We start from the raw sequence: 72,089 nt of genomic DNA, 5'->3' as shown, positions 1-72,089 counted from the left end.
GTCTTGATCTTCCCTGTCATTACCCTATCTCAGGCCACTTCACATTGTCTCTCATTAGGATTATTGAAACAGCCTTTACTCATTGTGGCCCTGCCCTTCCCCACCCAGCAAATCCTCAATGAATCTCAAATCTAGAACCAAACAATCCTTATACAAATTAATTCCAATTATTTGGTTTTTATATTTATTATTCTTTCTCTCAGGAAAACATGACAACTCCTTAAACTAATTTAAATTAATACCTTTCATGATTCGGTCCCTGCCTACATTGCTAGATTATTTTATATCACTGCTCCTCCTTTATCATTCCCTTTTCCATTTACCAATAAGTCTCAAGCATTAACTTTCCTCACTTTCCACTGCCAGTTGCTTTACTGTGCTACTTTCAATTGCTGTTCCTCACGTCTAAGCCATTTCATATATGTTTTGTTCACCTGTGTCCACTGATTTTCTACTTGGTAATTTAAAAATTCACATTTTTTCAAGTTTGAGCATTAAGGTCATGTCCACCAAGATTTCATTATTAACCTGTTATCTATGTTGGGTACTGCTTTCATGTGTTCTAATTGCATCCTAGGCTTTCCAGTTCAGAGTATCACACTGCCTGTCTTTTTGCTGGCCCATATCTCTCAATAGGGTCTTTGTGGTAATCAGAAATTGCACTTTGTTTTTTTAATCCCTGACATACCTCCAGCAAATAAGGAAGTGATTAACACATAGTCAGTACTTAGCAAATATCTGTTTAAAGAGTGAAGAAAATAGTCACAAAACATCAAAACATTTATGAGGACTGAAGTTTCCCTTATATTCAAAAATTAAGGATCTCTGAGGGCATAGATCTTACTTAGTTTGTCTCTGTAGCAGTTAGGATAGTTCCTACCTAACTGCTCAATCCTCATCACTTGCAGAATTTGTATCTGTGAATTCTCCTAGTTGTCAAAGTTATTTATATTGATTAAAGAAAAAGAAGTCAAGCTTTTAAAGAATTAAGGTCAGTTTCATTCAGAAGTCTTACGATGACTATAACCCATAAGCAGTTCCGTTAGACCTTTCCAGCACATTATTTCAGCCCACTGCTTATATACAGGTAGTGAGAGTTCACTATATGAAGTCACATCACACTTGCTCAGATTAGTAACATTATAGCAGAATCACATCAAGGTTTGGGTGTAAGAGCACGTCAGCTTGTGTATTATAAGAAGCATAATCACTATTCCCATCAGACAATATCTTCTGTGTAGGAAAAGGCAAGGCTAGGGACATTTATTGTTTAGGGAATGTAGTGACTCAGGCAATAGATACAGGAGACCTCCTATTTTGTCTTCAAAGCATCTTTCGGGAGAGCTGCACCCCCTCACAAAATCTGGGAATTTGTGAAATTATGTTGGCAGGCAGAAATTAGCCAACAGTTTGTTACTTTGCCTAACATTTCTAACTCTAAAATCATGCTCTCTGTACTTTCTTGGTCATTTGTGGACAGCGCATGAACAGAGCCACAAGTAATTTGCAACACCCAAAGCACAGGTTGCCAGCTGAGGTCCACAGAGATCTTCTTTAAGCTCTGATACTGTTAGCAAGTGCCCTTTTTGTGGCCTAGTTAGTGCCACGGTTTCCTTTTTCATTTTTGTGCATTTTCCTGCTGATTTTGTGGTTTAACATGGCTCCCAAAACTAATGCTGAAGTGCTGTGTGAATTTCCAAAGTGTAAGAAGGCTGTGATGGGCCTTGCCATGAAAATACCTGCATTTGATAATCTCCTTTCAAGCATAAGTTATAGTGCTGTTGGCAGTGAGTTCAAGGTTACTGAAACCACAATATATATTAAGCAAGATGTCTTTAAACAGGCCATAAAACAAGGTGATATATTGATTGGCTGATGGAAATGCTGTGACCAGAGGCTTGCAGGAAACGAATCCTGAATTTTCACTAGGGACAATTCATTATTTGCTAATTCAGTGTTCACATGACATTACAGGACATAACTACCACAAATAACAAGAATGGACAGTAATTAGTTTCTCATAAATATAACTAACTGTTTAATGAAAGAAAGCAAAATAAGAAGACGAAAGATACTGGAGTGTCTCTGAATATGAACACATTATATAACTTACTTTGTATTTTCTTTAATGTTTTGGGTGAAGATCAAAGTATATATTCGTGTAATGAGTAGATAATTCATATCTGTGAGATATAATTATGTAGAGTTGAAAATAATCATACTAGGCTAAATAAATTTATGAGAAATCAATAACATGGAATTAAACATAGATGCCAGAATTCATCATTTAAACTCCACATATTAAATATCTTATAAGATAAAAAAAAATCTTACACCTTTTGATCCAATTTACCTGAAAATTTAATATTATTGAATCACAAGAAAGATATGAGAAAAATGTTTCAAGATTAGAAATATTAAAAGTTAAAATTAAGAGAACGGAATAGAGAATATAAAAAGGAGTTGTGGCTTAGCTTTTTTGGTGTAACTACTAAATGAAAATCCAGATAAACTAACAGTGTTCTAAGCCTTTAAATTTTAAAATAAGTACCAAATGAATACATTTAATTAATTAACCATGTCTCTCTTTTCTAACTGGATGTATGTAATTTTGTATGTTATTAATTGAAAATCCTGTCATCCATTATTGAATTTCTCATCTCTATACACATCACTAAACTCAGCATAAAACACCTCAACTGACTAGAAATGACAAATCAATCAAAAATATAGTTAGTGCCACTTCAAGGACAACCCTCCCACAACACATCTAATTGTACAAAGTAATATTTGATTTCTTTGGAGGCAATATTATCTAGGTACATTTTCAGTTAATAAGTTGATTATAAAAGCATAACACCTTAAAAACATTGTAAACGTTAAAGTCACATCCCAATATCATTTTGGATGAATATATAAGCTGTACCTTAACTAGTCACTATCATATGCCTTTGGGAAAATTACACTATAGTTATTTAACTTTGGTAAGGATATTGTGGCTAATTATTTAGTTTTGTTATAACAAAAAGATTGTACTAAGATGAATAAGATGTACCACTTCCCCTACTAATCAAAATCTTTCAAGTTCATCTACATTTTTACTGATCTGTAGACAGAGCTGTTGATATGAGATTTTATTACACTATTAATGCCATTCATGTTTTGCTTCAAAGTTAGCCCAACCCTGGAAATATTCCACTTGCCCTCCCACTTCCAGGCCTCCTGTTGGACTATTTTAAACTTCTAAGTCTCTTTAACAAAGTTAAAACTTTAAAGCAGTCTAACTGTCTCTGAGATCATGCTGAGAGTAAAGAAGAAATACATCACTTACTTTAAAATCCAACCTCTTGAGGAGCATGCTTGAAAATCTTTAAAAGAACCTCCAGCTTCTCTGTTCTCAGACTAACCACCATGTTTTATTTCAGGAAAGTCTAGCCATTTCATAAAAGATAGGGCTCCTCTGGAGCACATTGGGCATGCTATTTAAACAGCTGGATCATTTATGTTTTTGAACTACAGAGTATTTCTACCTCTAGAGACACTAAGTAACTCTTAAAGTGAAATTCTTCTTCCTTTACAGAATGCACGATTCTTTAGGGAATCATGGTCAGTATCAAAATATATGTAATATTCATAAAACAGGAAGATAGGTATTAGTAATTGCCAAATGCTTTTAAAATTCAGCAGTGTTTCTGGAGAATGAATGTTATTATTTTTCTTTTCATGTAAGTATATATTTTTAATATTATTCTTGAGAATCTACCCAAAAGTTAAGTTTTCAAATGTGTGTAATACATATATGTGAAAATTTTAGAAAGAAGAACACTTTATATACTTACAAATAATGATTCATTACAGCATTAATTTCTTTCAGGAACATTTTCAAGAATAGTAAAACATAGTTAAAGAATTTTACGTAGAAGATATAGCTGAAAGATTTGGATAAGAAATTATGGACCATTCCAGAAGTACAAATTATGAAAAATATTTTATAGCATTTAATCCGAAAAAGATGTTATAGCTTTTTAACAGCAAAAATACTAAAACTTCATTAAGTAATATTTTGTCCAATGTTTGGAGGATATAAATAATCATTACTCACACCATATAGTTTTCTATACTTTACAGCAAGCCAATCCTATGATTATCATAAATATGCTCTACATCTACTGCTGATACCATTATGATTCCACTTCCTGCTATCTTTTTCTATCAAAATGTAACTCTGTGAATATTAAAACCATATTTATAGAATCCATCTTATCATTTTGACTTAATTTTTTAAGAGTAAATTATTGAAAATAAGAACAATCTAACTTTTTTTAAGATGAAAAAATAATGTAAAAATGTGTGACACTGTAGAATTTCCAAAACCATGTTAACAGTTTCAATGACAGTGTGAACAGGTGTTCTTTAAGGTACCACAAAATGCCATAGCGTTGTAACAATGAAATTAAGATGCCTGAAGAATAAACAGCTTAAAAATCACATCCTATATTTCAAATCTTTATCCAAATATATTAAGAATTCAATACATGACGAAAAATAACTACTAAAAGCATTAGGGGAAGTATGAATAGACTAGCAAATGTTTGGAGGAAATTGGCTATTATTTGGAAAAATTCTACCTAATTTTAGATATTATGCAAGATATGGTTATTTCAGTTGTTTTAAGATCAAAAAATTTAATACTAAAAGATAAAAGCACAAAGAATAGTACAGTAATCAATAAGTTAAAATCTATTCAATACGTATGCATGAGTATTTAATCTGTGAATGCTGAAGGGATTAATAAATGTCACAGCAGTAGAAGGAATTACTAAGAAAAAGTTTTAAAATGTGTGAAGAGGAATTAAAGTTAAATACTGTTAAAATAACTTGATTTTGGCTGAAAGTTGCCTGAGAATTTTGAACTCCTAAATAACAAACTAAAACCTAATTTAAGAGTATATTCTTCTGATGAATAGCCAAGTCCCAGCCAATCATAGCATCTGAGCTTCAGCCAATAGCTTGCTGCCAATTGATCAGACCGTATCCATATAAGGCAAATGCCTCATCACACCATGCCCAAATAAAGCAAACACCCAGCTATAATCAATCAAGTTGTTTCTGTACATTACTTCCTTTTTTGTCTCTAAATCCTGCCTGCCCATATTAGAGGATAGAGCTTTTTCTAAACCTGTCCTGGTTCTGAAAGCTGCTGAATTTACAAATATTCTTTGTTAAAATAAACTCTGTTAAATTTAAATAAAGTATTTTTTTTTAATAGCTTGGTATCCAACGTGAAATATAAAGTACATCTCCAGTGATTCCCAAGAGCACAAAGTGACCAAGCAAAGCAAACTACTAAGTTCATTGTACCAATTCATCTCTTGCAGCAACTGGGGTCATGGGTGAGTTCTTTTTTGGGTTTGAGCTCCAAGAACTTGTGGTTTGAGCATTCCAAAGTTATGTAAGCATTATTTATTTGAACTGGGTTTGGAATTCATGACAGAAACAGGAATGGATCCTTTTTGTAGGCCTTAGGTGTCTGACTGGATTCAGTAGGTAGGTAAGATTACTAGACAAAAGAAAATCATTGGTTCATCTGAATTCAAGAAGTTTCGAACCCCTCCATCTGAAACTCTAGCCAATTAAATGTATGAGAACTATGAATTCAGAATCTGTCTTTTGCAGAGAAATGAGCAAACCTTATCAAAGGTAATTTACAGTTATAGTGGTCATAGTAGAGAAACTCCTTACAAAAGGCAAACAAGTGCATATCTTTGAAGATTCAACAGCTGCAGACTAAGAGGACCTCCTTGTATATATTTGAAACCAACACTAAGGGATTCCCAAACTAAAGAATCCTGTGCCTTGAGATGTCTGCCTTTATTGTAAGCAGTCAAGCCACTGAAACATAAATGGTTCACTTTTACTCCAGCCATCTATGGCTTAGTTGTTTCCCCAGTAGTGGTGTTCTCCATTGGAACACCCAAGCGCTTCACTACCAGGATAACAATCAACCTGTCTCTTTCAGAAACAAAAACAGAATATTTCTTTAGCGGCCATTTTTATTTCGAATTTGAAATATCTAAATGACACTTGTCTAATTGACACTTGAACTAGTTTCAGAAAAACATTTGTAAGAAATAGTCATTTCCATTTTCTCTGTTTGATCCTGCTTCCCATGTGGACTTATCAGTTGACTGAAACTCATATAACAAATTCCTGCTAACTGTATGTTCTGCCAACTCTGTCCACCTCTTTCATCTTGTCATTATCTTTGCTATGCTTCAAAACTGTTTTTTGAAAAAAACAACAACTGACTAGTCTGTCATTCAACCTTGAAAACAAAACAAATAAAAAAAAGACCAATGAATCTCATACTATAAGGCAAGATTTGAGGCATCCATGCTTAGCCCAGGCATATAAAGTGCTCATATTATTGTAGCTGACACATAGCTAAAATGTTAAAATGAAAGCTATATGATCTGTTTCTATATGTTTATGTATATTTGTATGTATAATATATATACACATGATACTTTTTAATCTCCTTATAATATTGCCAAAATTCAATTGTAAAAGAGTTCTATTTAATTGGCTTAAAGAAAAATTGGTATTCATATAAATTACTTATTTTCTCAGAAAAATAAGAAATAGCCCAAATGCTTTTTATGTTCATGTGATATTGACAATCTCTGGTAAATAATAATGATGGTTAGGTTAAAACAGGCATATTTTATAATCTATATTACAAAATGTTTTTGCAAGAAAAATAAAATGGTAGTTAGCTGTTTAGTGTTACATCTTCATGAGCAGTCTAAGTGTTAAAACAAGTGAGATAAATAGACATACGTAACATAAAATTCCATATGAAAGGTACCTTCTCCATACCAAAAGGTTTTAACATTCTTATAATCAAGAATGAGAAGTTGAGTCTGATGGAAAGCTGTACAAAACATTTTTAATTCCCAGGTCTAGAAAACACAAAACCAAAACCCTGAGAGGTTAGAGATAAAATTTTATCTCCTTTATTCCTCTGCACTTTCCTATTAAAAAAAGACAAAAGATACTTGATACCCTTAGTAAATATGTTCTGTGCCACATAAACGATTTGTGCTATCAGAAAGTACATGCTTCTAGAAATTATGATCCCTAGATTTGCCAATCTATAAATTTCTCGTGTGGCAGAGTTCACAATTGCTTGCTGTCTAGTGTTCATTGGAAATTAAGGTCACTAATGATTACGAAATCTAAATAATAAATATAACTAAAATTATAGATATAATAAAAACTAGTCTATATGTAAATAGGTAGGTAGGAAGGTAGGATGTGCTTTTGAAAAAATAACAGCTATAAGTTATGAGTATGTTTTATTTCATTAAAAAAGAGAGCACTTTTTGTCCTAAAGTAGAATAACTGGTTGTTTTAAAATGAGAAAGAGGAAAAGTATAAGAAAAATATGAAAGGATATAAAAAGATCATAGCTTTGTGGAAGATTAATCTTGTGTAAGAATATATTATGTGATCAAGCTGGCTAACATTAGAAGGGAATTATTTATAAATTTTTCTAAAAAATGAGCACTCATATAACAAGACATTGATTAGAAGCTAGAATCTGGCTCCTGTGGTAAAACAAGCTTTTCTGTGGGCAGTGTTGTTGTGCTCTTAATAGGAAATTATGAAAGGGTTTTTCTGTAGTCATCTTTTGTTTGTTTGGTTTTTATCTTTTAGAAAATTTACCTGAGAAACAGGTAATGCATTTTACTAAGATAATTGCCTGTGCTTCATCTTGTCTTTGTTAGGTTTTTGGTCACTTAAGAAAACTAAGTTTGCTCTACTAAAAGAGCTAAGGTTTTGCTACAAATATCTAACCTTGTGTTTGCCTTTAATGGCTTTTGATCATCACTCTGGTTAAATGATTGGCTATTATTTCACAGTGACCTGTAATCCTTTTTTTTTTTAGATGTGGTCTTACTTTGTCTCCCAGGTTGGAGTGGAGTGGAGTGGCCCAATCTCATTTCACTGCAACCTCCTCCTCCCAGGCTCAAGCGATCCTCCCACCTCAGCCTCCCAGGTAGCTGGGACTATGGCACATGCCACCACACCTATTTTTTATTTTTATTTTTTGTATTTTTGGTAGAAACAGCGTTTCACTATGTTTTTCAGGCTGCTCTCAAACTCATGAGATAAGGCAATTCACCCACCTTAGCCTCCCAAAATATTGGGATTACCGGTATTAGCCACTGTGCCTGGCCCTGTAATCCTATTTTGATGAAGTATCTTATGCCCTTGATACTTTTGACTAACTTTCCAAAATCAAATTCTAAATTAAATATTTTTGTTGGCCTTAAATTAACTTTGAAATATTCCAGATGGGTCCTTGGAGCATATTAAAAGGATTTTTTTTTTTAAATAAAAAGAGCTATATTAAACTAATGGAGCTTATTTGATCTATTAAATTAAATGGGAAGATAGGGCTTATTTGATCTACTAAATTATATGGGAAGCATGGTTAAATAATCAGTTATGCTCTACCTTTTCTGAGTTTTATTTATATGTATGCATCTCAGAAATTGTACAAAATCCCTAGAAATTCTATAATACCATTGAACTGGGAAAAAATTTCCAGAACTCTAATGGAAAAACTGATTGAGTCTTTAAAATTGTTAACCTAATATCAAGAAAAACAAAAATTAACTGAATGCCACGGAAATGCTTTGGCAGGTTTTTATGCTAAATCAGCCAGTAGTGACATTGCTAAGATACACAATTTGAATAAACCTCATGAGACTCATCCAGGACAAATTGCTTATGTTAATTTATTTAATAAACATGGCTATGTACCTGAACTGGAGAAACAAAACTGGTATTTCAAAGGATGTACAAAAAATGTTAAGCATGGACTCATGGAGAATCTAGTTCTTTCAGAGATCGTCAAGTTTCTATTATTAAAATCTCTGTACTTTGTGACTTATAATGAAATAGATAAAATAATAAAAAATTATTTTTAAAAATTGGTTGAGTAACTAAAATTGCTCACATGTTTTATAACCAATGTTTGGTGGGAAGAACCCATAATTCAGGTAAGAAAATCAAAATTTCAGGTGATACATTTCTGGTACCTGTTGGATCATTTGAATATTTATAGTAGGATTTCATTTTATTTCCACTTTCACTGCATGTTTTCTGATTGTACACAAGCTTTTCCATACAGGAAGGCTGATGCTATCACAGGAACTAGAAGGTTATAAGAAATCGTATTTCCCTTATAGGGCGTTTCTGGAGAAATCTTCAGTGATAGAAGTACTTGTTTCAATGGCTAGGTTGTAAAACAGTTAAATAAAGCATTACAAACAATGGCATTAGGCAAGCTAACTGAATAGATTGCATCAGCCATGAGTATGACTGTTGGCTTTGATGGCAATGAGATCTACCCCCAGAGGGAAACACAGATTGATTCCATATGAAATAGTTACTGGAAGGCTTATGATTCTAATTATATAACCCCGTATATCCTATGCTCTTGTAAACTCTGACATGACTTGATATTGGAAGGCTTTCGTGCATTATGCCAAAGAATATTTTCATCTGGTAAAAGAAGCCCTGCATGACCCACTAACTGATTACAACCAGACCTTTCATTATTCAAACTCAGAGATTGTATCTTTTGAAAATGAAACCAGAGAAAGACTACAATTGAGCCACATTTAAAAAGTCTATACCAAATTCATCTCTGCAGTAAAACTTCAGAATCTCAAACCTAAGTCCACACCTTTTTTTTTTTTTTTTTTTTTTTTTTTTGAGACAGAGTCTCACTCTTGTTGCCCAGGTTGGAGTGCAGTGGCAAGATCTCAGCTCACTGTAACTTCCACCTCCCAGGTTCAAGCATTTTTCCTGCGTCAGCCTCCCAAGTAGTTGGGATTACAGGCACACACCACCATGCCCAGCTAATTTTTTGTATTTTTAGTAAAGACAGGGTTTCACCATGCTAACCAGGCTGGTCTGGAACTCCTGACCTTGTGATCTGCCTGCCTCAGCCTCCCAAAGTGGTGGGATTACAGGCGTGAGCCACCATGCCTGGCCAAAGTCCACATCTTTTAACTCCAAAAGGTCCCTCCATATTCCTGACATTGTATGCCCATTGAACACCTAAAGATAAACCTGACCTGGGAAGTTTCTCCTCAGAAGTGGATTATATCCTAGAAATGAATAGTTCTCCCAAAGTCACAGATCAAGATTTCTTTCTTCTTGTCACCATGCAACATTTTTCCTCTTTCTTCTTTACCCTGTGTTCCTTTTCTGTTTATACATTACAAAATAACACAATAATTTAAATTTCATGATCAATAGCTTCTGCAGAGAACCTCACTGAATGCTGAATATGGCATGTTATACTTAAATCTTTGCATGATCCTAGAGATTCCCTGGTTATCCCTGTAACACATCTCATTGATATTCCAATTTCAATATCTATTCATTTCTATAAGGTTAGGTTTTTATATTCATGTATTCAGATTTCTTGTTTAAATTTAATAATAGGAAAAATTGTAAGGATGATTTTATGTTAAATTATGCCAAAAATTGATTAAGAAAACCTATAGAAAGATACTCAACTATTTGTAGACAAATTTAGAACTGTAGTCTCTTAGTTGTCAGTAGTCTCCAGCCATGCAATGATTTTGGTAATGGAGCATTAAACAAATATTGCTAGTGCTTTCCTGCTAATGACCCCTAATGCATAAGGCATCTCACAGAGAAAGGTCTGTTGTGCCTCCTTCAGGATAGATTTTTATCTGTGGGAGATTTAATGATTAACCATGCATGTGGGCAATTCCATGTATTCGGTGGAAAATAAGGGGCCAATATGGATTAGGGATTCTAACAATATCATTGTTAACTCCACAACCAATTGGAAAATCAACATTTGTTCATACCTCTTAATTTGCACTATGGAATAAAGAGGAGTTTTCGAGAAAACATAAATTTCTCCAAATGGACATCTTTCAGTAAAATGCTTCTTCCCTAGCTTGGCATAAATGTAATTAAAATTGTGGTTAGAAATCTGTCTCAAATTTTAGGTACAATAGCTAACTCAACTCCAAAGCAGAAAACTTCTTTAAATTATCTTGCCAAAGTTGTTGTAGATAACATGATTTCCTTGGACTGTTTGCTGGATAACCAAGGGGAAATGTTAGCAGGGCATGTGATAGCTAATACCTCTTGCTGAACTTGGATAAATAGATGATAGGAACTTAGTTTCAAGAAATCAACAACAAGCTACTTGGTTAAAACAAAGATTCCTTTCTTGGCTCTTTTTGATAGATTTGATTTTAATTGGTTCAATTCATGTGGAAGGGTATGATCTCTTCAGGAGCATAGTTCAGTCTTTTATTAATATCCTCCTGACAGCCATCATGATAATCTCTCTGTTGTGCTTTTTCCTCTCAAGAGTCTGCAATACTTAGATGCACTCATTCCTTATATGTCAAATGGTCTCATTACAGTTAGACTATCACAAAGGCAAAGGAGCATAAAGAATCATCTGATAATTTGACATTGGAAATTCCATACTTAAAAATCAAAAAATTTAATTATAATGGTGACAGAGTCACATTAAGGTTTTGGTCAAATTCTGAAAATTTAAAGGCTGATCAAAAGAAGGGCATTATTAAATTAAATAAAATTTGGGCTAAAGATGCCTTTGTACTTTGAATTCCTACATAATGAACTGACCTAACTTAGTATATAAACAAACTACAACCTAATTTGAGAGTGCATTCTCACAATAAATAGCTGATCTCAGCCAACCATACCAGCTGAACTTCAGCCAATCACAGGCTGTCAACTGTTCAGATCATGTTCCTCAAAGATAAATGTCTTAAACGAAGCAAATGCTCAACTACAGCCACTCAACTTGATTCTGTATGTAATTTTGTTTTTCTGTCTATAAATACCACCTGCTCATGTCACCGGGCAGCCCTCTCTGAATTTCTCCTGGTTCTCAGTGCTACCCAATTCATGAGCTATTCTTTCCTTAAACAAACTCTGGTAAATTTATTATTCTAAGTTTCTTTTCTTTTCTTCTTTTTTTTTTAACACCACTAACATGCTATAAAAATTAAGTGAAAAAACTTTTAAAAGTTTTTACAAATTTGAAATACAGCTAACAATGTTCTTAATATTTGAAAAGCAAACACACATACAAACATACAAATGAGAAAAATAATAGGCCTTTAAAAGAATAAAGAAAAGGAGAAAAAGATCAGTGAAGAACTTAAAGATTACTTACTGAAGGAATGTGTTGTAGAACGAAAGAAAAAAATACGAAAACATTATCAATGATTATTTTGGACAATTTGATTAGAAGTGGCCTTAATTTTTACTTTTTTTCAATTTTTAAAATATTTAAAGTGATTATATATTTATAACCATAAGATTAATTTTTAAAGACTGTGATTAGATTATTAATCTTTTATATCAGCCTTTAGTCAAATCACAATTAAAATATGTCACATAAAATGCTATGCAAAAAATATTTTATTAAAACCCAAAATGATAAATATGTTATGTGTCATCAATGTAAATTTTTGCTTGCCTATTAGAAAACTTGTTGGGGTTACATGATTTCAAACTTAAACCAAGGATCAGAAAGCATATTGAAGATCATTTATGAGAAAACTGAATGCTTAATGAGAGGTGAAAAATTTATCTAGGATGGCACAATTAACAAGTAATAGAAATAGAGATGGAATGCAGGTTTCTAAAGTGTCAATTCAATATTTCATTCTATACCACGAAAACTTTAAATAGTTTATGCTATTTACAAGGCAATGTGTGTTTTATATCTAATAATAATAATGGGCTAAAGGAATAATAACATTATTTTCAGCATGGGATCACTTTGAAAAAAATAAGTGGGAAAATATTCTGTTTAAAAGTTATATAGAGTTGATAGTAATTTGCAATAAAAGGGAGCTTCCAATTCAGAATATTCTTGCTATTATGAAAGCAGAACTTGCACAGTTCATTGACTGAGTATGATCACATGGAATTTTATTTAAGGAAGAGGTTAAAAGCAAATAGATGAGAACAATCATGATTAGTGTATTTGTTTTGTACTTCACTACATTAATTGTTTAATTAATATTTATATTATAATCAATAGTTTGTTTTGAGATGCAAATGCCAAAAAGACAAATTTCATTCAGTTTAAATTATCAGCCCTTATATATTAAAATAATAGACTTTGGAGACAAGAAAAGATGGAAGGGTAGGAGGAGGTGAAGGGTGCAAAGTTACCTACTAGGTACAATGTTCACTCTTCAGGTAATGGATACAATAGAGCCCAGACCCCAATACTACACAATATATTCATGTTATACAACTGCACTTGTATCCCCTAAATCTATAAAAATAAAATAAATAGAAAACACACACACACACAAACACACACATTTTCAGCCCAGATAAACTACATGGTAGTTCTAATTTCCTTTGCAGCCTAGAAATATTTTTGTCTAGTCTTTGAAATATTGTTTTAATCCTGTATGGGCACAATGCATATTATTTCTTGATGTTTGAATGAAGTGATATTCTCACTTTGAATATCCTTTTGTATATGTACTGATTTGAGATTCTGAAATATAATTTATAGATAGATTATAAACTAAATTTCTAATGTGTTTCATCTATAAAATATAAATTGAAAAATGTTTCAAATATATTCATCTTGAAAAAATATTCTGATAAATGATTCAGTTACAAATATACTGAATAAAGATATTTTACAGTTTTTCTCCTTATGATTTTTATGTTGCATATAAGGCACTGGCCTTTAAGTAAAAAACTAAACAAAAATATTAATGCTTTATAAGTTAGAGTTGGAGGTATACAAGCTCAAATATCATTGGTATTTACTGAATAATGCACAAATTTATAAAAACAGTTTTCATTATTTGTAATTTTCTTTTATCTATTTTCTGACATAAAATAAGGTATTATTGTAAACTATTGTAATGAAACTGCTGTAATAATGTAAAAGTAGACATGAAGGAAAAGAACAAAATAACAAACAGCACACACAAAAAAGATAAGAGTTTGAATTTGTTTTGCCAATCATATAACAAGAGGTATAAAATTTAATGCTGTCAAATAAAAATAATAAATGAAGAGTCCAAAATTTATATCATCATGCATAAAATGGTTTCAATTGAATTTGTGCATAAGTCTAAAACTGACCTTGGAGAAATTTAAACTCCTCTTTAAATACATCTAGACAGAGTAAAGGAACATTTAAAATGCTGAGAGAATGTTGCGATGGAGACAGTGGTGGAATGTGAACTATAATCACTACTCACCACAATCATGCTAGTCTCCATTCACACAGCCTTGCATTTACAAATTACTCCTCCACCCACATCAGAATAATTTTTATGCTCAATTTTGACCATTATAACTATATATTTACATTATTATTTGTATACTTGTGAAGTATCAATGAAGCATATCCCTTTTAATATATAAAGTAACAACATAAAAATTTTAAACCATGTACATAACGTTTTATTGTCTTAAAGTTTTTTCAGAACTCACTGAAACACCTTAAAGTCACTAAGATTCCTGATTGCAAAGCACTTCTAAAAACATATGCATTTCAGTCCTAATTCTCTTTAGGAATAGAACTTCAACTTTGAGGAAGAAAGTGGAAGAGAATAAAGATTCAATAGACTTGTTTTCCTTAAGAAAGAGAATCAGAAAAGCATAAGCCCAAGGTATAAAAGATTATAATACACTGTTGTTGTTGTTTTCTTTAGAATACTATAGTTATAATTTTCTTACCTGTAAAATAAGGAAGTGGGTTAGAACATTTCTAATGTCTGTCCAAGAAATAAATTCACTGATTCTGTCTCCAGTCTTATAAAGCAGCATAGCATAATGCTTTTTATTTACTTCCACAATAGAGATAAAAATATTTCTGAATTGACACTAACCAGAATCTATGGATCTGCTGATGTGTCATCATGCCCATTAACCAAGTTCATTACATGTTAAAAGTTACTGAAATGAAGATCCCAGAGGTTCATATTTTCTTTATATAAAAACATTTTGTTTGCTACTAAGAGAAAATCACAGTCAGCATTTAATTATAATAAATTAGTTCTTATATACAAAATCTTTTCTCTAATTATTGTTTAATGTATATTTCCTCACTTTAAAAGTTATGTATGTTTTTTGTTTAATCTGGTTTGTACAAGCAATCCAGAGAATTTTCACTGATTAATCAAATTTAGAGATCTACTCTGACTTCATAGGTGCAGTCTGAGAATAAACAATACATTTTGAAGGCATGGGAAGAGTAGCATGTGATGCCCCTCCCATCCTATTTCTGTCTCTAAGCCAGTCTGATTCTCCAGACTTGTGACTCCAATAACAAGCACGTTCACCCAGGACACTAAGAGAGTGAGTCTCCAACTTTTCCCTTTCCACATTGTTTCCATGCAGCAGAACTGACTAATTAGAAAAAGAAATATGGCCGTATGGACACGTAGACATTGGTCTCTTAATCATACCAGTGGATGCCAGTGGATGCCAGTGGAGGAGTAAGTTTGTGGGTTCCAAATGTCTCAAAAACTTTGTGAATTTACAAAAGTATATTTTTTAAAAAAACTTTTTTTGTTTCCTCTTTTGTTCCAACCAGCTATCTATTCATTTTTCCTCTGAAATGGTATTGGAGATTTAAAGTCCATTGTCCAGCTTCTCTCTACAGCAGAATTCTGTGCATGTGTTATACCTGAACATCCCCATCTTCATTACTGGGCTGCTATTTTGTGAAAAATGGCTTCAGTATTTTAATATATCCTGATTCTTATCTGCATCGTTTTATTCTAGAGATAACCTAAATGATAATGGATTTTTCTCCCAAGTATACACACACAAAAATTATGCTTCTATGTTAAACTTATCCAAAGAATCAACTGTTACTTTTTGTCGGATTGTTCATAACTTAATATAAAACACATTTACATTTTTATGTCTTTTTCTCAAATTTTGACCAGCCTAGTTATCAAATACTGTTTGTTCTTGAGCACACTAATACAATTTTGTCACTTTCCACCTTATAATTTACTCTAAATAGTATAGTTAGAAGTGGATCTTGAAGAATGAGTCAGTTTTTTTAGTATTAAAACTTTGAAAAGGACAACCCAGACTGTGAAGAAGGTATATTCAAAAGCAAAGAGGCTTGAGGAAAATTCAAATAATTAGAAGAATCATGTCTGATATTCTCACCCAAATGACAATATACCAAATGGCTGATAATACTTAAAATATGATCCAAAACAGAAATGTTAATCAAATAGCTATGAAGGCATGCTGTTAACAAGTATCTCCTTTAATAAAGGATATAAAACCATGTTACCCACATCAATCCTAACTTGCACTAAATTCTTTCTTCTTGTCTCAGACATTAAAGCCATGACTCCATCACTTCAGTTCTGATTTTTAAAATCACATCTTTACATTTATTAGTCTCTAGGAGATTTCTACTTCTTCACAATAGAATGATACTGCCTCAGATACAGAAATGTATTGTTCTGCAAGCCACAGGGCAATCAATAGAAAACTACACTCAGTGTTTCACTGGCTGTTTGCCAATCTTTTAGAGAGAAAAAAAAAGTTTCTGATGTGCAGCGTGATATCAGTTTCCTCTTTTAAGGAATATGAGAAGCTCTCCTCTAACCATCATTGACAAAGACTCAGACATCTCATGATCTAACTTTATAATATACTCTCTCCGGGGGCAACAGGAGACTATCCTACAAATGATTTGAGAACAGAGAATTAATGGTAAATAAAAATTCAAACTAAAAACATAAAGAGTGCTGAAAAGAACAATAAAACTTCAAATGAGCAAAATAACTGAATTTTAAAAATAAATTTCTATATCATCTATGGATAGAGATTCAGGGTGATATAGGTCAGAAAACAAAGATTGAACACAAATCATATATACTTCTCAAGAGCCTCATTTATTCAAAATGCTGAGCTATGAACAGAGAGATAGTTCCATTGTTTTTCAAAAATTCTACAACACCCATAAAAAAAATGAGGCAAACTGAGAAAGAAAATTCTGTGAACTCTGACTTAGGGTTATTTGTCCTTCCTGGTCTTGGACAGATAAATGGTAGCAGTCCAAAAAACCTCATTCCATCTTGCTCTTTACCCTTGAATTTTTAAAAAATTGTAAACCTTATCAAGATAAAGTAAGTGTCCCTTTTTATTTAATACAACTGATAGTTGATTTGCTCTATTTTTACCATCCAATGATCATTTGACAAATTGTCTTCATTTCAGTTGATTTTTAAAAATCCTTAAATTTTCTTTTAAATTTATTAAAGGATTTGATATTATCTACATCCTGAAATCAAACATACTTTGGTATTAAAAGCTGTCTTTTAAAAAGTACTTTGTTCTTAAGATACAATGTACTACATAGCCTTCTGGGTGATTATGTACAGAAGAAAAGGAAGGAAGGAAGAAAGAAAAGAAGGAAGGAGAGAGGTAGGAGGGAAAGACAGAGGGAAAGGGGAAAAAATACCTTTGAGATGTTCACGAGATAAGTTTCACCTACAAGTTTCCCAGGTAGCTAGCTAAAAGCAAATATTGACCATTTCTTTCTTTACTTGCAATTCATTTTGGTTTATGATGAAGAACAGGAGGCTCAGCCACAGTGCAATCTACTTTGACTGTTATGATTCACGTTACCCAAAGTCTTTCAGAAAAAAAAAAATCCACTTTAGGTAAGACTGACTGAAAACCCATCTCTCTATATATTCAGGCAGGTCAAAGACTGTCTAAGAGATTACATCTCTTGTGACCATCACTGCCCTGGATCTGCTATCAATAAAATCTTCCAGCTTTCAATCTTTTCACCATCCTATGTACATTGCCAGTTGCAAACCATGTGCATACACCTAACACTTATTTTAAAATTTTAGTTTGAACGTAAACTTTAGTTGTATCGCAATAAGCCTAGTCATACAGCTAAGTTTCTTCACCAAATAGCAGACCCATAAAAATATAACTGGGTATGTTGGGAGCAGAGTAATTAAACTCATAATAAGACAAAGTATTGAAATGTTCTGTTGTTAAAATATTTCTTAAATACAGTACCACCAGAGAAGTGTCACTGCTGCTCTCTCCACACTATGTTCCATCCTCAGTTATTTTATGATCCTTAGTCCATGTCCTTCTGCCATTCACTCTTTGCTCTGCTATGTTGTTCCAAGGATATTAAGAGTTCTTCTTCTTTCTTAACAGAGTAATTCAGCCTTAACATCCTTAAAGTGCTAATTCTATATTCTTTTTACTCTACAGATTTGTCACATTGCTTAGCATGACAGTGAAATCCCACATAATAGGATTGACTCTTCTAAGCAGGTAGTTCTACATGCACTTGTCACTCATTTCCCCTCAGGTGCATTTAACATGTAAATCTAGGTTTTAGCAGGCAAAATAGCAAGAAGAGATGTACAGAGTTGTATGAATGCATATTTATTAAAATGTTTCCAGTGATCAAAATAGTTCTTGTATTACAGACCTCGAATTTTCATGAGCAGTCGCATTGTCCTGGATTTTCTCAAGCACAGCAGTTCTGAATTGGCAATTTTGTCCCTCAAGGGATATTTAGCAAAATCTGGAGACGTTTTTGGTTGTCTCCATTGTGATGGGAGGTGTTACTGACATCTCTAGGTAGAGGCCAGAGATGTTGCTAAACATCAGAAAAAGTTGGATAAGATGGTCCCACTAATAAAGAATTATCTGGAGCAAAATAGCATTAGTTGAGAAACCCTGTGCATAACACCAGCAAACATTGAAAGTTGAAGGGTTTACTATAGTAAAAATCAATATGACATTGTGAAAAATTGAATTAAAAACAAGATAAAATTTGGTCACGCAAAAAATTATGAATGCTTTGATAACATTTTCTTGCATAGAAATTGAAGTCTTTATCTATAGGTCCCTCTACCATGTAGGAAGCCACTGTAATTTTAATCTTATCTCCCATTGTCACCCCAGTCATAATTTACACCCAAATCGCTCTGGAGAACCTGAGTATCTTCGATCTCACACACACTGTTAACTCTGTGCTTTCTCTCTCTGCTTCCTCTGACTAAAAAGACTTTTTGTCTTTTCTACTCCATAGAATGACAAGGCAAGTTATTATGATAATCCTCAAAGGAAACCTGATCTACTCCAGGAAACTTCTCTAAACCTTTTCTTCTCTAGAAAAGATATTTTCCATGTCTTGTCTGTGTTCTTATAGCATTTCTAAAATTTAAATTACAGCACATATTATACAATATTTGACATCTCTTTATGTATGTCTATTCCACTAGGTTGCATAATTATTAATTAAATTCTTTTTGAGCACCACCTGTGGGACAACAGATATTTAAAATCATGGTGAAAACATGATGCATGATGGAACTGACAATTATAACCATATAGTTAGCATGTATGTGTTAGTGCATGCTTGGTCTTATATAGCCATGATGTAATTAATTTATTTCAAACACCCTCTGAGAAAAACACTAGTTTTACTTCATTTAATGTGAAAGAAAATTGAGGCTTAGCAAGTCAGAAGTTTGGCAAAGCTAGAATTTAAACCACATTTTTGGAGTTTCTATCCCTGAGTCAGAAATAGTAGATTATGATATTAACTAAGTCAGTTATGGCTAAATAAGGTAAAAGATTTTATGACATAGAAAAAATGTTATGTGATAAAGCAAAAGGTGCTTTGTGAATGTTTAAGGAACAATGAAGGTAGCATCTCTGATGTGTGCAACAATTTCACAGAACCAAATGTGTGTTTACTCTGGGCCTCGGAAGAAAGTAGTAAAAGTGAGGAGATAAAGAATATTTCATTATTCTTAACATTCCTAACACCTGTTATAATGTAGATACGTGTTAGTCTTAAAAATTATAATAGCTGCTAATACTTAACACATCAGGAAAATGTATAAGTGCTTTACATGATTGATTCGTTTAATTCCCATACAACTCTACAAGATAAATATTATCATTATCCCTGATACACAGATAAAGAAATTGAATAATAGAGAGGGTAAGTAACTTGAACAAGAGCACATAGATAATAATTTGCAAACAAAATTTCCTTCAGATTTTTATGTATAACCATGGATTAAAAAGTGGAGGAATTAGAAATGTACAGAATACTTTGTATCAGGAAAATGGAGTATTAAGTATATCTCCATCACAGGGAAATCATAGAAATTTTTAAAAGCTCAGTTACAACTGAAGGAAAAAAATAAACGAAAAATATGTCAATTACAAACATTTGTTTTCATCCAAATATTTTAAAAGTGACAATCGCTTATCATTTATATGTCTTACTGGATAGTGAATACCATAATTAATCTGAGTACATGCATATAAAATGTTATTAATAGTCATCACATAAGTAAGAACTACGGGTAGAAACATCTCTAAGTTTCTTGCAAAGGAAGTATAACTTTTTTGGAGTAACTGTTAAATTACTTTAACATGTGATATGCAACAGCATGAAGATGGGGTGTGTGTGTGACTGACTACATTATGCAAGAATTTGAAAGGAAGAGAAGGCAAAAGATGGTAAAAGACGGTAATGAAAGTGGGAAAGAGCTAAGATAGTTTCTCTTCTTATCCGTCTATAAGGGTTAATTGTACATTTCTTCCCAGGGACCAAGCATAGAACACAAGAACATCAAAGGTCATAGAGCTGAGCCTGGCTTCTGCAGTAGATTAAGTGGAATGTGCAAGTATATTTGATGCTACTCAAAGAGCAGTGTCACATTTTGTTCACTAATGCATTGCTAAAATATATCACAGTGTTTAATACATGAATAAATAAACAGAAGAACTAATGCAAGAAATAACTAACAATTTTGAGATGTGGAAGTTTGTCTAATAGCTGTTGTACTCCAGAATAAATGGGTTGAAAAACAGGTAAATTCTGTATCATTTCCTAGTCAACATGAGTGGGCAGAACAATCACAAGATTCAACTTCTGTTAAAGTAACTCTCTGCTTCTGAAATAATGCTATACACAGACATACATGGACATTACATATGTAATGAAATTTCACGAGTGTGAATGCTTAAAAGCTCTACCATACACATATGTGTGCGTGTTTGATATACATATAGACATACTTATATGGTTAAGTGGCTTTTGAGTGGCAGGAACATTTTACAAAAATGTAATACAAATGAAGGATAATGTAACGAAACAATCTAGAGAGAGGAATGTAAGTTTACTTGGTTAGATTATAGTATAAGGAGCATATATCAAAAATTAAATTTTAAATAGAAGAAAAGTCAATTTTTAAAGAAACAGAAATAGGTTGATGTTCAGTTTTCCCAGTTTCTGTTTATGATTCAGTTTGACTATTTTTAATCTTTATTTAATTATTTAGTCATTGAACATTTAAAAGTAAACTTCCTATTTTTGCTCTTTTCTCACCCCTAATAATTGGCAAAAATTTTGAAAAAAAAAATAAAATAAAAACCCACTATCTAATTCCCACAGTTGATAATCCTTACAGAATTCTTTTGCCTTTGCTGATGTCATGCTTCTTCCTGAGGCTAAATTGTGTATAGAGGGATCAATTACAGAGAAAAGCTGGAATGACAGTCTAAGTCTTCTGTGGCTTGATTATATCTGAAGTTTCTTAGTTAAGTCAGTGAGACTCTCCCTGAAGACATGGATCATTGTGTCATGAGCATCATCGGAAAAGGGAAAGAAAGGGAGTGAGAGAGAAAAGCAATAATACTTGTACTTAATGTATAATTTGGTATCTCTACAAATAGTGGACATTTGATCATTTTTAAATGAGTCACACATGTTTCGCTCTGCTAGCCAACATTGTTTAGGAAAAAATAATTGAAGAGATCTTTTAATATGGCTAACCATGCTGACACCATGCTTATTTTTTGAGGGTGCTAGCTAAAAGAATAAAAAGTTATGTGCATAATGATATAAACAAATATTTATTAATCTTTTTCAGGAGTTTTAAGAAAATTTTACACTCTAAAATAAGAGTGAAATTAGTAAGTAATTTGTATCTTAGATTGTTCCAGTTGTTTTCTCATTCTAATATTGCTTAATCAGTTTTTTTCTAGTGTCCATTGTTTTGTGAATTTCTAAAAACATTTTATATTGTTTAACATTCAGAGAAGTCTAATATAAAGTCATTTTTAGTGCTAAAATATTTTAGTATTTTCTTTTTCTTAAAGTAAGTTAAGTGAAACAAACAAATGCCCAGAGGTATCAGACACAAACATTGAAACAAATGGCCAAATTGACTGCAATGGGAAAAATGAAAAAACAAAACTACGAATTCCAGATAAGTTGTTTATTTATTTTATATGATAAAGTTTTTAGCATGGTACATTTGTCGCTTAACCTGCCAAAAACCTTATTCACAAAATGGGAAACTAGAGCTACTGTCTTATGTCAGTCGGAATGAGAATAAAAGAAAGAAAAGCTCCAGCTGTTGTGTATGTATTTGTAACAAGACAATTTGTTATGGCTTATTCTTTACCACAGCAGTCACCTAATTCAGACAATGGCTAATGGATGTCAGAATTCTGGTAAAAGATTCAAAGACTCAAGTACATGAAAATTGAATTCTGTTAGTTTATTAGATTCTGAAATGATAAAAAGTATTTTAAAAGGCTTATGAATGATTGAGGTTATTCAAACAGTGTCAGCCTATTAATGCTGCAAGTCTTCTATAACAAAAAGCTTTGGATCTGTAATACTGTATTTGATACCACCTGGGATCTGAAATTTGCAGAGAGAATTGCATCTAAAAATTCCAAATGCAATTGACTTCAGAGATTGAAACTAAAATGAACTTGAAATCTTTAGCTAACTTGATAATTTGTTCCAATTCCTTTCCTCTGATGCTCTAAAAATGCAATATTTTAAAATATATTGGAAAGTCTTCAAAACTCAATATAGAAAATGTTTTCCCTCAAGTAAGATGACAGTCTAGAGGATTCATATGTGAAGTTTAGCCATTTAGGTATAAAATATAAAAAGAGTTTTTTTTTTCCAGTTACCTTCCGGTTGAAATATTATAAAAGTAGTTGACCAGTGGAGACCTATTCAATCCAATGAGATAAAAATAAATATAAATGAAGACTGAATATACAAAATGTATATATGTTAATTATTAAAAATAGTGATATGTTAGCAGAATATAATTTGCCTATTTACTAACAATGTATAAAAATGCTTTCCCGTGTTCTTATGATGATTTTGTTTATAATAACCAAATTTACAAAACAATTTGTTAATTTATTGAATAGTTTGTAAATCTATGTTCCTTATTATATCTAAGTTTTCATGGCATGTGGAGGGCAATATCCTCCCCCAGTCTTAGAGAACTCACCAGAAGCTCACAGAGTATTAACAAAGGCCAATCTTTAATAATTTTTTTCTTAAATAATATAGTCTTCTACATGCAGAAACACCCTCAAGGTACCTGCAAGAACATTTTGAGATGAGATTAAAAATTACTTATGAAGATTCTAGTTTTGCCAGGTTATTAAGATCTAGTCAGCCAAAAATTTGTTTTTTCTTTTTCCTCAAATTTTATCATTATTTGGATATAAAGTACAGTCATGCATCATTTAATAATGAAAACATATTCAGAGAAAATGAGTCATTAGGCAATTTCATCATTTTGTGAACATTACAGAGTATGCTCACACACACCTAGATGGCATATCTACTACACACCTAGGCTACATGGTACAGCCTATTGCTCCTTGGCTATAAACCTGGAGAGCATATTGCTGTATTGACAATGTAAGAAATTGTAACACGGTGATAAATATTAGCCCATCTAAACATTTAAAAAGTACAGTAAAAAATACAGTATTAAAAACTTATCAAACCATCACTGTACATGTGGTACATCACTGAATGAGATGTTGTGTGTGGCACATGATTATACTACAATTGAGATTGTACAATACATTATATGTTTATGCAAAGAAGACAGAGATCTAGTCTCCTGATGGCCATGAAGTACTTTTGTCAATTCAGGAAACAGCCTCTATATCTAAAAGCATAAGCTGAGCATTGCCCATGGAAAGGCAATTATATAAACTAACATATTGAAATGAAATCTAACTGCAGGATTATTCAGGCAGCTTAAAGTTAAAAGAAAAATATATTCAATCACATGAAAGAACAACTTGAAAATTTTATATTACATCTCACTCTTCTTTCTAAGTTTCCATCTTATCAAAATTTGAAAATAACTTTCATATTCAACTTCACTTCTATTGTACTTTTCAAAATATAATCATGTCCCCTGTTCAAATAGCCTATTCTCAGAAATTCATTTTCCAACCACCTAAATTAAAGTCACTCTCAGTTTAGTTGTATAATTTTTAATTTTAACAGCATGGATCACTGTTTAAAAGAGCTTGTAAAACTATTTATTGTCTGCTTTTCCTCCCTTTCCCCAAAGTACAACAAGAAGAACACCCTTGTGGATCTAATTTACTCAACACTCATATTCATATTTTCAGACTATTTTTTGCAAAAAATGGGTCCCAATAACTATTTAATGAATGAATGGAAAAAAAATCTCAAAATCTCTGACAAATAAAAATTTATTTATAAAAGGGTATAAATTAATTCCTCCATAATTCCTATATGGTAAGCACCATAAAAAAACTTACTATGAAAGTGTTCATACTGCAGGTAGAGTAATAACTTTAAAAAGTTACAAGAAGTGGTATAAGTGTTGAAAGTCGAGTCACAATTATTCCTCCTTTTATAATTTATATGTCTAACACAAGCATTTCTGCTACGACTCAATATATATTACTGAAAAATGCTGTATTCTGCAAATTCACTGTCTAAAAATGTCAGCACAAATGAGTAAAGTGAGTGTGAAACCATTTACTCAAAAACAATGTGATTTTATAACCATAACACAAATGAAAACAAAAATTAAAAGAAATGTGTGCCTAAATTATGTTAGGTTCCTAGCCATATAAGTGTTATCCATTAAAAAAGTCTTCCAAGATAAGGGCCTATGATGAAGAGTTTAGGCTGCTGAGTTATGAAAAGCAAGGTTAAATGCGCAATAAAGAGAAATTTCTTATAACAAACATTCTAAGACCTAAAAGGGCCAAACAGAGTAACAAGAAAAATGTGACATGAATGGGCTTTTTGTGTGGTCTAATCTTCTTCAGTATCTTTCAGAGTTCAGCATTATGAGTCTGTTTGGATACAGCTGCCACTACTTGCCAAATTATAGAAAGACTCATTGTAGCTATACACAATGAATTCCTCCTTAAAGAATATGAACTAATGAGTATTTGCTGAATCTCTCTCTAAATGATAATCCTGTGACAGACACTAGCACATTTTTAGGTCTTAAACTGAAGGAATTTTCTTTCACCAAAAAGCAATCCATTAATTATATTTTATTGGTACTATATCAAAATATTAATAATCAGATAAAATCAATTATCCTTTATAAGCCCAGACTAAGAAAATACTTCCAGAATACTGAACTGAATGAAATAAAAATTATAATTTTAATGTTATGCTATAACAAGTTATTTTATCTGTTTAATTCACTACCAAATGAAAGTGATAAGGTTTATTGAATAATTATGTGTTCTCAGAAGACATTTTATATTTATCTGATAAGACATGCTAGAATAAAGAGTGATGTGAGCATGTGACCATGGGCTTTAATAACAGATATGTGGTTAACTCAGAAAGAAAGATTCTTAGAAGCTATTGACATAAATGTTTTTCATATTTTATAATGTCAGCTTCTTAGGAAACTTTTTTTCTCTATTACTAGCATACAAACACTTCTGATTTTATTACATCTTTATTTTTGTTATATTTCATTTTCAGTTTATAACTTTATTGTTCTAGCCACTGTTAGTATATCTGATGAACAGGAGCAGAAATGTGTGTTGAGTTAAATCTGAATGGTAGAAGAAAAACAAAAAAATAAAAATTTTCGTTAGTTAAAAAAACTTTTTAATTTAAAAATAATGAACAAAATCTTAATTTTTTAAAGTCACTCTCATATTTAACAAATTTAGTTCATTTTTATGTAAAATTATTTTTATTTACTATGGAAAATCTATATAAATTTTTATTGATTTATAATTTTTAATAGTTTCAAACAGCGCTCAGTAATACATGTCCCTCACATTAAACTCATCACATAATTTAACAAATATATGGGAGGGAAAATTATATTTGCCAGATATGTACTTACTTTCATGCTGCAAAAAATTATTTAGTTCTTTTACTATTTTTCTTCTTCCATTTCTACCATATTTCATTTTAGTTGAGAAACATTTATAAACATGGTATAATACAATTATTTTTCAAAAGCATAGGCTGGGCACGGTGGCTCACACCTGTAATTCCAGCATTTTGGGAGGCCGAGGTGAGTGGATCACCTGAGGTCAGGAGCTTGAGACCAGCTTAACCAACATGGTGAAACCCCATCTCTATTATAAATACAAAATTAGCCAGACGTGGTGGTGCATGCCTGCAATCTCAGATCCAAGCTACCTGGTAGGCTGAGGTATGAGAATTGCTTGAACCTGAGAGGCAGAGGTTGCAGTGAGCTGAGATTGTGTCATTGTATTCCAGCCTGGGCAATAAAAGTGAAACTATCTCAAAAAAAAACGCAACATATTCCTTTCCTCCTATGCATCTCGTTTAACGTGATCTTAGAACATACTTTGCATATCTACTTACATGTGTAGTTATACATCAATTAGTGGCACTGGAATCTGCTGTTTTTTTCCTAGATTTGAAATTTGCCCTAAAATACTAAATATATAAGCAATTTTCACAGTACAATTTGCAATTCACTTCATCAAGAGCAATACATGAGTTAATATTGAAAGGCACAATATCTAGAACAATTGAAGTTGTGAAATGAAAGAAGACAGGGATAAAAAAGATAATCAATTTTGTACTTTCTCAAATTTAAGTCAATTTCAAGGAATTTTGGTGCAATGGCCTTAGTGGTTCAACTTCCTTTAAAAAGACAAGTTTTATTGATTAGGCTACATAGTCAGGCGGTAAAGCTAAAAAAGTAGAAATTGACTTCTTAAGTAATACTATGAAGACTAAGTCACAAATTCAGTTGAAATTTAGTCAATACATGATGACACAAATGCTAAGAGGTAGAAAGTATCTTATGTGATGATAAAGGAGGAACTAAAATTTTAATTTTTGTTATGAAAGTCTCTCTCTGTTACTTGTCCTGCTTATTTCTTAAATATATACCATATTCCCAAGTGACAGCAAATGCATTAAATATCTTGGTTTTCCTCAAATTTTTTCTGACTAAATGTGTTAATTTATTCCTTTATCAAAAGACAATTTGACCAAATGGGTAAATGAATGCTATTAGTGAACGGAAAATAAACACTGTCTCGTTTTAAAGTTTCAATTCATGACATGGACTCTGGTTTCTGATACCCTGGATTCAATGCTAAGCTTTACATCATACGACTATTTGAATGTGGATCATGTACTTTGTCTCCTTGAGCCTCAGTTTTCCTATTAGAACGATAACAACAAAAACTGGTGCTAATAACGTTATTTGTTTTGAAAATAAAATAGCTTAATAATAATAACAGGAAATATCTTTATGATGCTTAATATTTGCCAGAAACGTGTGTGTGTGTGTGTGTGTGTGTGTGTGTGTATGTGTGTGTGTACGCATGCATTTGTGGGTGTTTCATCTTCATTACAGCTCTATAGGGTGGGTGCTGTTACTTTCTCCAAAACGCAAACGTTGAAACTGATAAACAGAACTGTATTAGTCTGTTTTCACACTGCTAATAAAGACAGGCCTGACACTGGGTAATTTATAAAGAAAAAGAGATTTAATGGACTCACAAATCCACGTGGCTGGGGAGGCCTCACAAGCATGGTAGAAGGCAAAAGACCCATCTTACATGGCAGTAGACAAGAGAAAATGAGAGGTAAGCCAAAGGGAAAACCCCTTATAAAAATCATCAGATAGCCTGAGAATTATTCACTATCTTGAGAACAGTATGGCGAAAATTACTACTGTGATTCAATGATCTCCCACCAGGTCTCTCCCACAACACAGATGGGAACAGCACTAAACCATATCAAGAACTTTACCAATCTCAAACAACTAATATGTAGAAGAGGCAGGAATTGAATATCAAAACTGGATCCAGTCTGTTGGGTCTACCACTGAAGAAATAATTTTAAGGAGGATCTTGCTCAGTCCTGATGAACAGTAAGTATTTAATGGATGTTGATTCAAAAGATTCACAAACAGAGGGATTCTATAAAAGAGATAATTTGACCATAATTTCCTCTTCCTCCACTTCCACCCTCAATCCATTTTGCATTCCTGACTCCAAGGACTCATAGGGTCCCTAGGCACTTAGATGCATGGAAAACCTTAGGTTTTGAGGAATGTGATGCCAACACAACTGGGGTATGTGTTCAACGGAGTGTGCCAGGCCAAGGATTTATACAGGAAGGCAACAGACCATCGGAGAGCTGTGCCTTCTCAAATGATTGTTTTTACTTATTACTATTATTTATTTCATGGTTTTATGTGTGTTCTTCAGACCACCCCCACCACACACACACACAGAGTGGGTTTTTCTTTATTTGCTTTAATTGATATACTTCTTGCTAGAGGCTACAGTTACTTAAAGTCATTTGCAGTTTTTCTTAGTTGACTCACTTGGATCACTCAAGTCTGATGGATGTTGTTGGTAAAAGAAGTGCTTAAAGGCAAACTTTTCCTGTTTGTACCAAGGTGATCTTTCAGGCCCATCATAAACCTTAATAAGCCTCATTGAACCCTCAATCCCTGATGTTTATATACTAATCCAGTTTAGGAATAATAACAGTAATATTTAACTTGTACTTTTACTTTCTTCTCTTCTTGGGGCCAGAAACACTAGGTTAGAAATATAAACTTGAACCAAATTAGTAATAATAATTACAATAATGATATCACTCTAGGAGATGTAAATTTCACACAATATCAAATTTATAGATCTAAAAATTATGATTTATTAAATAAATCATTTGTGGATGAATGATTGAAGGCACAGACACTATGGAATCCTATATAAATAATCTAGATTGGCCTGGCATGGTGGCTCACACCTGTAATCCCAGCGCTTTGGGAGGCTGAGGGGTTGCAGATCATGAGGTCAGGAGTTCAAGACCAGCCTGACCAACACAGAGAAACCCTGTCTCAACTAAAAATAGAAATTATCTGGGCATAGTGGTACATGCCTGTAACCCCAGCTACTCACGAGGCTGAGGAAAGAGAATCGCTTGAACCTGGGAGGTAGAGGTTACAGTGAGCCGAGATCGTGCTGCCATTGCACAACAGCCTGGGCAACAAGAGCAAAACTCTATTTCAAAACAAAACAAACAAATGAGCAAACAAAAAACAAACATAGATTACCTCCTACAAGAACTGTGAAAAAATATAAAGAGGCGAAAACTCTAAATATATATATATATATATATAAGGTAGATTAAAAAGAGGCAATAATAAAACAGATTAAATGTGAAATTTACTTAAAGAGTCTGCTCATTTTAAAGCCTCAATAAATCTCTAATGTCTTAACAGAGATTCAAGATCAAAGACACACATCCAGTAAAATTTCTGAACTTTTAATACAAAGAGAAAGTACATTATAATAGTCCAAAACAAAACAAAAACGTAACCATAAAGAAAAAGAGTATCAGATTGGCATCAGATTAACATGCAAAACAAGCTAGAAAACAGGTGAGATCATGTACTCAAAAATAGAGAAAATCCTATTCTTAACAAGATTACAATTAAATTAGCATGGAAAGAAAAATTATTTGAGAATGTACTTCAGAGAAGATGACATATAATTACCCTCCTGGAGAAAAATATAACTATAATACATTTAACTGTCTGAATCTGTTCATCCTGAGTTTGAATAGCAAAGATCTGCAGACTAATCAGCCCTGCCCCCTCACTCTAAAGGTGTCCATGTCCAATCCCTTATCTTACATGACATAAGATTTAGTGCAGATCTTGAGATGGGAAGATAGTCTGGAATTCCCTGAATGGGTCCAATCTCATAATAAGGGTTTTTATATGTAAAAGAGGGAGATAGGAGAGCCAGAGAAAGAGGGGTGGCATTGAAATCAGAGGTCAGAGTGGTAAATTTGCTGGCTTTGAGGATAGAAGGGGCCTGACTTACAGAATGGGGGCAGCCTCTAGAAGCTGGAGGAGTGAATCCTAGAATGTCCAAAAGGTATTGCAGCTCTGTCCACACCTTGGTTTGCATTCAGTCAGATCATTTTACACCTCTAACTTCCAGAACCAAAACATAATATGGTGATATTGTCCTAAGACATTATATTTTTGGTAATGTGTTACATCAGTCACAAAAACTAATGTGAGCATTATCTCAAAAAAGTATTCTATTCAGTTGCTAAGTTCCGTGAGAGAAAAAGTCTTTCTGAAAACCAACCAATGGATTAGAACAAATATCTCACTTTGAGACAATATAGAAAAAATAAACAGGTGAGCAAAATATAGCCCTCCTCTCTCTCTTTTCTCCTTCCTTCTCTCTCTCCTCTACTCTCTCTGACTCTTTTACTTCCTACACACACATGCACACATGCACACACACACACAAATGTGAAATAATAGAGTGACTGGATCTATGTTACATATATGCCAAGTGAGAAATCTTGATATGGAAAACAAACATTATATGATAAAAACTAATACTGTAATTTTTGTATCTTTTTTACTGTAAAGTGCAATATTTTTGTGTTACCCTAAGAAAAAATTAATATTTTTATTTAAATTGTGACATGGCATGAACTGTACAATTTATCCCAATTTCAAAGGTGTCAGAGTGACAAAAATGTCTAAGAATAAATTGCAATTGGTAATTTATTACTTATTAAGTAATTAATTATTAATCAATTGAAGCATAGCTTCGGTGTTTATTGGTTGGAAAGATGAAGAAAGAAGAAAACTGTTTTTCAAAAGTCTCAGTTGAAAAGGCAGGACAGATTTAAAGAGGCAAAGAAAATAAGTGAAAGCAGCCTAATGTTTTAATTTCATAAATGAGAACATCTTAATAGGAAAAATATGTATATTAATTGCAGACAAATTTATCTTATTTTGAATAATAGTACATGACATGTATAACTAGTAGATATAGTATTAATAAACATTAAAGCAATGGGGAAACTAAAACATCTTCCAAAGCAAACAGAAAAAAATAAAAATATGGTAACCTGACCCAACTAGCAATTCTTTTGCCTTAAAAAGAAAAACAGTGTAAAATACATTTACACATGCATAAGTACAAATGATAATCCTATGTGTAATACATGTATATGGATTAGATTTTTAAATTTAAAGACATAGACTGGGTAATTACCATAAAACAAAACTAAACAAAATCATGCCATATGCTATTTTCAAAGAATACATGTTAAACACATGATCCAAAAATGTTATATAGGAAGTATATAATTTTACATTTTCCTACTTTATTTATTTTTTTTCAAATTTAAAACTTATCTATGGTGGATGGAACATACAATTATGGCTTTGGTCTGAAAAAAACCAAAGAAATTGGTGAAATTATATAGATAATTGAAGAATAAATTATATTATATATATGTTTATTTACTAAATTAAAAGTTTCAAAGCCCTTTTCAGTACAAAAACTACGAACCATTTATTAATGGTGTTGACACATCCAGTTGACTATATGGGAAAAGATAATAATATGCTTATATCTTATGTAATATAAAATGTAGAGCTGAAGAATAAATTAGTTTGTTAAAAATACAAAATCATAGTACCAGAAAATGAAGGTGATTGCTTTTATAATATAGGGACAGAGAAGGCCTTCTCAACCAAAACTAGGAACTAAAATTCTTTCAGAAAAAAGAACATGTCAAAATATATAATATTTGAATATTTATATCATAAAATATACCATCAGATTTATGAGAAATATCATAGATTTTATGAAACATATTTAAAATGCAAATAACATATAAACATTTAAATTATATGAGCTAAATAAGAATGCACAATGAAAATACAAACAGTTCAGTCAATATAAAGATGTGTAAAGAATATGAACAGGCAATTCTCAGAAATTGTAATAATTACAAGAAAAGAAGTTCAGCCTCATCACCATTTAGGACACTAAACAAAATTAACAAAAATGAACAAAAACATAACATTTTAATTCATCCAGGATTTGTGAAACAAATATGAAACAAATATGAAAAAATAATCTAAACATATCTTTAAAAAATGAAAGTATATATCTTTTATCAAGCAATCCCCTTTGATGAATCTATGTGTAATAATAAAACTACTTATATATATAAGAATGTATGCACCCTTTTAATTATAGCATTGTTTATATTGGAAATAAACTAAAATTGAAATAGATGTCAAGAATAAGTAATATATCTAATCACATGAGATCAAATATCATATTGAGTAATATCTCATTTAATATCACATCAAATTATTAGAGAATATATTATTACATTATTATTATTAATTGTTAAAAAGAGTTCTAAGACCTAACTTGAGAGGATTTTCACTGTTATGTTGAATGAGAGTATCAACATACATATAAAAAGACATGTGTACATGTACTACAATAGAATTCCATCACTGTGAATAAACACTTGTAATGAAAGAAGGTATTCTTTTCACATAGGTTATGTTGGGACAGGAGTTGGAGAGGCTTGCATGGTAAGATGAATGTGGAAGAAACTGAAGGAGATAAAGTGGCCTTAGTCTCTTTTTTGCCCTCTCAACATTCCATCTCCCAATTCAGAGGCTGAAACTGATAGATACTCACTTTCTTACCAATCATGATGGCTAGGGTGAAAGCAAGTAATCTAATTCTAAATAATACATAGGTCAGAGGGAAAATTAAGAAATCATGTCTTGAAGATATTTTCTTCAGTATTAACGAGAGGTTTACTGGAGGAAGTGCTCATTTTTATTCTGAATATGATTGTTTATGGAATTAATAGCAGGAAAGGGTACAGCCATATTGCAACCATTCGAAGAGAAAGTGACAACATGGGTAAAATAAGAAGAGCAGAGGAGGAGGATGGGGAGAAGAAAACACTGAAACTATGAATGAACCCTGCAACCTGCTCTGTCTCAGGTCTCCTTGCTAAGTGAGGTAATAAATGTTTTTATTATTTAAATAATTTTAGTTGATGACGTGCAAAATACTCTATAATTTACAGCAGAAATAAAATGTAAAGGAGTAAAGAAAATGTATGAAATTATTACATTTAGGCATTGTTTTAACATTGTAGTTATGTAAGTATGTATAGAAAAATACCAAATTGAAATGATACTATTTTCATCATCATTTAGTGGAAACTAGAGTACTAACATGCTTAATTATCGTAGCAGAATAAATTGGAAGTTAGTTTCAAATAACACAGCCAGTTTTAAAGTTTTCTAAATTATCATCTAGAAAATGCTGGCCAGTTATCAAAATCTATACTTCATATGTGTTCACCTTTCTTCCTCAGCTCTGTTCTGTAGAAAACACTTCTCAAGCTCCCTTGCTCTCTGGCTTCCCAATAGTTTGAATCATTAGGAATCATGGGTAGAATTTCTAAGATGGAAAGAATGGGAGAAGCCCAAGTATTCTTCCTTCCATCTCTGCTTCTTGTGCTTCTAGTAGTGGATGCACCTCTTGCTTGGCTCTAGTTGCCATTGACTAGTCTCTAGCCACTTCCAACTCCTGGCTGTGGTTTCTGGGCAGTGGAAAAACCACTTCTCCTGATTATGCCTAACCCATTGGGTGACAAGGTGGATTATATCCTAGATTTTAAAATCCCAGTGCTTACACCACCTCAAGACTAATTGCATCAGAAATTCTGGGTCACAATCTAGGATTTAAAATCGTATTTTCATATGCATCCAACTTTGAGACCTAATTTTCTAGTTTTAGTGATGGCTGGGGTTTCCTAATTCCTTACCAATACTTATTTAGCTTTTCACCTCTTCCACCACCTATGTAACTACTTTCCTATCTTAAATTTTCATTGCTTAAAGGTCTGGACTAATTACTGATTCTCGGCCAGGCCTGATACATTTTTACTCTTATTACTACTATTTTAGAAATAACAATTAATATGAAAATTAGATGATTGGATATGCAGTAATTTTTGATTTCTGAGAATTAAGGTGTATCAAAATAGCCACAGGAAAGATTGCTGCACTACATCTGAGTTGGTCAGGCAGTGTCTACATGCAATTCAATCATGTTTATCTCTTGTGTGCTCTTAGAATAACTGAAACTGAATAGAACAAAAGCTAATAACCTTAGGAATTCATCTGATCAGTTGACCGTTTTCTCTTTCTCCTTTATTAACTGAATTTCTAAATGTGAATTGTGGTATACTTTCTGTGTTTTAAATATAAAGCATTTGGTAGAAATTACAAAACTAAGACTTAAAAATTAATATTGGTAAAATTATGCCCTTGTATCTTCAAATTTTTATTAAAATTTTATTTCCTAATGATAACAATTGCTTGTACTAATGACAATGCAAAAATCATCTTTTCAATTTAATGTGGCAGTAAAATTGGTCAATGTAAATTATTCCTTAAGTGGTAATTGTCAAACTAGTTATCCATGTTTAAAAAAGGTCTAAGTATCCATCAATAATCTTTATTTAACATATAATTAGTGTTTTCAAAAAGACACTATTCTTTTTCAAGCTATGTGTCTACAGGTGATGTGTACACCAAAATATCAGAAATCACCTTATTCTAAACACCACATGTTCTCCAAAAACCTATTGAAATAATAACTAGCAAAAGGAATGTAATGATCCCCAATGCTGGAGGTAGGGCCTGGTGGGATGTTGTGATGGTTAATATTGAGTGTCAACTTGATTGGGTTGAATGATGCAAAATATTGTTCCTGGGTATGTCTACGAGGGTATTGCCAAATGAGATTAACATTTGAGTCAGTGGACTGGAAGAGGCAGACTTACCCTCAATCTGGATGAGCACTATCTAATCAGCTGCCAGAGCAGCCAGAATAAAGCAGGCAGGAGAATATGGAAGGGCAGACTTGCTGAGCCTTCAGGCTTCATCTTTCTCCCATGCTGGATGCTTCCTGCCCTGGAACATCAGACTCTTCTTCGGCTTTTGGACTCTTGGACTTAAAGCAGTGGTTTGCCAGGGGCTCTCAGGCCTTTGGCCACAGATTGAAGCCTACACTGTGGGCTTTCCTAATTTTGAGGTTTTAGAGCTTGGGCTGATCCATTGGCTAGTCCCTAGCCACTTTTAACTCCTGGCTGTGGTTTTTGGGTGGTGGAAAAACCACTTCACCCTACTTTGCCCAACTTATTAGATAACAAGGTTGATTACACCCTAGATTTTAAAATTCCAATGCTTAGACCACATCGAGACTAATTACATCAGAATTTCTGGGGCACAATCCACCACTGGCTTCCTTGCTCCTCAACCTGCAGACAGCCTACTGTTGGACTTTACCTTGTAATCATGTGAGTCAATTCTCCTTAATAATTCTCCTTTCATATATACATATATCCTCTTAGTTCTGTCTCTCTAGAGAACCCTGACTAATACAGAGGTGTTTGGATTGCGAGGATGGATCCCACATGGTTTGAGCTATCTTTGCAATGGTGAGTCAGTTCTCCCAAGATCTGGTCATTTAAAAGTGTGAGGCGCCTAACCCCATCTCTCTCTCTCTCAGTCCTGTTTTTGATATGTGACATGCCTGTTCCCCCTTCACCTTCTACCATGATTGAAAGCTCCCTGAGGCTTCATCAGAAGCCAAGCAGACACCAACACCATGTTTCCTGTACAGCCTGCAGAATCACGAGCCAAGTAAACCTCTTTCATTATTAAAAATAAATAAAAATAAAGCTGTGTGCCTAATTAACAGGTCTATTACAGCAATTACAATTACAATTACTTTGGGTTAAACTGATTAGTCACAGTTTATTTTTATTATATGTGACTTCATATATATTTTATGAAATAATTATCCTTAACAATTATTCCACCCCTCTCATTACTAAAAGCAGGCTATAACAATACTGGCCTATTTCACCAGCTTTTACTTCACCCTGCTTTTTCCTCCAACTATATCTCAACAATTACTATAAAGTATTTGGATATGAACATTCATATTTTCAAGATGCAAGTACTGAAACATAAGCATGTTATGCAACTTTCAGAGAGACTAAGGTTAGTACTCAAGTTTCTTAACTCTTAATTTCTTTATTTAGACTCCTTAAAGATGCTGTCAGATCATATAATACATTTAAAATCTTGATAGTTACAACACAATTATATAACAAACACTTGAAACCAAGGATATGTTTTATATCTTTTATTTAGTGTCCTTTTGAGAATATATTGATGTCGTGTAGTGGAAACAGAACTGGTCAAGTAATGCTGATATATCTGCAGTACACTGCCTATTGTGTTCAAACACAGATTTTATTGGAACTTGGCACTTTTAGAAATGTAATCATGTTAGCGTTTCGTTACTGAAGCTATAAAATATCTCAGAGACAGAATAAAGAAGTTCTATTATATTTTTGCTCAATTAGGTTTTTAAAAATAATGTCTATATCTTTGTAACAATCTAACAACAAAAAAGGCACCTTTACTCCTATTTTCTTCGCTGTTGCTTCAAAATGAAAACTCAAGACTAATTTGCAATCATCGGGTTTTTTCACCAGAGCTAAATGCACTTGCGGACCAAGCCACTCTTTTTCTCTTTTCTTTAACTTTCCTTGGTTCTGGCCCACCATGGAAATTTGTCACTGAGGAGGAAATCCTCAATCCTAATTACATACAAATGCAATTAGTATTGAATAGATAAATGTTCCAGGATGGGCTATTAATGTTTAGAAAGCACTTTGACCCTAGTATACCTGCTGCTTGGGATAAGATGATAGCTTACGTTATAAAGTGACTTTTGGACTGTTTTGGCTTTGAGAAGGTATTAGTGAACATGCCTAACACATCTGTAAACAACTTCCTGAGCAAGACTTGGGATGTATTTGCAGTAGCAGCTGCTTTCACCAGGAAATTAGCACCTTAATCAGAGTATGAACTAATTGCTAACACAATTAATCTCCAGAAGTCGTGGTGTGATGGGAGAAGAATGAGGAGACTTAAGAACAAGTTGTTTTGCGCTGCCCCTGGCACAGTATTGCACTGTGTTACTCTCTCAAGTTGCACTGCCTAAAATGGTGTGGTCATTGCCACAGACACACTAAGTATTTATACCTATGCTCAGGCAGATTCTCTTCCCCGTGCCGAGTATATCTTGGCACACACTTGGCTGCTTGGTTGCACATAACCTGGCTGAGAGGCTCACTGACTTTTGATGAAATCAACATTGCTCCAGCGTGAATTCTTCCTGGAGCTTTGTTGCAATAATTTACACGGGAATATAGGATGTTAGTTTTGTCCGAAATCTCTGCCAAGTGAATCTGCAGGGACTTGCTCCATAAATGTCTTGATTCAATAACATAATCACTGTAACGCCTATGGCTAGATGTGGGGATTTGTATATATTAAGATCGTGTCCTGATATTACTGTAGCAGAGAACCTTAGGGGAATTTTTAGACAAAATTCAGTATATATTCTCTTCTTGTCTGACCCTAATTCACTGATTCTTTTATAAAACAATGATGAAAGATCCTAAACTCTGAGTGATTGTCAGTCAATTTTTTCTCAGAAAAAATACCTTTGTATTCTACTTAATAATAAATAAATAGGGCTGGGCATGGTAGCTCACACCTGTAATCTCAGCAGTATGGGGGGCTGAGGTCAGGAGTTTGAGACCAGACTGGCCAACACTGAAAAACCCCATCTCTACTAAAAATACAAAAACGGTATGGTGGTGCATGCCTGTAATCCCAGGTACTTGGGAGGCTGAGGCAGAAAAATTGCTTAACACAGGAGGCGGAGGTTGCAGGGAGCCAAGATCATCCCACTGTGCTATAGTGTAGGTGACAGAGCAGCCTGGGTGACAGAGAATTCATCTCAAAATAACGATAATAATAATAAATTGCCATTACCTGATACTTGTGAGGCTCTCATTTTTAACTGGATGATGTAAAATTGCAAACTCTTTCCTGTTTTAGAATTGGGAGGTGATACAGTTTTATCTACAGTCAAGTGTATTAGAAATGACTTTGTCATTACTTCCCCCTGGCCAAATGACCTCCCTTATTTTATACGTACATGATTGGCAGTGATGACATTGAATTATATATGTTTTTCTCTTTTGGGATGCTGGGAGAATGGCTTCCTCAACTTGCTCAAAAAAATAGTACAAAGTAGACAAAATGCAAAATTTTCAAGATATATTGCAACACATGAAGTATGAAGTAATTCTCTGGTTTGTTATTTCCTTGTTATAATAAAAATGCATGGGAGGAGAACAGTCTCAGCGTCACTAAACTGTACTCTCGCAGTCACTGTTATTAAGCCCATATGTTCAGATAAAGAAAGGATCTGAAAATTGCAAACACCCAAGAAGCCTCCTTGGCCTGATGAGGCAGGGTCATCTGAAGTTCCCCTGGCACCTGCTTTTATCTTCCCATGTTTCCCCAACACTTACGGATCAAAATGCTATTTTATAAAGAATGAAATTCTTAGAAAATGTCAGAGAAATGCCTTATGAATATTCACACACGGTAAATTTAGTTGTCCATATTTGGCTCTTCCATCATATGGCTCTTTCTCAGACTGGCCTTTATTCTCTTTTCCCTAATCACAGTAATTCAGGGCAGTTGCAGGGTAAGTTATAGCCCACTGTGGTGTAACCGTTTCTAGCCCCTCTTCCTTAAAGGTCTTGAGTCCCAAGGAAGTGATTCAAGGGTTCTAAAACATCTATAATATTAACATTTGTTGGGTGGTAATTAAAGAAAACGCTCACCGTGCTGTAGAATTTTAACACGTTGGAAACTACTGATGCATTAACTTAGAATGTAAGGTTAATTTGCTTTTGTGCATCCCTGAATAAAGCTGCTCATGTCACCTCGGTAAATATATCTGAAGGACTTATAATGTGTAACTCATTAGTAAAGTTGTAGCTCTGCCCTAATCTTTTCATTTTTATTTTTAAAATTCCTATATGAGCATTTCACAACCTTTAAGATTAGCCAGCAGGTCCTTCATTAAAATGTTCACCTAATGCACCCAATTAAACAAGTAAATAAAACTAGGAGACATCAGCTTATTGCTTACTCCATTCAACAAGTAATGGTCCTTATATAACAACTAGCAAGTGCAATATAGGTCATTTTTATAAATAAAAAATTATTATAAATAAAAGTGAAGTAGTTTTAGCTTTTGAAATTTATTGACTTTATAAGAAAAATGATAAATTTTAATATACAGAAAAATGTGTTTTGAATTTTTGTTCTTATAAGTTTTACGTGTTAAATAGTGTTCACAGACAATTTTGTTTTCAATATTAGGTATCAGGGCTTTGGTAAGGTGGGGGTCACCCTCTGGCATAGAGAAAAGAAAGGCTGAAGAACTGGGAGTGAGGCAGCCTTGAGATTACCCAGATTTACTCTACTCCACCGCTTCTGTGGGCTTGGCAATTCACTTTTTTAAAGTGGCTACAGTTGGAATAAGAGATGTATTCTGGATTTGCTACTTGAGCAGCAGAGGTCTGAAATTATACATGTTTCAGGGTCAGGTTATTCACTCTGAGACAATGGTATAAAACATTTTATTTTCTATTAAACCACTAGGGAATGATTTCAATTCTTTTCATCTTTAATTCACTACCAAAGTTCTTTAGTTATGATGTACATTCCATCTAATTTTACTATTTACCCAGAAATAACTGTGGAGGACAAATTTCAATATTTCTAGTAAAGCCCAAAGTTTTCAGAGCTGACGGATAGAAAAGGATGATGACAGTTTTGACAGGACCTTAGAGTATACTATGGCAGATGACGTCCAGGTGGAGGAAACAAATCTCATCTACAGCTATCAAGAGAATTTATTTTGGTCCCTTTGGCAATTTTTCCATACCTTATTGCCCTGTCTAAAGATAAAAATGATTATTGGAGGGAAAAAAAAACTAATTGAAGGGAAATGTTATGTAGTATGCTAAAGAGTTATGTCATTATTGAAATAATTATTTCCCATCTTTAAGGCAGGCATTTGAGGTAACCACTCAGGTTACATTACTTGTCTCCCATGTGACCCATTGACTGCAAGATGACAAGATAAGGAAGTTGTCTATGTTACTCCTGGGGGCATTGATGCAGTTCCAAGATGTAAAGGACGAAGAAGTAACTAAACAATTCTAGCTCTCATAAAAGTTGCTTTCTTGACAAGCAATCTGTTGATCTTTAATGTACTTTTTTTAGTTAAACAAAAACAAAAACAAAAAAAAAGGCTATGATCCTAAATGAAAGGGCATATAATCAGGAACATTTTCAAATTCAACTCATTACCATAAGTTATTTCAATACAATGTAAACCACCTGTTCACAACAGAGCATTTGAAAAACAGTTTCACTTGTGTATTTTATGTAATATAGCTTGGTAGTTTTTAAAAATCAGTTATAATATATAACGATATTGAAATGTATCGTAATAGGATGCTTTCTTGCTTGAGTTTTCTGCCTTGTTCGTGAATGTCAAACTATCAAAGAACATCAGTATTTTTTTATTTATGCTTCATACCTAGCAGTCACACTGCTCACTTTCTTTCCCTTTAAAGTTCTGTTCCTAATCTATGTTCAGCAAGAAAACCTTGTAATTGAAGTTGTTGGCATGGACTAAATAGAGTAAAAGGACTGTGAGTAAATGCCTAAGGACCATTTTATTAGGAAACTACACAGAATTAAAAATATTGACAATGTGGTTTATTTAAATTGTCCATTGTGTGTTTTGAAGCATTTTCCAAGCAATTGAAACTAAGTATAATTGTAGCACAGGGTAAGAGAATTTTCCAAGTGCCCTAGGTGACCTTTCTTTATTTCACCGGCTAGTATTTTACCTCCACCTCCAGGTTACTAACCATAGTTCTGATTCTGCCAAAATCAGAATGAAGGGGAAGAAGTAAAGGGTGAGAACAAATTTTTGCTTTGGTGGTACTGTCTCAAGATGGCAAGTGTTTGAAGCTGACTCACTTTCATGACATTTTAATAAATTTCACATTTTCTTTCTTTCTTTCTTTCTTTTAATGGAGTCTCACCCTGTCGCCCAGGCTGGAGTGCAATGGCATGATCTTGGCTCACTACAACCTCTGCCTCTTGGGTTCAAGTGATTCTCCTGCCTCAGTCTCCTGAGTAGCTGGGACTACAGGTGTGTGCCACCATGCCCGGCCATGTTTTTGTATTTTTAGTAGAGAGGGGTTTCACTGTTTTAGCCACGATAGTCTCAATCTCCCGACCCCCTGATCCGCCAGCCTCAGCCTCCCAGAGTGCTGAGATTACAGGTGTGAGCCACCACTCCAGCCAATTTTCACACTTTCTATAAAGGCCAATGATCTATTTTACTCCAGCTGAATGGTTTCTCTTGTTACCCACTTCAAACCAATTATATCTCATTTGGGATTCCATGATTGGATCCCCCAAGTGGTTCATTTGGCAATATGTAAAATGATTCAACCTGGCTTTTCCCCTGGGTGGTCTTTATATATTTCTTGGACTTCTCAAAAGCTTTGATCCAACAAAATATGGAGAGATGACTAATCCCCAAACAGCAACACTTTCCTTAGCTCCACTTCTAAAACATAGGTCTAGACAGCTATTTTATTATCATTTAGATCAGAGATCAGCAAAGTAATGCTCATAACAAATTCAGTTCACTGCTTGTTTGTATACATAGGATTTTATTTACACATGCCTAATTGTTTACATATTGTCTGTGGCTACTTTTGCATTATAAAGGCAGAGTTGAACTGTTGTGACTGATATTATGTAGTGTACAAAATCTAAGATATTTACTCTCTAGCTATTTACTGAAAATGTTTGTTAATCACTGCTCTAGACACCTGGAGTTTAACTTCAGTGCACCATGTTCTGAAAGCATCTAGAGACACATAACGAGTTCCACAAATGGACCTACTAAAGAACCCTTGGGATAAATGTGTACAGTATGTACCCCTATAACATTGGGGTTCAGGGGTTCTCCCTCAGTTCCCCTGAGAGGACATTTCTCCAGGTTCTTGGTCAATCACTCCCCAAGAGTGGGTGAGACCATGGCGCAGTGCACAGTAAATGCTGGACTCAGGAAGTGTTGTAGAAAGTTCCCTGCAGGCTCAGCTGTATCTAACCCCTCCCCGCTGGTTTTCTTTGGCGACCTGTGCTGTGCGCTGGGTTCCACCCCCAGGGCTGGGCTGTTCTCGGCCAGAAAAAGGGGGGTGCTCACCCTTTCCACCCCACAGGCTCCTGCAGGATTTGGTCCCGAAGGATGGAGAAGGAGAGGGAAAGCAGAGGGAGAGCTTGAAGGTAAAAAACTGGCGCTTTTAATTCCGGCTGGCGCTCCCTGCTTAAGATGGGCTGGGTCTTGGCTCCAAGGCTCCATGCCACCGCCCAATTCCCGAAGCCTTGCCCGGCTGCAGCCCTTTCAGGTGTTCTCAAAGAGACAGGACAGAATGGGGCCAGTTTTACTCACGATTTTGAATTCTTCTTCTCCGGCTGTACCCCTTTTTCTGGTGTACCCCTCTCCTGGCTGGCCTGCCAAAATGTAATATTGGGGTTCAGGGGTGCTCCCTCAGTTCTCCTGAGAGGACATTTCTCCAGGTTCTTGGTCAATCACTCCCCAAGAGTGGGTGAGGAGACCATGGCGCAGTGCACAGTAAATGCTGGACTCAGGAAGTGTTGTAGAAAGTTCCCTGCAGGCTCAGCTGTATCTAACCCCTCCCCGCTGGTTTTCTCGGGCCCACCTGTGCCTGCGCTGGGTTCCACCCCCAGGGCTGGGCTGTTCCTGGCCAGAAAAAGCGGGGTGCTCACCCTTTCCACCCTACAGGCTCCTGCAGGATTTGGTCCCAAAGGATAGAGAAGGAGAGGGAAAGCAGAGAGAGAGCTTGAAGGTAAAACCTGTGCTTTTAATTCCAGCTGGCGCTCGCTGCTTAAGAGGAGCTGGGTCGTGGCCTGGCTGCAGCCCTTTTAGGTGTTCTTAAAGAGACAGGACAGAATGGGGCCAGTTTTACTCACGATTTTGAATTCTTCTTCTCTGGCTGTACCCCTTTTTCTGGTGTACCCCTCTCCTGGCTGGCCTGCCAAAATGTAATATTGGGGTTCACGGGTGCCCCCTCAGTTCCCCTGAGAGGACATTTCTCCAGGTTCTTGGTCAATCACTCCTCAAGAATGGGTGAGGAGACCACAGTGCAGTGCGCAGTAAATGCTGGACTCAGGAAGTGTTGTAGAAAGTGATTTTATTTAAAGAGAGAGAAACAGCTAACTCTCACACTGAGTGAGAGAATCCAGAAAGATGGAGTCCAGGAGAGGAAAGCAGCTTCCACACTGAGTGGAAGGGAATAGACACAGATGGAGTTTAGGAGGCGAAGACAGGCTTCCATGAGAGAGTGTGGAAGGGGACTGCAGAGGGGAAATCCAGGAGAGAGAAAGACAGCTTCCATGAAGGGAGTGTTTGTGGAGTGGACCCAAACATGGAGTCCGAAGGGGTGTGGAAAAAGGGGACTTTCAACTTGGGAGGAACCCCCACCTTCTCTAAGATGCTAGTCCAATGAAAGGAGTTCCTTAGAACTTCCACTGGAGTGACTGACTCTTAGTTTCTTCTGGCGCCTGTGAAATTCAAACAGAAACCATTAAATCTCCTGGATAGAAAGAGATGGGAGGGGGACATGGAGCTGGGAAGTTGTTGCCCTTAAAACTACGCCCCCTTGTGGACTCGTAAGGAGAAGACCTTCCCTCGCTCCCTCAAAAATCATCTCTTCGTATTCTCTTTCTCCATGATTTATCATTGCTACTTGCACATTTTAGAGTTCTGGGTATTTACTTTGGCTTATCTAGACAGTTGTCTGTATTAGACCTTGTTTTGACATCTAATATTTAGTAATTTTACATTTCAATAGAAACCTCCAGATTGACATCTTGTTACAAAGTATTCAGTGAGATGAACCACAGCTTATCTCTCCCTTTCTTCCTTCTCAATCCTGTTTAACTAGGACTTCTTTTGTAGAACCATCTGTGCTCTATTTTTTTTTTTTAATTCTTCAAATAGAATTCCAAATTATCCAAATTCTCATCAACAGAGATTGAGGACTGACTTTACCTATTTGGAAAACTTGGAAAAAAAAATCACAAAGCACAGATGGCTTGATTCATTTCTTTCTTATATTGTGTCTGCCTGTTCAGAGAATGGGAGGGTATTTTTAGATTTTGTTCCATTTTTGAGAATATTTGGCCCAGACCCCAGCTGTACATTCTGGATTCTAGATCTAGAGGCCAATCTTCTCTCGCTCCCCATGTAAGAAGTGTATGTGAGGCAGCACTGCCTGGTGGCCTGGGGAGGGGGTTGTGGGGGTGCAGGGGGAGGTGGGTGGGTGGGTGTGTTTCTATGGTGCAGTTGCAAGCATTTCATCAGGTACACCATTTAAAAGTGAAAATTTGTGACTTGACTCTTGGTTGTGGCTTGACTATGGTTATGTCATCATAGCTAGGTCAGGTTATCTATTATTATCAATAATAAAGTTGATTTTTGTTTGTTTTACTTTTTGTCTTTAATTTGAATCGTTTTTATTAATTAAAAATAAGGTAATTTGATACAGAGTAAATACAGTTTAACTCTCCTGCCTCAGCCTCCTGAGTAGCTGGGATTACAGTCAATGACCACCATGCCTAGCTAATTTTGTATTTTTAGTAGAGATGGGGTTTCTCCATGTTAGTTAGGCTGGTCTCGTGCTCCTGACCTCAGGTGATCCATCTGATTCCACCTGCCAAACTGTTGGGATTACACGTGTGAGCTACTGCACCTGGACCCATTGTTTTATTTTGTCAATATGAAGTCTGACCTGTGCTATCTTTTCCCAGGGGATTATTTTGAATAAAAATTTTCTCAGCTGAATGACAATATACAATTGAAGTATTTTTCACCATTATCATTAGTAATAGCCATAATATTTATTTAAATTAATATGTAAATATACTACAAAATATAGTAAAATAATATACTGATATTAATGGGAATGATGGATGGATAGATATGTGATAGTGCAAGCTTGTCATAGGCTGAACGTTTGCATCATTACAAAATTCATCTGATGAAACTTAACTCCCAGCGTGATGCTATTAGGAGGTGAGGCCTTTGGGATGTAATTAGATTATGAAGATGAAGCTGTTATTAATGGGATTAGTGCTCTTATCCTAGGAATGCCAGAGAGCTCTCTTGCCCTTTTTCTGCTATGAGAGTGCAATGAAAAATTGGCAGCCTGCAACCTGAAAGAAGGTCTTCACCCAGGACCCAACTATGCTGACACTGATCACAGACTCCCAGCTTCAAGAACGGTAAGAAATAAGTTTCTGTTGTTTATAACCCATGTAGTCTATGGTACTTTGTATAGTAGCCTAATCTGACTAAGACAAATCTCTGTTTGCCATATTGCTTCTTCTTTGTGTCTGCACTCAAGGGGTTGTAAGTCATTTCACTTTCCTAATTCAGCATGGCTGAAATAATAAGTAGTAGAACTGAATAAATGCCATCTCCTATCATCATCATTACAAACCGTAAGTGCAGATTTTAGACCTTAAAATTTGCAATAAGCAAAGGAAAAATGCAATTCAAGGTGAATACTGAATCATTTTTTCCCTTTACCTCTTCTCTCTGTTTATTTTCTTCTTCACTTTTAGCTGATACTTTAAAAGTAATTTCAGGTCTTCAGGTCTTTGACAGTGAATAGATCTTGACTAGTTTTCACCAGAAACTTCTGTGATAGTGGGCTACGATTTGAATATATAAATGAATATGTTATATATGTACATACATATATGTGTATATCTCACATAATTATCATCAAAAAGAAAATAATCTGTATTCTTTTATCATAATTATGGTCATAAGAAAAAAGATTTCATTCTCCTTTATCTATGTATATATAGACGAAATGTGTGACTTTGAAATAAAGAGATTGACATTGTATGTTGCTGGTGTACATGAGTTTTATATCTTTACCATTACACATACTCTGCCATAACTTAGGGCATTTTATCCATTTTGGCACATTATAAATTATTGTTTCCAAAAAATGTTTTTGCAAATTTAAAGTTAAAGCAAAGACACTGCATTCAAATAAATGAATGACCTTCTTTGTGCTTATCTGAATTAAAATGGATTTAATAATCTCTTGATTGCTTGCAAATCTCTAAATCTATTCACTATAGAAAAAAAGTGAACAATCAATATTTTATCCCTATAAGACTGACAATGACATTAAATTTTATCTAGTAGAAAAAAATAAAAACAGTTAATGTATTTGAGATGAAATAAAATCTTAACCACTTCATTCACAGCTGGCATCATTCTTTTGAGATGCTTTGCATTTTACCAAACTAACTTAAATATTTTCTACAACAAGGTGAGTTTTACACATACACACACACATGTGTGCACATGCTTACACACACATTCAAAGTCACATTTCCACAAAAAGAATGAAGTCAGCATTAAAAGAATGCCTCTAACAGCAATTTTATTTCACACAAAGAAGATCTTTCAAAGAATCATATCATAATAAAAAGAATCAGCATCTTATGTCCCAGTTTTCAGATTTCATGTTGATATCTTAAGGTTCATTTTTAAAAGAGTCTCTTTCACATCACTTGAACATTTTTTGAAAGTGGGGCAAGAGTTGCATAATTAAATCGCAAAACAAAAATACATTGTATTATCTCAGAGCTGATGGTTTTCATAAATGATCTAGTTTTAACTTCTTATTTAACACTGGAAACAAATTCAATATTGTGATTTTACCAAAGTCGCAGAGCTAGGCTTTTGACCCTTGAGACTGTGTTCTCTACTACCTGATTCTTTCTAAGAGTCACCAAATACAATGGGGAATTGGTGATATTTATGTCAATTGTATCATTATTTCCAGATTTTCTTCATTAACGCTGCCAAATGTTTTATTCAACTATTTCCGTTCCATCTTTCCCTTCAAACACAATATTCTTGGCAAAGACAGCATCCATAAGTACACTTGGCCTATCTCTGGGGTTTCTTGCAATTGGCATTTCAAGATAAGCACACAAAGAAAGAAAGCACACAAAGAAAGATGGCTTCGGGCAAGGTGTCTTGACAATATTCAGTTTTTCTCTCATATAAAGAAACATGGCTTCCTTTCAGGAGGCTGAATTCCATTACAAGGTTTAGAGCAATTATGAAACTCTTCTTTGTACTTATCACAAATGATACTTCAAAAATGAGTATTCTATGTATTTTTTACAGTGCTGCATAAAACTTTACCTTGGAACCATTTGTGGTGACAAAGAAGAGCCATATAACATTACTAAATATCTAGAAAGAGTTTAACAGAGTATTGCCTATTAGAAAAAGCTAATAAAACAATTACATAAGAATATTTTCAAATGCAGTAAACACATCACTGAAATAATGACAAACTCTGTGTGTGTTCTCAGTTTATTATTTTCATGCCAATAGATGCCTCTAAAATGCCTAACAAGATTTCTTATTTATTTTCCTCTCTCCTTTCTTCATTCCTTCTTTCCTTTTCTTCCTTCTGAAAATTTCAATTTTTTAAAAAGAGGTAATGATATATTAGTATTTTAAAAATAAATATGTGAGTTTTACACATACACACGTGCCAAATATAGCTTCTCATCATTTGTTTCTCTTATTTTATATTGGTGAAAGTCACAAAATAGAATAAATTGGACATGTTGAAGAATATTTGGAAAGAAAATAGTTTGACTTTGTATCCAAATGTTTTATGACATATAAAGTAAAATACAAATAATTTCTTACCAACAGTGGAAATTTATTAGACTGTTGCTTAAATAAAATTCCTCTAGATATATTACACTTTGGAAGTAGGATAAAAACAGCATTTCAAATTCACATAGTTATTCTATCCTGTAACCTTTTCCCTTCATTCCTGTATTCCCAGATTGCTGGCTTTAAAGGACAGATTCCTGAAATAGATAATTCTACAAGGGCAGGAACATCACTATATCTACTTTTCAGAAAGATATAAATATGCCAGAGACTTGGAGTTTAGTCACAATTACATTCAATCCTACTGGAACCTGCTAAGGGCAAGAGAATATTCTGCTCAGTTATTGCTTTCAATGTATCAAGTTAACACAATAGTTCATTCTAATAGTGAAACTAACGGTAATCTCTCCCACCTTCCACCAAGAGCATGAATTATATGAGAGCAGAGGTAGAAAAGTATGTGAGAGGTTTCACCATCTCTCAGATTATAAAAAAAACATTTCCTTAAAAAAATAATTTTCTATTTGTTTATCTGTTTTTTTCTTAGGAATCCCCACCCCATAGTGCAGTAAAAAACTAAGACAAAGTAGTGCTTAGACTTAACCAATATCTTTAGTTCAACGTGATACCTTCTTTGCTAACTTTATATAATTTAGTCAGTGATAGAATGAAATTAATGCAAAACTCTTATATTTTCAGAGTTCTGGTCCTGTGTGATTCTGCTGTTAACCAGGTTGATGACTAGCTGGCCTTTAAGAGGGTATATATCTAATATATTCTTGTGCAGAGCAGGATAAATGGAGTATACAAATTTGCGTTTTATGAATACTTTTTCTGCTTCAAAATGATATGCATAGCTCTAGGCAGCAATCAGCATCATTTCATTCAATGATAGCACCTGGGATCTTAGGCACTTGCCTCCGTTCTTGTTCCCCCATATGAAGAGAAAGAAGTGCGGTCTCTTCACCATGACTACAGTTCTCTCTCTTCATGTCCCGTCAGAGCACATGGGGCATATTCCCTTAGGACTATTGTGAAATGTGGGTTCCCTGCACCCCATAAGGTGACCATGAGGAATTAAGGTCACCTAAACTGCTTTCACTTGCCAAAATCACTGAATATTTTCCCACACACTGTTGGAAATGAACCTTTTTGGAATTCCTCCTAAAAGTTTATAGCCAGATTTACTGTTAGTTGCTCTATCATTAGAGGTTTCATGCCCTGACCTTTCTCCTTTTTCTGCAATTCTCCAAGATAGTAAGAGTTCAAATTTGTCTTGAATTTCATTTCTTTGTGGTTATGTATTTTTATTCTTCCCGAGACAAATCATAAAACTCTAGTGTGCAGTTGGCCGGGATGGATATAAAAATTTGAAAACTCTTTATTTCCCAATGAAGACTGACTTTGAAATTTCTTCTCGGCTATTTGGGAAGTGAGAGACTGGGTATTTACTCTTTTTGCGCTTAAATTTCTCGTCTAGTGATCCTATAACTTCCTTCTATTCTGAAGCCCTTCCCACTGGGAAGCTGACTAAGAAAAGGACATGAGCACGAAAATGCAAAAAGAAAACTGTAGGAATATATTTTGATTTATTCTCTTATTATATATTTAACTACTAAATGCATAATTTGATTAGTTAAATATTAATAGTCTCTACGTTTTAATGTTTTTAAGAAATTTTCCTGCTTAGAGTATAATAGATATGAAAGCTATGACCTTTTGCATCTCTAAAAGAAAACTTAAAATGTGAAAAAGAATGTAAATCAAGTAAAAGTAGTAGAGAAATAGTTGGGAAAATGGAAATTAAAAAATCTGAAAAAGATCGCCTAGGCTCAGAAGTTGTACATCAGATTCCAATTATATTCTTGTATAGAACAAGGTGGCTTGAATCTTTCCTTTGTCTTCCAGGTACTGCTGCTCCACAATGCACCTTCGTTATTGCTTCCCTGTGCTAAGACAACATGTTTCCCATCTTAAAGCTTTGCTTCTGTTTATGTGACCCTTTCCTCTGCTCTGGACACTTTATATTTCCCAAATACAACTCTAGGCTCAAATCGAAGTGGTCCCATTTTTTTTTTTTCTTAAATTCTGAGTGTGTTTCCATAGCACTAAACACATGTTTGGCATTCAAATCTGCAACTTCTTCATTGCATTAACTTTTCCTCTGTAGAGATTTTAAAAAATTTATTACTATTACTATTCTCTCTTACTTCACTTTACCGTTATTCAGCAATATGTTGTCCCTAGGCTACATTGTTTTCCCATTTTTTTCGTGTTCTTCATCTATCATCATCTTTTTACTGATAACCCTATTTCATTATCTCCCATCCAGTCTATTAGGAAGGCTCAGGCACATGACCAAAGTTCTCCTGGACTCAAGCCATTCTCCTGACTCAGCCTCCTGAGTAGCTGGGACCACAGGCACACTGCACCCCACCTGCTTAACTTTTGTTGAGACGAGGTTTCACCAGCTGGTCTTCAGCTTTTCTGTCTTTATTGCTGATACTGATTTCCTCATGTAAACTACTGGAAAACCCCATTGATCAGAAAAGCTGTTTATTTAACTTGCTGAAGCAAGTGAGAACACCATCTTGAGATATTTTAGTACTACGATAAAAGAGAGAAAATAGTTAAGGTTATTTATAGGATTGGAGTCTGAATCAAGTGGTTTAAAAGCAGGAAACTGGTTTGTTTTTGATAAGGCATATGACAGTATTTTAGGATTGTGGGATAAGGGTTCTGCGGCAAGTTTTAAAATACTGATTTGGTGATTTTAAGTAAACTGTTTATACGGAAGTACAAACTATCATTTTAATGAGACACTTGATTGTCTAGATGAAAAAAACTGCACGAAAAATGGTTTCTAATAATTTTTAAAAAGAAATGGTAAAGTTATTGATGACGTACAACCTTGCCTCTGATGCGAGAACTCCCTGGAGTAAGTAGTTATGTTGATACAGGTATTCTCAAATCTGCATCCCTGTCCATCAGATCCTGATAGGATTTAGTTAGGATTGGGTGGTGACAATTCTGATTCTGATTCTGTCGGATTCTGATAGAATTTAGTTAGGATTGGATAGTGGCAATGGACAGAGACTGAGGATTGAGCCCACTGGCATCAACATAATTAAAGTAAAAATTTACCAACAGAACAGATTGTATTCCAATATTAATAGAACACAGAACCAGATTTGGATGTCAGCCAAATGGCCTAATTTAATTGTTTATTTGTTTTCATGGATCTTTATCATATTATCAAGATCACAGAAAGTTCTAAGGATGTAAGTACTACATTCATCCCCTGAGATGGCACATACTCTTTCTCAAAAAGTCAAGTTAGATAAAGGGCTGTTTGGTTTTGGTCAGCTATTTGTTCTAATTGATTAACTTCTATGGCTTATTGTCTGGCCTCAATAATTGTTTTCTGGTTTCCTAGTCATTATCTGAGCCACAGAAGGATACATTTTCCCACTTTCTGATCCTCTTGTAAAGTGTACAATGTAGACTTAAAGACAGTCCAGATTCTTTTTTGTTGGATTAAATTTGGGGTCACAAGTCAAGGACTGAATTTTACCTTCATGAATTAAGTTATTTAGTGATCTCTCTTCCTCTTGTTTTGCTGTTTATTGAGAGAGGAGAAATTGACATATAAAAATGAACCCTGGATTCATTTGAATTTAAGACTACCAGCAAAGCTGGTGATAGTCTTCCAAGTTAAGTCCTTATCCAGTTTGCCTGTAAGGACATATAGGTTTGAGTGCTTAAAATCAAATACCAGTTGCTGGATGCTACTTAATTATCTGGTTTTTAGCAAAAGGCCATTAAAGGCAGCTAACCTGTATGTTCTCAATGTCATTCAACAAGAGCAGAAAGTAAGGCACCATCAACAAGGGGTTTGAAACATAGAATTCACCTAAATAGTGAGTATTCCTTTCAGTCTTTAAAAATGAGATGGTTTTAATATATGCCCAGTATTTTCCATAGTTTCTTAACAAGCTCTTTCTTTATTTGATTATTTTGAGACAGGGTCTGGCTCTGTCACCCAGGCTGGAGTGCAGTGGCATGATCTTGGCTCACCCTTGTCTCCTGGGCTCAAGCCATCCTCCTACCTCAGCCTCCTGAGTAGCTGGGACCACAGGCATGCTCCACCCTGCCTGGCTAACTTTTGTGGAGACAAGGTTTCACCAGCTGGCCTCCAGCTCCTGAGTGCAAGTAACCTACCCTCATTGGCCTCCCACAATTCTAGGATTACAGGTTTGTACCACAGCATCCTAGCACGCTCTGTATTTATGAAGGTTTTGTAATGTTGGGGTTCAGGGGAGCCCTTAGCTCCCCTGAGAAGATGTTTCTCCAGGTTCTTGGTCCCTCACTCCCTTAAAAATGAGAGAGGAGACCACGGTATAGTGTGCTTGTAAATACTGGACCCCAAAACAGTGTTTGCAGAAAGTGATTTATTTAGGTAGAGAAAGAGAAAAAGGAGAGGAAGAGAGAAAGCTTCCACAAAGAGTGTGGAAGGGGACCCCAGAGGGGAAATCCAGGAGAGAGAAAGACAGCTTCCATGAAGGGGGTGTTTGTGGAAGGGGGTCCAAACATAGAGTCCTAAAGGGGTGTGGAAGAAGGGGACTTAAAACCTGGGAGGAATTCCCACCTTCTCCAAAATCCCTGGCCAATAAAGAGTTCCCTTGAACTTACACTGGAGTGATTGACTTTTGACCCTTTCCCATACCAGTGAAAGTTAAAACAGAAACCATTAAATCTCCCAGATGGAGAGGCATGGGAGATGGGCATGGTGCTGGGAAGTTCTTGCCCTTAAAACTATGACCCCTTATGGACCCAGAAAGAGAACACATTCTCTCAGTTTGGTTACAAAGACAAATTCCTCTAAAAGGTTCCCAGATTTTTCCCTAGGTTACATGTGAGGGGAAAGTTTTTAGCTATTTGCCTTTTTATGATGTATATCTTCTACCAAATGTGTTTACTGGTCAAGAAAATTAAACTTGAAACAATATGTTCCATTAGAATAGATCTGGGTCACGCCCAGAGGAATATATATGTATACACAGACCGGACAGATGATCTAATTTTAGATTTCAGCCAAATCATAAGCACATTGTAGCTAGATATTGGATTTATATCAAGAAGTAACCTGGTAAGAAACAAGCAATATTAAGTAAAAGGGCTTCAAGTCATCATAGTTAAGAGCTAACTAGTGTTCCTTACTAGTCGGAAATATAAGTTAACAAAAAGAAGAGAAAATAGTTATAAAAATGAAGACTGTTAACATACATTAAGGCATAATACTCTGCTGTTTCTGCACATAATACTCTAGATCCTGTTTTCTGGGTACTGGGCAGAATTTTTACATAGTCTTTTACATGAGCCTAAAGGTGGCTGCTTCTGGAGAAACTCTAAATATTCTCAGTTTAAAGTCTCTAGGAAGAACATCCTTCCACTGACATGAGATTGGCTGTGTCTCCTAAATTGGTAATTGTGATTCCAAGGACCAGCCTCTTGGAGTTTTACTCGTATACTTTTGTATCCTATTCATAGGATTTTATAGGCTGACCTCAGAATTTTCTTCCAGAATATCAGATCTTCAGGATTTAGGTCATACAAGTGCTGTTTAAAATGGTGTTGAGGAAGGGCCAGCTGTACCTCCTGATAATAAGAATGAGAGTTTTGCACGGGTCCTTTGAAGTATATGTGCTGCCAATTTGCAATAAGGCAGAGCCTATGATCAGCATGATAACGCTAGGTGAGTGAGTTGGCCTTTTACTAAATCGTAAGGTGATAGTAAAAGTATTTGCAGCACAAAAAATGTATTTCTATGATATTAAAATCAATGATCTAAGATCAAGGTTTAAGTGATTTGGAAATTTTAGCTTCAGATTATGTTTGCTCTTCCTCACTGTACTGAAAATTGAGTATAATTCTTACAGTGAGATTTCTGGGTAGTTAGCAAGGCTTTGCATTTATATGTAACTTCAGTCACTCCAAATTGGTGCTCTTTTCACTGGCAAGATAGACTAGAAATCCCCAGATTGGACATGATTCAATATTTTTGCTAACAGTAAATCAGGAGCCCTCCCTCAAGCAAAAACTTCAATCCGTCATAGAAATAAGCAAACAATGACCAAAAAATTCTTAAAATTTATTTCAGGGAGTACTTTATGTTACTCAGTTGAATGTATTCAAAGGGACCCTAAGGCTGGATCTCTTGTACATATTTCATCTTAGTGGGTTTACTAGAACTACAGTGAAATAATAAGTGAGATGCAAAGCAGAGGTCCATCTGCTATTTTAGTAAACCCTCCACTCCAGTATTGATTGAATATAATATCCTTGTGTTCTTACTGTGGTGAAAAATGTAGCATAAAATTTTTGCAAGTTTTTTGGATAGAAAATGGATGACTTGAAAGTGACAAAGCCTATTTTCTTGTAAAGTAATATATAACCAGATTTCTCCCAGTAGTTTTTTTTTTTTATTTTGGTACTCAGTCACTGGCATTCCATAAGGGCTTCTTTGAGCTTCTTTTTTTTTTTTTAAAAAAAAATGGCCTTTTGCAATGTCAAGGGGCCAATATCTTAATTAAAGCTCCTGTCTTTCACAATGATTACTAAAACCCTTCCCTTTGCCTTCAAGTAAGCCTTTTTTGTGCCAACTTCTAATTTTATAATGACTATATACTTCAAAAGCATCAGGGAATAAAGAGTACTTTAATCTATTGGACATTCTGAATTGGAATTCCTGGTGATATCAAGAATTAATGCTGTTTCCAAAGCACTTCAAAATGGCATATTATATGCAGAATGTGTATTCTGTCACAATAAACGTTAGCTCTGTTATATCTAGCTACCTCTCACGATCAGGAGTGTGGACTGTTTTCTGTTGTCTGAGCTGATTTGGTCTCTAGGAAGAGGTCATATACTATGAGTAGGTTGAATTCTGTTTTGACATATTCTGACAATTTCTTGTTCTATTCTTAAAACAAGACCTGTTAACAAGTAATATCTATATTTTCTATAAGGATTTTCAAATAAATATGTTGGGGTACTGATGTTTCTTGGCAGAGTCTAGTCAGTCACTTGCATCTCCTTTTGCTGATAATGAAAATAAAATATCATGATTTAAAGAATGATACTGATGCTTGCAAATATGTGAGGGAGTAATAGAATTTTATAGGAGATAAACTTACTTGGTAATAGACTTATTTGTTTACAAATCTACTTGCTGAGTATTTTAAATGAGCAAGAACGAGTTTTTAGCATTAGGAAGCATGCAATTTCAAAGAAAATCTAAATTCAAATCCATAGAGGGTTTCATTACTTGAGGATAAGCTGTTATTGAGCTGAAGCAGGGTGAATAGGCTTTTGTCAGAGGTAAAGAGATATGTTATAATATACTCCTGGAGTCTGATAGTTCCCATGAAGTTGAGTCAGAACACCAAAGGCTTGTCCAGACCATTTGCTCATAGAGGAATGAGATGCTATTGAAGACTTAATTTTTTTTTTTATGAGATGGAAATGCTGAGATTACAGGTGTAAGCCACTGTGCATGGCTCCTAATTTTAAATCGTAAAATGTTAGCTCTTGCTTAGGAGTTATCCCACATTCAAACCTTGATTAAATTATTAATATTCATAGTGATTTCAGAAAAGTAATGAACCCATTGTTTGCAGTGACACCAATGAATCCCATAATTATCTCTTGATGACCAGGATGGAAAAAAATTAATGTCTATTTAAAGTGAAGGGTTTGCACTCTTGTGTTATATTATGTCCTAGGGTAAGTCGTATCCTTTGCTTTGACAGATTTATTACTTTTCCTTAAAAGCATTACGATCTTTTAAAGAAAAAATTGTACAAATTTAAGGGGTATAAGAATGGTTTTGTTACACAGATGTATTGTTTAATGGTGAATTGGGGGCTTTATTATAATCATCATCCAAATAATGTAAATTGCATCCACTAGTTTATCATTCTTCACTTCCCTTCCACCTTTGTACACTTCCAAGTCTCCAATGTCTATTTATCACACACTCTATGTCCATGTGTCACATTATTTAGCTGCCACTTATAAGTGAGAACATGTACTACTTGACTTAGTGTTTCTAGGATGTTTCACTAGAAACATAAGTCATGATAATGTATGTATACACGTGTATATACATATATATATATATATATATACACACACATACCGCATTTACTTTAGATATACCACTGTTATATAAAGTAACATTTTTATTTATATAAAGTAAACGTGGTATATATAAAGTATTTATATTTACATACATATATACATACATATATATACACACACACACAAAAGAATATATGGGATGAAAATATTATTTGTGTATGTATATGTATACACCGCACTTACTTTATATATATACATTTATATAAATATGTAATCTCACATATTTGTTTGTGTGTTTGTGTATTATGTATGTGTGTGTGTGTATATATATATATATACACACACACACATACATACATACTGCATTTACTTTATATGTACGGCATTTATATAAATATATAATCCTTTATACTGAATTTATATAAATATATACTTTAATTTGTGTATACCACATTTATGTAAATATATAATCCCATATATTCCTTTGTGTGTGTGTATGTTTGTTTGTATCCAGATAAATGGATAAAGTAAATGCGGTATATATACTTTATCCATTTATCTGTTGATAGACAGGCTGATTCATTATCTTTGCTATCCTGGCTAGTTCTGTGATAAACATATAAATGCAGGCATCTTGTTTATATAATGATTGTTTTTTTATTTTGGGTAGATAATAATGAAATTGCTGGATCAAATGATATTTCTATTTTTGGTTATTTGAGAAATATTCATACTGTTTTCCATATAGGTTATACTAATTTATATTCCCACCAGTCATGTATAACATTTTTTTCCCTCTGCATCCTCACCAACATCTGTTATATTTTGATGTTTTAAACTAGGTAAATACATGAAATCAATCTTAGATGTTACTTCCCCAGTAAGCCAAAATAAGTGGTGATGCAGGTATTGGAAAGGAAAAAATTAACAGGGAAATTTAAGATACTTAATGTTTTGGTTAAAGGCTTGTGACAAGTAGGTGTATCTTACTAAAATTTCTAAGGCATAATAGAGTAGGTATACGTTAGATCTTCCTAATAAAAGGCCATTAAGTGTTCAACGACCTTAATGAAGAGGGCATTAAAAAAGTAAAATGGGAAAATATTTAGGCTTAAGTGGCACTGAAGGTAAAATAACACTTAAAGCAGAAGGTGACTTTTCTTTTTATGGTCCTGGAGTATTGACTAATTCGATATACTTTTTTGTTGTGCTTTGTGACTAAGAGGATACATATTACAAAGATGGGTACAAGTATTATGAGGATTTGTTCCCGGCTTTTAGTGGTTGGTTTTGGTTCTTTACTGACATCATGTTTTGAAGGAAAATGTACAAGTTGGGAAGATATATATGTAAGACAATCTAAACTTTAATATATTCTACACCAATAAGCCTGTCAATATCAACAGAATATTTGGACCATAAGAAGACCAAGAGCTTCTGGAAATATTCAATTAGAGCTTCAACTTAGATACAAGGAAAACAGTAGGTTGTTATTCAAATTACTTATCTCAAGGAAGAATACTTCAGGAGAGCAGTTAAAAGGTAGTTTCATTTAGGACATCTTTGTAGTTAGCAGGTATGGTTTCACAAGAGAAACAAACATTCTTTGGTTAGAAGTACACTAATGAGATGTATTGGATGAAGTATGGTTATGTTTGAAGTTTGTTATACAAATTTCTACCCCCTGGGAAATTCTTTCCAAGGGTGAGCTGGGGTAATAGTGGCAGGATTTCAGGTGAATATTGTAGCACATGTTATCAGTAAAACGTTTTCATAGATCGTTCTTTAATGTTTACAGAACTTTCTTCTGAGGAATTTAAAAGAAACCTGAGTTAAGTGTGTGGTTTCATTTCAGAGTTCATGATTTATCCACATTATTTTAGTCTTCTAGGTTCTTAACTAGTATAGGACAATTTTATATTGTGAGGATCAATCTGTATAAGTTTGGATTCCCCAGAGAAACAGAACAGGGTGTTTATATATGAATGAAAGATGTGTTTTAAGAAATTGACTCATATGATTATGGAGGCAGTCAAGTCCAAAATCTGCAGAATGACCAGCACGCTGGAGACCCAGGGGAGAGGCAATGTTGCAGTTCAAATGTGAAGGTTGTCTGCTACAGAATTCATTCTTGCTCTGCAGAGGTCAGTCTTTTTGTTCTATTCAGATGTTGACTTACTGAATGATGCTCACTCACCCTATGGATGTCCATTTTACCCAAAGGCTATACATTTAAATGTTAATCTCTTTCAAAAACATTCTCACTGAAACATCCAGAATAGTGTTTGAACACATTTGGGCACTCTAGCCCAGCCAAGTTGAAACATAAAATTAACCATTACAACATCTAAAAGAATAGGGTATTGCAATTTATTTCCTTTTTTGTTTTTCCTTGTCAAATTATCCTTAACAATTTTCTAATTTCAGTTTTTCACATTTCCTCCTAAAATATTTTAAAGTCAAAGCATATTATGTTTTACATGTTACCAATTTCTTGTTCTAAGGTACCTCTCAAAAGAACAATTGCATTCATATCAAAAGTATCCCCAGCTGGCTACTTTTAACTTTATCATTTAGAAAGATAGTTGACCGAAGGCAAAGCTTGTTGTGTAAAGATGTCATTCTGACAAGACTTTTGGGACTTGTTGGCCCTTGGAACTCAATTAAGGGACAGATTTATTGCAATCTATGTTTATTTTCTTGTCTACAAAATTCCTCTTATACACTCAAAACAGAAATTTGAAAGGACAATCCAAGAGACAAAAAAAATGATGCCTTAAGTAAAAGGACAGGTTTTTACTGACCTAAAGCTAAAGAAAGAGTGTTAAAAACTGATGGGCTAAGCAAAAGATTTCTTTGAAAATGTTCCTTTTATTTTTAGAAGACAAAGTTACTTCTCTATTGTATTCAGACCCAAAGTGGGACCTACCTCACTATTACAGTCAGAGTAACATTCTAAGCAAGAGATTTAGAGAGCTGCAGGTAATGCAGTTTTCTGAGAGAGCCGAAAGTCTTGATGACCATTTTGGCAAGACTTCCAGAGCTGCCTACTATTGACTACCGAGTAGTTAAGTTAGGAAAAAAAAAAACTGCCTAAGTTATTAATCAAGCAATGCTGAATATATTAAACTTACAGCATCATAAAAGAACTATGTTTTGGCAGAGTCTTAATAATGGTTAAAAATGTGGAAGCCAGGAAAATATACTAATGGGTTTTTGGAGTTTGTGTTCAATTGATTTAACCTAGCTCATCCCAGGGAGGGGACTGGTTGGCAAAGTTTGTAACACAATAAGTTAGAATTGGTTGGCATGAAAAGATGAGAAATTTTGATTAGAAAACATTTATTCTAACTATTGAGCTTTTTGTCCAGGTGAGCACACTATTGTGTTGATGAGTCAATTATTTGCCCAAATGAGTACATTGTTTTCAGAGATAAATTGTGTATCAAAATTTCCTGAAGTAAAGAGAAAAGAAATTGAATGCTTTGCACTCTTATTGTCCTGAGCAAGAATTTTCCAAAGTTATCTCAGTTTTCAATCAAGAGGGTTAAATCACTATAAGTTATCTCAAAAACAGTTATGTTATATCTCTTTAAGTTATATCAGTTATGGTTATCACTATTGATTTGTTTTGCTATATTATGAACTTACTATGCACATATTTTTGGCTTCTTATACTGGTACTTAATTATTGTACTTAATAGATATTTTGCCTATTCAGCTTGCATCCTCTCTGGAGCTTACTATAATGTTGTCAAATAAATATATGATAAGTGTAATCTTATTTTTGGTTTAAATTAATCAATTAACCCAAAGTAGTCCATGGACACAGGGAGGGGAATATCACACACCTGGGACAGTCTGCAGGTAGGGGAATAGGGGAGGGATAGCAGGGGGTGGGGGGATAGGAGAGGGATAGCATTAGGAGAAATACCTAATGTAGATGACTGGGTGATGGATGCAGCAAACCACCATGGCACGTGTATACCTATGTAACAAACCTGCACATTCTGCACATGTACCCCAAAACTAATAAAAAATAAATTAAAAACATTTTTTAAAGTTTCGATTTCAAAATATTTTGTGAAAAATTATTGTAATACATTGATTAATTTTATTGAAATCATAACTTTCATTAGGGCATTAACTTTTTCTTCATTCAAGACTTACAGAAATTATTAAATTAAGAAAATAGTACAGGCATAGATAGGACATTGGCTTTAGAAACTCAGAAACAGTTTGAAAATGTTTTGTGGCTGATTACTTCACACACACACACACACACACACACAAAAAAGCTGTAGGAAAGAAATAACCTACAAGTACTACATAAGATGGCTGAGACAATTTGAATTATGTTAACTTCTTATTCTTAATGGTGAAATAATGTGGATTTGAGGTAAATACTCTCTCTTATCTCTCATATTAAAATTTCTCTTACAATTAAATTTCTTTCTTATATTTATGTAAGGGTAACAGGACAAATAAAGTTGAATTTAATTCTGAGAATAAAAGAGTGAGACCAAAACTGCAAAGTAAAGAATAGAAGTTCAGAATGAATCGTAGAATATTTGAATCATGGTGATGTTAATTATACCTAAAAGACAGATGCTGTGTGAATAAAACATTTTAGGCTCTTTGGGAAAAATTTAAATAAAATATTAAATGTAACAATGTGTTTGCTTAATATTTTTGGTGTTAGTCTTAAAAAATTGAGATAATTCTGCTGAATAATAATTGTTTTTCTGTTGAACAGTAACATGTAGTGCTCTGGGATTTATGAAAGGATTCTTTCCAGAATTACTGATTTGTTAAGGAAAATTTATTCATGTTAGTTCTATACCATCTTAATGAAAAAGGTGCTCATTTACCTTGTTTGGAGAATATTAAAATCTTTAAACACAACTCATTACATTCTCTTTGGTTTTAGTTTTCCTCTCATTTTTATGCATGCTGATTGAAGTGGAAGGGTTTGTTTCTTTAATCTCATTTTAAACAAAGGAGTGGGACTGTGCATCATTTATTCTCTTTCTTCGTAAGGCCCTTTTCTTATTGAAAAGAAAACTTGTTTTTTTCTAAGTTAGGAACGGTGAAAGCTATATATCTTGAAGGAACAGCAAAAACAAAACTCCTCAACAAAACGTGATATAAATTAGCTATAGATTTACATCAATTCCATAATGGATAAAGCACATTATTACTACATTGTTTAGTACATACCTTAGTTCATCTCTTCCTAAGGTACATTTTTTTAAATTAAATATCAACATTACATTTTATTTTATATTAGTTCTGCAATTAAAACATGATTCCTTCAATAGATATAAAAGTAAAAGGTAATGATTATCAATGTGTATAGCTTGGCTCTAATATACAACTTTCATAATATGAAAACATTTATTATGTGATCCAAATAGCTTACTCTTATCAAATTGATAATCATAATGAATTTCTATTGAAATTTTCTCTCTTTCAATATCAACTAAAGTAATTTTTGCATTATCTTCTTTATGACATTTTCAAGGGAGCAGAATTACTGTTGCTTCTTAATAAGCGATGACATTCTCCACCTTTCTTCTAATTTGTTTTAAAGGACACCTGAATATATTTCTTTATGCCTTGGATTCAAAATGAAAATGATTACAATATGCATATTTTTAGATTTTATATTTTCAACATACTTCAGACTGCTTGCCTAATGTAATAATTTTCGGTTAGCCAATATCTGAGAAGGAATCCAAATAACATTTAAATAAATTACACTGCATTCTGCCCTTATGACTCACATCTCTGTAATGTTTCAAATACTGGTGTATTTTCTGGACTGTCACACAGTTGACATTTCAGATTTCTGGGAGATCAATGTGGCACAAGAGATTTGAGGGTAAATGAAAAGTTGAATATCCACAGCAAACATCTAAAATAATTTTTCTACATTGTAATGTCACATCATTACCCTTCAGAAGGCATCAAACTTTATGGAATGCTACATAATTATTTTTACTAACTATAATTATTTTCAATGGTTGTTTGGTTTCCTTGAAAAACACATTAACATAAAATTATTCAAAAGCTTTAAAACACAAGTATTTGTGAATTTTATATATTTAAGGTATCTAATAATTTTCATCTGAATGTCATGAATGCAAAAGAAAACCTAGATTTAAGTTTTATTTGCCTGTCTGATATCAGTACTTTAAAATATCATAACATTTACAATAAATTGCTACATTTATTGTAGACAGTGTTTATGAGTGACACCAATTTCCCATTTTAAATGATAAGAATTGAATATTAAAGAATATTCGAATTACTATGTCTAACAAAATGTACTCATTATTTGTTTTAGAAAACTATGCTTGCAAAATAAAGGAGAAACTTCCAGCTGATACAAAATGAAAAAAAAAATGTTGCTGGAAATATTTCTTTTTGCTTTTGTTTGCTTCATGCCTCTAATCCCGTGGCTTTTAAAAAGTGAAAGTGATAAATTACTATCAATCCATGGCAACTTTTTGATGTGTCCGCTTGTATGTGAGAAACTGAGTTGAGACCACCTGAACTCATTTCTCTTGGGATTTCGAACAACTATAAAAAATGGTTTTGTTTTGGACCTGGTAGGGCTCAGAAATGAAAATGCCATTATGTCGAGGACAGCACATCAATCTAATTTGCTACCTGGATTCCCAATCTCATCCTTTTCTAGTTGAGGCTGTTTTACAATATGCAAGATGATAGCCTACTTCACACTTTAGTAATATTTTCTAAATGGCTGGTTTATATTTTTATTAACAAAATTGAATAATAACAGTCTAATTAATTGAAATTGTTACTAATAATTTCTCCCAAGATGTGAACACTGGAGGATTAAAGTATATGGGTGCTGTGGGTTTTTTAGTACAGTTGATATGGCAGCGAAGATTATACCAAGGGACATCCCCTAAATACGACAATTGACAGATAGGAACAAAATGCTACTATTATGTTATATTGGGGGTGGAGGGAGGAATTTCTTAATTGTGCAGTCATTTTATGCAGAGGTGAGAAACAAAAATATTGTTCTTCTATCACGTCATCGTAATAAAATATGGATTTGATAGTTCAGAGAAATGAGGAAATATTGATATAATAGATGGCTGCATAATTTTTATTGTTATTAAAGAGGAATTTAAGAAACATGATTCTATACTAATTTAACAAGAATTGCAGTCCTGATAAATTTGCATAAAATTCTTATTCAGAAGAAATTCCAGATTTGACAAGATGCATAATCTCTTTTTCTATTTATCTAAATATTTCTTAAGTGCCTATTATGCATACCTATAATGTAGTTGTTCCTATAATGCCTATGAAAGAATATATTTGTCTAAATATATATAATGTATCTTAGGAGATTAAATGCACACACCCCACGCACACAGATCTAAAAATGCCTTACTCTGCCAGCATTTCCTCTGCCGGATAGAACGTATACATTCTAGGCAAGAGTTCTGTTTAATCTGACGTACCTAAAGCCTTCAGGGTCTCATGCAAAATTTTGTAGAGTGTGTATATGTGTGCATGTCTGCATTATGTATTATGGAAGCCATGATTGTCATCTTTCTGTATAATGATGAGAAGGCAAAAAGTCTCAGAACTAATAATATATAAAGTAATTTAATTCTGAAGCTACCATTATTAGAATTATAATTTTTATTATAATATGATTATTATAATTACCCTTTGCATCTGCTATCCATACCAGATGTAAGGAGAAAATAACTTTAAATTTACTGAAGTATGCACAGCCATCTTAGAGAATTACTTCTAAAAAGTAGATGCAATAACAACTGCATTTTATTTATTTTTACTATCATGCTGGTTCCCTCAAAAGGCAGCCTATTGAATACATATTTTAAAAATACTCTATTGAAGTAACTGTTATAGATGGGATTAAGTGATTTCATAGGATGTTGCAAGCTACTCAGGGACCAGTAACAACCAGAAACCATTTTAGCACTGAATCCAAGTAAGAATTTAGTCACCTTACAGAAGCTATAGTTCTACAGGGATGCAGCCACCTTAGAAAACACACAAAGCAGGGCAGTAAAGAGCTATGTAACCTGAACTCAGTCCTTTTCTTCATTTGACCTCCTGCCATGCCTTCATTTGTTGCAGCCAACCAGAATCCAGAGGAAAAGAGAGTTGTCCAATCTGTACAGCACTCAATCACCCAGAGCTCAGAGCAGGAGAGTAAAAATGAAACATATGCATCGAGAGGTGGCTGGAGAATAAACAGCACATGGTACTATGTATTTAAGGCGGATTCAAAATTATTTATTTCAAATAGAATTACTCAATCATCAAATTTCCTGGGAGCAGAACTGAGAAGTCTGCATTTTACAAACAGTGCTCGGGTGAATCTATTCAGTTTGAAAACTTGAAGAGAATCACCTAAAATACTTCCAGCACAAGAAATACACTGTTACATATATTTGTTTAAAAATCAAATGATTTTAACAAATTCTTCCAAACAGATGAGCTCCTCACTCCGTAAGAGTAATTGTAAAATCTTAGAAAATTTTCTTAAAATGTCTGCTTTTTTATGCATAATGGGATTTTCTTTATTTTACTCTTACAACTTATGTGAGGAAAATATTAGATTAGCACCATTGTTAAATTAGGTTACTGCTTAGTCTGGATTTCTACTAACAAAAAGTATTATCTTACTCATAAAATGACTATAAATTTGGATATAACGCTAATATCAACCATGATTCAACAACTAGTGTCCTAAAGAGCAATTTTCATAAACATAATATTGCAACTTTATAGAAATTTATAAAATTTCATAAAGGTAATATTGTGACTTTACCTAAGTTTATACAATATTGTGCCAGTGATTTTATTTAATTATTAATAAATCAATTACTGAGAAAACCAATAAGATGTTAAAATTGCTCCAAAGAACATTCAATATTTTAAGCAATCTAACAAAAAATATTCGGATAAAATACAAAACTTGAATTTTTAACAAAGCTCCTTAAAATTCAACAGAGTCATAATCCACAATCTGTGTTGTTATTAGTCCCTATGGAGGAAACGTACTTTCATCTTTACTGGCCAATAATTACAAGTTAATCTCTGACCCTTCAGAGTTATATTAAACAATAACACATCAATCTCAACAAATTACCGACAGAACACCTAGCATTTTCTTCTGTCTATTTCTGAATTTATAATAATTTTTCAGATACTAATAGTCATACCTAATATACATGTGAAGTCAAGATTACCTATAATAGCATTTAAGAGCATAGGTACTTCCTCATTATGAAAACACTGTATGTAACCAAGTTAAAACTATCCTCAATGAGATTTATTTTGTGATGTGTTTAATTAAAAATCATATTCAACTATTTTTATATTAAACATAGCCATTAAAAATCACAACCAGGAAAGGAAGGTGAAATACAAGTCATTAAATTAGAAAAAATAATGTGTAGATTCCTGTGATTGCCAGACCTTAAAGCACATCTGGGTGGAGGTGAGAGCAACACGGTGGCTATAAAATCAAAAATTGTAAAAGACAACATTGGTCTCAAGAATCTCATAATAAGGTAATTGTTCAAATCAATTTATGCACCCAAGGATAGTAACACACAAAAAGGAAATACATTTTATGTAATAAATTAATGTCACCATGTGTAGCAGAACAATCAAATCAGTTCAGACTGGAGAAGTCAGAAAACTTTCTGAACCAAGTAGAATTTGAAATGAGACGTGTAGGAGAATTTAATTTGGATGGCAAGAGAATATCCAGAACAGTACAATGAAAGAGATAGCAACAATTCATGTCTGCATTGATTTTCCAATATTATTTGATTACCAATTCTTTACTAGTTTTCACAGTTTTCAGTATATGTCCGAATAGTGCAGAGGTAGTCATGTTGGCTATAGTTTGTTTTATTTTATTTTCACTTATTTATCTTTTCAACTTGTAGTTTAGGTTCAGGGGTATATATGCAGGTTTGTTAGGTAAATTGCATGTTATCGGATTTGGTGTACAGATTATTTTGAAGCACAAGTAATGAACATAGTACCTGATAACTATATAATATCACCAGACAACTGTTAATTAAGCATAGCTCTGTTTTATTAAAATTCTCTGTTTATTAAAATTCCTTAAAGTAAGGGTGAGTGCACCTTTAACAGACTATTAGCCATGTCTTATAAAGGAGTAGTAGGTGGAAAATATTTATAGGGTTTGGGAGCTGAGATCAAATGGTCTCAGAGGGTCCACCAAGCTAGTGAACTGATTGGGACTGGGCAAAGTCTTTGATGTGCTATTTCAGGATTGGTTAACCTGTGAAATGAGGATCTTGAAAGAATCTTAACATGCTGTTTGATAAGGAAAACTCTGTTTGATAAAAAAAAAAAAAAATGTGGTCACCTTGAAGAGCAGAATGTTGTCACAGATAAATTAATCTGCAGGAATTTCTTAAAGCAAAGAGTGATATTACATACTAGTTTATAATCTTACCTTTCCTGTGCAGTTTCCTGGAACAAACAATAAAGAGGACACAAATGGTCTCAGTTATGAGTCATAAGATCTTTGAGAGTTATGCCAAACTTATACTCATAGTGTCTGTGTGAATGTGTGTGTGGTCCAAACATACTTGTATATGTTTGTGGGTATGTTTGCATTAGGCTTAATATACATCCAATTGTCTAATGTCCTGATCAGAATTACATTTTACACAGATGACTAAGCAGTATTTTAAAAGCCCTCCAGAAGAAGCCACAACAGTCTTTATTCACTATATTTCTGATCAACAACTGTTAATAAAGATGCTTTATTAACAGTTATTGTTGATGAGGTGAGTGGAGTTCAAAATAAGGGTATTAGCTAGAAGTGTTGTATAGGCTTATCTGTCTTTATCTGAACAGTGTATTGGATCTGATGAGTTTAGTTTTCTCTGTTCTTTGAAGTGACTCCTGACACTTGAACCAGAAATCGTATTTCATTTGCCCCTGACTTAGAGGATTATTATAACTACCTTTGATTGTATGCTTCATTGACAATCTCATATTGTTTAATTTGACTCTAGTGCACATTTTATGCAATTAGCTAATGAAATGATACAGTCTTGGAAGTGAATGACCAGTTGTTAGGCTTGGGGTTATTTGTTGTTATTTTACTATTAGATGTTTAGTGTGTGGCAGAATTTGATTTCAAGCTTATTTTTATTATCTATGAAGTTAGAAAGAGGACATGTATATTCCTCATTTTCCTCTATTAAATAATAATGATTTTAATGGTAAGCAATAATTCAATGCCTATTTGCCTTATGCCAGTTTACAACAGAATGAAACCAATACATTAACACGGCATTATAAAAATAGTGAAAGAAAAAGGAATTTATTAGCTAGGAAGTTCTTTCTAAGGGTTGGCATTTAAGTTGAAAGATGACAAGATTATCTTTATCAATATCTCTATCTAGGGGAATCTAGGAGAACTATATATATATTCTGTATTTCAAAGACAGAGAGAAAAGTTACTGTAAAGACATTGGCACAGGAAGATAATATGGCATTATCCAGAGAATGTCAGCAGGCTTTAAGACAAGAAAGTATAGAGATAATGGAGAGGACCATAAGGGGCTTCAGACAAGCTTTGGAGATTTGATCCACCAGGACTTGCTAGGTTTTGTATAAATAAGGCACGGAGTTAGATGCAGTAAGTTCACACTTAATGTCTTTCATAGTTTCCTGGAAACTATGACTTTAAGTGAAGCAATGTCCAATGAAACCAACTGTACCACAAGCTAATTGATATAAGCAAGATTTAAGTTCCTATCGCATGTTTCTGGTCACAAATACATCACCAAACTTCTAAATTACGATCCAAAACATGTCTAATATTGAACATTGAAATAATTGTGAGCTATAAATACATTTAAGAAAGGATAATAAAAACAAGTAGGGTAATTACCCACATGCTTGTTCCAGTTCCGGGTCGCAAGTGTCCAAGACCATCTGGAGAGCTTAGAGCACAAGATGGGAATCCACTCTGCACAGGAGGCCATGGCAGAGCAGACTGACACACCCACCAACACTCATTCAGGCAGGGATGCTTTGGACACACCATGAGCCTGACATGCACATCTTTAATAGGTGAAAGGAAAATGGAATACCTGTGAAGAAAACCCAGACAGACATGGAAGGAATGTGAAAACTCCACACAAACAGTGGCCCTGGCTGAGAATAGATTCATTTATTCCGATCAATGTTATTATTTTCTCTTTTCTTCCTCTAGATCCAAGTGATACATGTGTAGGGTTGTTACAAGGTTATATTCAGGCTTCTATTGATCTCATCACCCATCAGCTTATCTCTAAAATTGGCAAGATAACTCATTTCTTGTCCATTTGACACTATTGCTTAGAGAAAAACAAATAAAATTATAAGTGCTTAGAAAGTATGTCATTAATAAAATATGAAGCGATTTATTTATTGTTATCTTCTTCCCTAGTTTCATGAATATCTGCATGTTCAAACACAGTACTTCTGTTTACAATGTTTTCTTCACTGATTGCTTTTTTGATGTACATATTTGGTTGTGCAATTATGACCTAGCTGTAAATTTTAGAAGCAACTGAAAGAGAAAGAGAGAGACAAAGACAGAGACACACAGTGAGGAAGAAGACAGAGAGAAGCTGGGTCAGGGGAGGAGCATGGGTAGGGGAGTTATATGTTAGTATTGTTTGTAACTGTGGTGCCGCTTGTGAGTTGTTGATGAATATGTTTCAGGGGGATAAAAGAAAATCTGTTCCCAAAAAAGTGATAAAAAGGAAGCAGACACACTGAAAGAAGCAAAGAAAAAGTGGAATTCATTTATTCACAGTAAGTCTCTAATCTCTGTTTTTGTTCCTGAGACACAGCTCCATTGCTGGCCTTAAGTTTTATGAGATATTCTAATAACATTCCATCAAATTCCCCTTTTGTTCCACAAAAGTTTTTCAAAGTTAGCATCAGTATGTTGGAATTTCCGTAAAGTTGTTCAGAGTGAGCATCTGTATGTTGGAATTTTTTTTTAAATCCTAATATATTGAAATCACATTGCACTTAGAATGAATCATATTGTACTTTGAATGGAATACAAAGCCTTTTCTACAGCCTGAAATTTCGACACCATCTGGCCCTGCCTTCCTTTTTTACACCATTTTTTACCAGTCTCCTCTTCATGTTCTAGGGCTGGAAAGATCATCTCTGTTTTTGCCCTAGCATCTTTACCCTACTTTTTGCATTTTTTCTACAATATGCTGCTGCCATTCATTTTCCTGGATGAAAATTTCCTTAGGTTGTCTCCCTAAGTAAACTAACTAGTATGTCAACAGCTTAGGAGGCCTTTCTTTGGGCAAAGAAAGTACTGTTCACCTATTACTTTCTCTCTTATTACTCTATACTTATTAACATTAGAATTTAAGCTTCATGACATCAGACATTTTATGTTTTATTTATTGCTGTATCCATGTGACCTACAGTGGAGAACAGACCTTAGTAAGCTTCAAATATTTATTCAATGAAAAAGTGACAAAAACTTTATTATAAATTTTTATGGATATTTTAGCAAGGAAATTACATGTTCATATTTATTTTAGGAAGTTACAAAAGCTGTAGTGTTCAGAATATATTACAGGATATAGAAATTGAGTTTGGACTCATTAAACATTATTGCAATAATCAGATCCTCAAGATGGTGTCAACCTCTAAAGCATGAAAGAAAATAATAGAAGGGATATACTGTAGTTCCAAGAAAGAGAAGACTGGCCATGAAGGAGCACTAATTTTGTCTGTGTAGTTTCTTTTAAAAAACTAATTTTTACGTTTTTACTAATGGATGAGAATTTGTAGTTTTAAACATTCTTTTCTTTATATGCTTTTTTTTAAAAAAGAACTTATATGTTCTTGGTGTCAGGTGAAAAAAGACAAGGAAAGCATTTTATGTGTGCATTAATGATATAAAACAAAGGCACACTGTGTCTTGTTTCTACAGAAAACCTATAGAGTTAAAACAAAATTTCAAGTCTGCATGCCTTTCCTTTGAACTGTGAGGACATCAGATGTGCACTGCATTTTAGAAGAGTCTTTTTTTCATTGAAGAGGTAAACTAGATATATAGTTTGTATGTAGGCATGAAACTAAGAGGATGTAAAGGTTATCCAAATTAAAAAGTTGAAGGAATTACAAAGCTCTTTTGTAGTACAGGTGAACAGTGAAAACACAAAAGTCAATAAACAAAGTTAGAAAGGGGCACTGGAAAAAAAAGAGATTTTTAGGAGAGGTTTTGGAGTGTCCTGATGGTTGGTAAATAGGGTCACTTAGGAGAGAGTGGCGTAAGTGATTACTTTGGAAAGCAAAATAGCAAAGGTCACTGACAATAATTATTACTAATCAGAGATTTTCAGTATCCAACTACTCTACCTTTTTTTTTTAGTAAAAAAATGTTGTGTCCTATGGAGAGTGATAATAAGCATGAAATCCTTGGAAATTATCAAGTATCTGATCAAAGAAATGAACAAAATGGTCCAAAAAAGAAGTGGAGGATCGGGAAGACTCAATATATCGGAGGTGCTAGAGAACATGACATCAGGGTGTGATGGCAAATAGCATAGGGAGCATTTTTCAGTGTAGTCCAAACCCTGCTTTTGTCCAACATGATTCTTGTTTTCTGTTTTCTTCCTTTCAGTAGATCCCCTTGGGCACATGCTGCTTGTTTCTCTTTTAGTAAAGTTCAACACAATCTCTCATACTCCTACTTCCTTTCTTACTGTTTCACAAAAAAAAGCAACCAAAACCAACAAGCATAGATGCTCTTTTTTAAAAAAATGTTTAATTGGTAACTACTCTTTGGAAATGCTTGTTTTTATTTCTGAGTCAGTGGCTCAATAATTATCGTCCCACTCCCAGAGGGCCCCAGTTATTCTCCCCCAACACAAATATACACATACATATCCAAACACTTTTTTGATGCAGTCTTAACTAATCTTGTGAAGGTCATTTCCTTCAGTAATTTGCCTCTTTGAAAACTCAGGATGTAATGCAAGCAGAAGTATACATATCTAGCTTCTGATCTTAGATGGTTATTTTTCATATCTAAGGCTATCCCTATTTTGTGCAGCCTCTCCTAGATACAGGATTAATAGTAACTAAGCATTTAGTAAAATACTTGCTAAATGCCAGACACTGTAAAAGATGCATGACATATATTTTATTTTTAATGCTCATGGAATCCTTATTAGGTAGATTCTATTATTAGCAACCTTTATACTCATGGTGAATCTGATAGAAAAATAGTCACATGATGAACGCAGGATACAAACCCAGGCACTTGGGTTCAGAGAGTGCTTTGTGTCATTATTAGCCATTGTAATATAGGGTCTTAAGTCCTAATAAACTAATTGGATATTACAAATAGAGACTTAAATAAGTGAGATTGGATATAGATTCAAGTTACATAAATCAAGGAAGGAAGTTAGAGATTTGGCTTATTGAGACAGCCAATAATTATATCATAAACACAAAAAATGAGAGGGCAGCCCATGTATCCAAGCATTATTGCATTCTAAAATATTTTCTCTGACTAAACTTAGAGCAATATTAAAGAAGAAAAACCTCAAGTAATTTATTTGAGTAAGTATAATTTGTAGAAATATCACTATGAAGTTATTCTGGATTATATCAGAGAACTAATAACAACCATCACTAATACCAGCATGACCACAAGCAAAAGTATGTAGATGGGAGATCCTATTTCATAATAAATTCCAGAAGATTACTTAGAGCAGAAAGAATGAGCGTTGTTGCAGACTTTTAATGATCTT

This window comes from Cebus imitator, unplaced genomic scaffold (genome assembly GCF_001604975.1).
Source record: "Cebus imitator isolate Cc_AM_T3 unplaced genomic scaffold, Cebus_imitator-1.0 Scaffold29, whole genome shotgun sequence".
NCBI lineage: Eukaryota > Metazoa > Chordata > Mammalia > Primates > Cebidae > Cebus > Cebus imitator.
This window is presented reverse-complemented; position numbering follows the sequence as displayed.